Source organism: Bidens hawaiensis, unplaced genomic scaffold (genome assembly GCF_021521415.1).
Source record: "Bidens hawaiensis isolate Kalapana, Puna unplaced genomic scaffold, B.hawaiensis_p1.1 tig00030548_1, whole genome shotgun sequence".
NCBI lineage: Eukaryota > Viridiplantae > Streptophyta > Magnoliopsida > Asterales > Asteraceae > Bidens > Bidens hawaiensis.
The window spans coordinates 43350-115438 of NW_027495103.1; the positions used below are offsets into that span (position 1 = coordinate 43350).

At 38.5% G+C, this 72089-nt stretch overlaps 4 protein-coding genes and 1 pseudogene across 4 annotated transcripts; 4 read left to right on the plus strand and 1 right to left on the minus strand.

Moving 5' to 3' along the window:
- The first annotated feature begins 10246 nt into the window (after window positions 1-10246).
- LOC143580682 (protein trichome birefringence-like 34) lies at window positions 10247-14433 on the plus strand. The gene is made up of 5 exons (XM_077063640.1): window positions 10247-10748; window positions 11138-11318; window positions 12039-12235; window positions 12612-12770; window positions 14043-14433. Exons 1-5 carry the CDS (start codon window positions 10387-10389, stop codon window positions 14386-14388), a joined length of 1245 nt encoding a protein of 414 aa, XP_076919755.1. The 5' UTR covers window positions 10247-10386; the 3' UTR covers window positions 14389-14433.
- Window positions 14434-22054: 7621 nt separating this feature from the next.
- On the plus strand, window positions 22055-24849 carry LOC143580683 (protein trichome birefringence-like 34). Its single transcript, XM_077063641.1, has 5 exons — window positions 22055-22808; window positions 22908-23082; window positions 23396-23592; window positions 23712-23879; window positions 24480-24849. Exons 1-5 carry the CDS (start codon window positions 22282-22284, stop codon window positions 24763-24765), a joined length of 1353 nt encoding a protein of 450 aa, XP_076919756.1. The 5' UTR covers window positions 22055-22281; the 3' UTR covers window positions 24766-24849.
- A 4967-nt stretch (window positions 24850-29816) lies between these two features.
- On the plus strand, window positions 29817-31906 carry LOC143580675 (protein trichome birefringence-like 34). The gene is made up of 5 exons (XM_077063636.1): window positions 29817-30491; window positions 30590-30764; window positions 30961-31157; window positions 31272-31439; window positions 31522-31906. The coding sequence occupies exons 1-5, from the start codon at window positions 30007-30009 to the stop codon at window positions 31904-31906; spliced, it is 1410 nt and encodes a 469-aa protein (XP_076919751.1). The 5' UTR covers window positions 29817-30006.
- Window positions 31907-45603: 13697 nt separating this feature from the next.
- Window positions 45604-49204, plus strand: LOC143580676 (protein trichome birefringence-like 34; annotated as a pseudogene).
- A 3503-nt stretch (window positions 49205-52707) lies between these two features.
- On the minus strand, window positions 52708-56494 carry LOC143580669 (patellin-6-like). Its single transcript, XM_077063632.1, has 5 exons — window positions 56041-56494; window positions 55254-55542; window positions 53393-53517; window positions 53093-53234; window positions 52708-53012 (listed from the first exon to the last, which is right to left on the minus strand). Exons 1-5 carry the CDS (start codon window positions 56400-56402, stop codon window positions 52749-52751), a joined length of 1182 nt encoding a protein of 393 aa, XP_076919747.1. The 5' UTR covers window positions 56403-56494; the 3' UTR covers window positions 52708-52748.
- Window positions 56495-72089: the final 15595 nt, after the last annotated feature.

The window sequence follows — 72089 nt, forward strand, 5'->3', positions numbered from 1 at the left end:
ATAGTAATGTTTTCTACGGATCTAACAGGATTCGTCGTCTGTCTTCTCTTTACATGTCTAAACCATCTCAATCTCCACTCTCTTATCTTGTCTGCTATGTTCGCCACCCCTAATCTCTCGCGAAACACAACGTTTCTTATTCGGTCTAGCCTTGTGTGCCCACACATCCAACGTAGCATTCTCATTTATGCTACCTCCATCTTCCGCACTTGTGCCTTGTTGATGGCCCAACAATCTGTTCCATATAGCATTGCAGGTCTAACTGCCACCCTATAGAATTTTCCCTTTAGTTTAGTCGGGAAACTCTTGTCGCACAATATACCTGTGGCTGCTTTCTATCTACACCATCCTACCTGAACTCGGTGGGTCACATCACTGTCTAATTCCCCATCGCTCTGTACAAAAGATCCTAAATACTTGAACTTCGTTACCTGCGGGACCACCTGCCCTTCAATTGTGATCTGTGCGTCTTCATTGTCGTTTATCCCACCAAAATCACAGTGGAGGTACTCCGTCTTAGATCGGCTAATCTTTAAACCTTTTGTCTCTAAGGCTGTTCGCCACTCCTCAAGCCTCATGTTTAGATCTTGTTTTTTCTCAGCAAGTAACACAATATCGTCTGCGAACATCATGCACCACGGGAGAGTCCCCTGAATCGACTTTGACAACTCATCCAAGACTACTGGAAAAAGAAACGGGCTCAACGCTGACCCCTGGTGAAGACCTACCTCTACAGGAAAGAAATCAGTATCCCCCACTGGCGCACGGACACTTGTTTCACTCCTGGTATACATATCCATAATTATCTCTATGTATTTCCTGGGCACTCTTCTACCCTCCAAGCACTCCCAGAGCACCTGTCGTGGCACACTGTCGTAGGCCTTTTCTAGGTCAATAAACACCATATGTAGATCACGCTTCTTCTCCCTATACTTTTCCATTAATCTTCTTATAAGGTGCATTGCCTCTGTGGTGGAACGCCCCGGCATGAAGCCAAATTGGTTGACCGTAACCTGAGTTTCTCTTCTAAGTCTACCCTCAATCACTCTTTCCCATAGCTTCATAGTATGACTTAGTAGTTTGATTCCTCGGTAGTTACCACAACATTGGGCGTCTCCTTTGTTCTTATAGATAGGAACTACAACGCTGCTCCTCCACTGGTCTGGCATCTTACCTGATTTGAGAATACTATTGAACAGAGTAGTTAACCACATGACTCCTTCCTCCCCCAGACACTTCCACACCTCGATGGGTATGTTGTCTGGGCCAACCGCCTTAGACCTTCCCATCCTCCTAAGTGCATCCTTCACCTCTTCTCGTGTGATCCGTCGGCAGTAGCAGTTATTCGATTGTTGTCGTTGAAAGTTTGTGTTGTCATGTTCTTCTTGGTAAGCTCTCCCATTGTTAAAAAGATTGTGGAAGTAGGTTTGCCATCTTAGCTTGATGTCCTGCTCCTTGACCAGTACATGCCCATCTGTATCCTTTATGAACTTCACCGGTCCTAGATCTTGCCTTCTACGCTCCCTGCTTTGGAAATCTTAAACATAGCATGTTCCCCCTCTTTTGTTTATAGACTTTCATACATCCGTTTAAAGGCCGCCTTCTTTGCTTCCGCCACTGCCTTCTTCGCCTCTATCTTGGCCGTTTTGTAGTTGTCCCTCAATTCCACTCGCTCCACCTCATTCGTGCACCTCATTAGCTCCCTAAAACATCCTTGTTTGTCCCTTATCTTGTCTTGCACTGCGTCATTCCACCACCAAGACTCCTTATGCCCACTTGTCTTTCCTGTTGTGACCCCGAGAGTCTCCTTTGCTACTTGGATGATCTTTGTCTCCATAGCTTCCCATATATGAGTTGAGTCCCCATTTAGTCGAGCCCGCGTATGCAGTATGAGTTTATCCTTAAACAGTAGGAAATTTTCGTCCTTCAAATTTCCCCATCGAATTCTCGGTGTACCTTTCTTCTCTCGAACAGTCAGCTTATTTCTGAAGGCTATATCTGTCACTAGTAGTCAATGTTGAGTCACAACTGCCTCCCCAGGTATGACTTTGCAGCCCTTCCACCAACGTCGGTTTCCTTGCCTCATCAAAAGGTAGTCAATTTGCGTGTCGCGTCCGCCACTGCTAAAAGTGATTAAATGAGAATCTTGTTTCCTAAAATAAGAATTTATAATACCTAGGTCATGTGCCACCGCAAACTCTAGAAGATCTGTTCCGGTCTCATTCCTATCACCAAAACCGAAACCCCCATGTACGGCTTGAAAACCATCGTTAGCCTTACCAATGTGTCCATTAAAATCACCTCCTGTAAGGCCCCGTCACCGGTAACCCTACTTTCGTGTTGGATTTACTCATAAACACAGTTCTAAATATCAGAGTTAATTAAAAACTTTACGCGGAATATAAAACTTTCATAAAACATTACATATCAATTCATAATCATGTCTTAAAACATTCCTCTTGTCCTTTAAAATCAAAACATAACTTATAAAACATATCAGATCTTCAGATGCCAGGCTTTAGTCTTCTGCCATGTGTCCTCCACTCAAGCCAGCTGTCTCATCCTACTCACCTGCGTGCATACTAAAAGTCAGCTACGCTGAGTGAGTTCTAGATAATCATACAATACCATACAATACCTTATTACATACATACGTACTTAACCTCATAACTTTCTTTCATACACACATAAGTACTCATACCTTCATTCTTACTTACATACTTTCTTTCTTACTTACATACTTTCTTTACATTCATAATCATACGTTTTTAAGAGCCTTTCGCCCTATAACCTCACAGATATTATAAGGGTCTGGTCCCTAACATCACAGATATTATAAGGGTCTGGTCCCTAACATCACAGATATTATGAGGGTCTGGTCCCTATCCTCACAGATATTGTAAGGGTCTGGTCCCTAACATCACAGATATTATAAGGGTCTGGTCCCTAACATCACAGATATTATAAGGGTCTGGTCCCTTGTTTTCGAATATTAGTAGGGTTCGATTCCCTCTTCGTTACCATACAACCATACATCATACCTCGAGTATTATTAGGGCTCGGTACCCTTTTCGTAACCATACAACCGTCATTTCCTTCTTTTATTAACTTTATTACGTTCATACACATAAACATACATATCATACTTGCCATATTTATAACGTTACAACCTGACAGTACGTGCAATATCCGAAGATCGTTCACGAACCATCAAGCAATCATTCATACATATCACATATATCACATATGGCTTTATAACGTTACAACCTGACAGTACGTGCAATATCCGAAGATCGTTCACGAACCGTCAAGCAATCATTCATACATATCACATATATCACATATAGCATGCACTTATCACTTAGGATAAATGTATTAACAACACATTAAGTATGCACACAGCCCCGAAAACATAACAAGGAATGGGGCTAGAAACTCACCTGGATCCTGTTACGCTCGCCGTTGATCGTAATTCCTTTCTTTAACTGGGCTCGGCTAACTGTATAATATTTACACATATCAATTAACTACTACTACTCGTTTTGTATTTCTATCTATATATGACCCACAACGAACGGGGGTCCGGGGGCAGCGCCCCTGGCAGCGGGGTTCTAGGGGCGGCAGCCCCTAGCGGGGTCCAAGGGGCAGAGCCCCTGGCTGGGGTTAAGCTGCCAGGTCAGCTTGGAAAAATTTTATTTTCGATAACTGCCTTAACACATTTTCCATTAGGTTTTTAATTATTTTATAAACGAACTTCACTTCAGGCGAAGTTAAACCTTAGGCGAACTTGGCTTCAGGCGAAGTTAATCCTTAGGCGAACTTGGCTTCAGGCGAAGTTATACCTTAGGCGAACTTGGCTTCAGGCGAAGTTAAACCTTAGGCGAACTTGGCTTCAGGCGAAGTTAAACCTTAGACTATCCCGGTTTTTTATACCCGGTTTATGTGAGCGGTTTTCAGAGACATCGAACCGGCCGATTTTCTATGAAAACCGGTTTATACCGGTAAACCGGTTTAAGCCTACCAGATTTTAATTCTTTTTTGTGAGGCCCATTTTGTTTTACTTGCATTTACAGTTATGTTAATTGTTAACATTAACCTAGCCGTTTGAAAATAACCTACCAGTATACTACAACCATTCACTCATCTTCACCCTTTGAAGTTCGAACGGCTAATCTGTTACTTTGAATCTTCAATATCAAGGTCGGCTAATTTTCCATACCATATTGTGTTATTGACTAATATACTATCTAAATTCCAAAGTAAAAATAACTTCTTGTTTAATAATTTTGTGTTGTTTTTTGTGTATGGATTAACTTTTGGATGGTATTTTATATGGAATCATGTATTTTTTTTGTTTGTTTTTAGTTAAAGTTGCGTTTATATAAAATTATAAGGTAAACTAGACAGCCCGGTTGAATCTTCCGTTACAATCCGGTTCAACCGGTTGTAACATTTTTAAGTCCAATCCGGTACGGATAAAATACCGGTTTTTAAAACATTGGTATTAACTCTACAAACACATATACATATATAGCACATATAATTAATAAAGGGAGGGAAGGAGACCTAGGGAAGTCGCAGCCGTGGGGTTGCCATCTCCATTGAAGATACTTGGAATCCTTTCTGCCATAAGTTTGGCAAGCAAAAGTATCTTCGAGATAAGGGCACTCGTTTTCTTTGTACAACGGGTAATGACTCTTGTTATCATAAACCCATTTGCCGGAGAACAAATCGCATGTGCCGGTTCCTGTCCGTTGATCAGAAACTTGTGTATTTGTAGTAGCATTTGCAAGAGTAACAGTAACGTTTTGACCAGCAACTTCTAGTTTACTGTTTCTGTAATAGCTCATAGTTGCTAATCCTCCAAGGAAGAAGACGAGCACGCTACAATGGATCATGATATGCATGTCACATAATCCGATTGAACTATTCGTCTTCCCCATAATTAGGCAAGTTGATTAATTGCCTTTAGTGTTCATTATCGTTGGACATTAAATAAGTAACTAAGAACCTCACTGTCACACTGTAAGTTCAAATCACGTGTTTAGTGATGTGTAATGTAGTAACTAGAAATACAAGTTACAAATAGAGTGAATTTGCATCAAAGGAAATTGTACTTTATTGAAAACTTATCTCAAAGAAGGAGATGAGAAAAAGGAAATTAATACATAGGGGATGGAAAAAGAAAACAACCGATAACAATATTTATATTTGTCTACCCTCTCATGACCTTATTATAGGCAAGATGCCAAAATTAGTTACTCCTTTGCTATTGTATAGATCTACTCCCTTAGGCCACCCGTAGTAGCGTAGTGGGTGACCTTGTACGGCGAATCGTGGGCGAGTTGGGCGAGCACACACCCCCCGGCGAAATGTGGGGCGATAGGGGGGACCTTTGTCGCCGGTGAATGTGTGTGTAAATATTATTATTATATATGTTTGTGTGTGGTATATATATATATATGTATATATATATATATCAGCCTACAACACCATTACACCCTAGAAACAAATTACTACCCTTTGTTAACTGGGCGACACGTGCCGCAATTCGTCTAATTTATAGCCCCTCCACTACATATGGCGTTAATCTAGCGGGCAATTTTCTCACTTGATTGCTCCTTTTTGGCTCATTTGGGACCACTGCTGCCATGTCACGCTCATGAATTTCTGGACCCGAATCATTCATAACATGATGCACGTTTCATTATTATTATTATTATTATTGGTAATAATAATACGTAAACTATTCATATTACACATCAAGTGAGTTGTTTTCTCAGTGCATTGAGCGTTAAGCAATGGAACTGGTTGCTTTGAATCCGGTACTGTACAAACCTCCAATCAGAATATGAGATACTGAATATCCTTTCATGCCAAAATTAGGCACTACTCACGTGATGGCTAGGTGAGGTAGGTTTATCATTTTGAGTGCAAATATTTTATATTATTGGCCAACGGTTAATATTTGAATAATAGAAATGCAATTGTCAAGGTGTGTATAGCTCGGTTTGGTACGGTTTTGGAACCATAACTTATATGTCAGTTAATAGATAACCATAATATTAATCGATCATTTTATGACGGTTTTGGTTAATCGGTTTTGAAGGTTATAGCAAGCCGGTTATGGATAGGTTAACCGTGACTAGAGAATGTAATTATGCCCAGGGACGGAACCAAGGGAGGGTCAAGGGGTCCGTTGACCCTCCGGTGGCCAAGATTTGGTTAACCTATATATTCAACATAGAAACACTTTTATAGTTTGACCATGCGAAATGCATCACGATTTGCAGTTAGTGTGAAGAAAAAGGAGTAAAAATTAGCATTTACTAAAAACTCCGGTGGCCGGCGGTGTGCTTTGCGAGCGGGAGATGAAAAGGAAGAAGAAAGAGGATTTGCTTTTTTTAATAAATAATTATAAACTAATATTTAATACATGTCACCATGTGACTGTTAACCTGTCCAGTTTGATTTTTGACAACTCCAATTTTTTTCTTTTATTTATTTTATCTTCTTTTGACATATATTTCATTTTTCTTCTTTAGTTGTTTATTAAACATGATAGAAAGTTTAGTTTCTTCTTCAATTTGTGAGCTTACATTAATTTATTTTAGGATTTTCGCTTTATATATTTGTTATTATAATTTTACCGTTATTTTGTTTTTAAATATAACTAAATAATACATTATCATATGATGTAGAGATATCCTTTTTAGGTAAACAACTATATAAAAAGCTCAAACCAAACACAAACACAAAGGATAGTTAGATCGGTTTAATAATAGTAGTAATAACAAAATTAATTCGAAAATAAGTTGAAAAATTAACACTAACTAATATGGAATAATTTTATTACGTCCCCCAATTAAAATTTTCTGGTTCCGTCACTGATTATGCCTAAAAGTTGTTTACTTTTCTCTTGAATAGCAAAAACATGATTTATAAACTAGGGTGCGGTTACTATACGCTAATGTCTTAGCGTACGATAGGTACGCGAGACACTCAAAGGAAAAAAACTAAAATGCTCACAAAAAAAACTAAAACGTTTAGCCAAAAACCTAAAACTCTCAGAAAACGCTCAAAAACGGTTTTCGTGAAAAAAGTGAAAAATTGATCGGTTAACCATCTAAAACTGTTTTTTTTTCAGTGAACCAATGATTAATTGGATATGTATTGACGATTCCGAGATGTTTGGATGTGATTTCATTGATCGATTTTGTGAAAAAATGGATTCGCGTACCTATTGTACGTTAAGGTATTAGCATATTGCATCTTTTCTCTTATAAACTATACTATAAATTTGATAGCGTCTTCTTTTTTCAAGCCATTTCCATTTATAAACATAGCTATATATATATATATATATGAATTTGGACATTGGGCCAAGAATAACATGGAAAAGCGATATAACTAACACCAGGCAAAGATTAACATTAACATGCAGAGATCTATAATTGACATAATTACTTGCTCTCATTGGCATTAGACATAACCAACAAAACCTCTTTTCAAGATTCATTGATATTGAATCCATCGAACGCACGGAAGACCTTGCGTTATATTACCAGATCTTGAATGAAATTAATTGAAGCCATGGAGCCCTACCCATTTATTAATTCGACCCAACTTAAAATTGACTTCAATTTGCCCCTTTGATTAATTCAAATGAAGCCTTTGTCTTCCTTTTTTGTTTGTCAGTTTTGGAAATATCACCATTCATAGGTCCGAGATCATCAATTTTTACAAATAGACGGGCATGTGCCATAATTAGTATTCCCGTTTCGTTAATTGTTTAAGATTCAAACGTCTTCTCATTATATCCAGATTCATTTCTTTCCTTTGAATATATGATATAGTAATATTTATACATTTATGAGGCTAACCAAGAGACCGTACATTAGGATATTATTCACTCTTTCTTATTTTCCTTAAATTACATCTGAAAGCGACTTGTAAATTCTATTAAGATCATCCCTCATTGGCTGTTCGCAGATTCCATTATCAAGAAGTGCATCCACAACTTCTTGTAGCATTTTTTTCTGAGATATTATTAATTCTTATGGCCCCAATTGGTAGAAAAAAACCCGCAACCCATTGGGATTATCATACACTTGAAAAAAGAAATCGAAAAAGGAATATATATATAGTGATAATTTGGTTCGTACCAGAGACGGGGAAAGAGAATTGAGGAAGTGATGAGTGAGTTAAGCCGGCTATAGGTTATGTTGGTTATTGGTTAAAATCGATTCGGTTATGTTGATTAACGGTTATGACGGTTAATTTTCTCATACCTAACAATTGTTATTAATGTAAAAGGGAAAAAAGGTTCAAATATGGGGTGTGACATTCATGATGGCTAGATGATGATATTTTCAATAATAAACCATAATTTAGATGTTGTGTTTGTAATTGAAATGATATAAGTGATCGAAGGTGAAAAACAAGGCTTCAACTGAGCAAAGGCCTACATGCATGTTTTTGTTTTCTTTCAGACTAATTTGAAATAAAGAAGAACGAGTCAGAAATCAAGAAGATGAGGAGCTTGCACTCTCGGAATTGTGTAGCGGATGAAAAATCCGACGGTAATTAAGCCATCATAGCTCCGATCGACCATATAGGAACTTGTAAGGTATATATATTTTATGAGCAATAAACTCATAAAAAAATACAATATTGCTACCATATATCTATATGACTAAACTCTATATCTCATGCAAACATAAATGTCTAAGGAGGTGTTTGGTAGAGACCACCCCTGAATCGATCAAATGTAGAAAGTGTTGATTCACTACAAAGACACGTTTTAGGGGGTGTTCGGGCGATCTTATAAAACTTGCCTGTTTAATTATTTGCTTTTTAAAAAAGCAAAAACGTTTTTGAAAAACTCCAATATGAAGCTTTTAGAGTTGATTTTGTCAAATACGTTTTCAAAAAGCAAATAAGCAAGTTTCAGAAGCTCATCCAAACACCCCCTTAATGGTTCATGAAACCATTGTTAAAATATGTAATATATATATATTTCTAGTTCTTTTAAAAAGCCGTTATATTTTGTTTGGATAATACGAAACTTTGTGGCTTTTTCTTTATTTTATTTTTTTAGTGGGAGTATATATATAATATATATTCCAGGATAGGGGTGAGACAGACTTGAAGCTAACGAATGCTCGTTAGACATGTCACCAACTGCCAACTGCCAACGGCACCAACCAAACCATCCCCTCTGCCAGCCCACACACCACCACCATTTAACTTTAACTTACATCATATACATACTAAAAGAATTTGTCATCATGATGCCTTTAAGCAAGTGGGGATATCAAAACAGTTTCCATGTGGCGTGTTAATTATGTTCTAGTTTTAGCTTAATATCATCAAATTTAGAAGGGCTCATTTATGGCTCATTATCTGGATTAGAATCAAAAACCCGAAATTAACTTCAATCAAATTATTCTTTTTTTTTATATAATCACAAACTATAGCTAAACGTTGTTTAACAAATGAATACCAATAATATTCTCAAAAGTGGATGGTCTTTTGGCCCGGTGGCATCAGGTGTTTATCGTCACAAAATAATGCATGTTCGTGTCTTGCACGGTGCGAATTAGTTTCACTTTAGACGTAATTTTGGGTGTATGTGTTCGTTGTTCAACAAATAATTAATATCTCTAGAAAAGAATATATATTTTGTGCCTTCAAAGCTTGTTAGTTTGGTCATTTTAACAAAAGGGAAATCTATCAGAAAAGTCAAGTTAACTAGATTTTTTACAAAACTAGGCAAAGAAAAGTTTTTTAAAAATAGGCACAACCAATAAGAGTACACTTAAACTTAATCCCTTTAGACAACGCTAGAGATTAAGCACATTGCCTTATAACTTTGAATTATGCTTAGGCACATTTGTAGCCGATAGTCCGATACGTTGATTTATAGACAGTTTGGCACCTCTGAAACCTAAGTACACTACCACATACAACCTTGAAATACGCTTAGACAATTTTGTAACACATACGTTGATACTTTGGTACCTTTGGAGTCTAAGCTTATTGCCTCATACAACCTTAATATAAATAATTAGTTTGTAACCTATACACCAATACTTAGGCATCTTTGAAGCTTAAATTAAGCTATGTTTTTTTTTCTTTAGTCCACTTTATCCTTTCAAGAAAAACTACAATGAATTACTCCAATATTTGATGTATAGGTGATTATAATTCTTTTGACAGAGAGTATCCTACTTACTTGGCCACTACTCCTAACCCATCAATATACATCATTTCCTAATTCCTACCAACTATTTTAAACTTTAAATAGGGGAGAAAACTCAACATAGAAGTTTAGAAATTGCATAAAAAAATCACATTTTCTAAACGCACGGGTTTACTAATTTAATGGTGGCAAGAAACCAACATTTGGTCCTCATAACATGGGGATCATCTAAGAAATTTAGTATCGTACCATTTTTTGTTTCACTTCCTTTTGCTGTGTTTTTCGTCGCAGCAGTTTACATGGGCCGCGAGTTTGTCACCCTTAACATGATTCCAGAGAAAGTAGATCTTACATTTTCCGGGGATTCATCGTTTGAATGCAATTTGTTTTCTGGGAAATGGGTGTTTGATAACAAGTCCTACCCTCTTTACAAAGAGAAGGAATGCAAGTTCATGTCGGATCAATTGGCATGCAACAAGTTTGGAAGAGAGGATTTGAGCTATCAACAATGGAGGTGGCAACCTCAGGATTGTGACCTCCCAAGGTATCACTATTTCTCATACACACTCCTCCAATATGTCTTATAACATCAAATTTTAGAATTATTATGTGGTTTAGGATTCAACTAAGTACACTTTTCTAGAAGCGGTTTCAGAATGTTTATATACCTCTTGGCAGTTCGGTACATCTACAAGCGAGCTAACAACTTCACTTGGGTGGCAAGTGAACTACATAGAGTTCAGTGAAAAACTATAAACAATGAGTAAAACTCCAAAAAAAATTGTTAGAAGTTGTGTAGTTCGCTTGTAAGAGCAGCGAACTGGCATAATTGTTTCCTGAAAAAAAAGTGTCTAGCGAAACCTAAACCACTTGATAAACCAAAAATAATTTCTTTACTTGAGTTACCTATTCTTTAATTTGGTATCATGTTAGGTTCAATGCAACAAGATTGATGGAGAGGCTAAGGAACAAGAGGATGGTGTTTGTAGGAGATTCTTTAAACAGAGGTCAATGGGTTTCAATGGTTTGTCTTTTAGAATCATCCATTCATGACCCAAGAATGAAATACTTGAGCTACATTAATGGTTCCAATTTAATCGCCTTCAAAGCCCGTGTAAGTAAACTAAAAAACCTTACTCGACGAAAGAAAAATAGCACTAATAAAAAACTTAGTATTTACAACTAAAAACAATTGCAAATTTAGCGTCTGAGTTGCAACCGAAATACATCAGTCGCAACATTAGCTACCAATCCGGTAAAGGGACACAAAGTTGCGACCATTTAAATTTGATCATAAATAAGTTCAAAACATATATAAAAATGAAATTTTGATTGCCAAAATTTGAAAAGGAAATAAATTGAAAAAAAAAATAATTACTAAACTTTGGTATGGGTAAGCTAAAATAAAATCCATTATATATAATGTTATACATATTACTCACTCCGTCCCATTATAAGTGTCTTAATTTGAATTTTCAAGTCTTTTTTGTTTAACTTTGACTAACAATATTTTTGTTTGTGTTATATGATACTTGATGTAAAATATATGAATGGATTGGGTTTTAAATGTATTTTACATTGATATAATTTTCATCAAGTATTATATGAAACGAACAAAAATATTTGCGGTCAAAGTTGCAAAAGAAAGACTTGAAAAGTCAAACTATGACACTTTTAATGGGACGGAAGGAGTATAATATAGATGTTTTAAAATATAGCCAGCTTAAATTTTATGGGTTTTTCTTTGTTTTTCAATCCATATAGCATCTACTTAACTTCATGAATTTCTCATATATTGTAAAAGGCTTAAATCTTTGTATGTGACAAAATGTAGGGATACAATGCATCAATCGAGTTTTATTGGGCGCCATTGTTGGTCGAGTCTAACTCAGACGACCCAGTGAACCATAGGTTACCCGAAAGAATCGTTAAATCACAGTCCATTGAAAAGCATGGTAGGGTTTGGACTGATGCCGATATACTAGTCTTCAATTCCTATCTTTGGTGGAGACAACCCCATATTAAAGTACTGTAAGTCCATATTTTTGAAAATTGTATAACTTTATCAAACGTTTGAACATAATGTAGCGGATTTTATTATCTATTATGGTTATTATTATTTTGTTATTTTTAATTGTTTCGTTAATAATAATGTTATTCTATCAAAAGGTCTTTGGCCTAACATGTCAATGTGTTGGATAAGATTTTATGTTTTTACATGACTAAAAAATTTGTAATTCAAGCCGTTAGAAAAGGTTATTATGTCAAATGGTTGTACATTAAAGTCTTTGTGGTTGGAGAAAAATCTATTATAATTAAGTTGTCTATTAATTACAATTAATTTATATGTAGCTTAAAGAAAGATTAAAATGACTAATTAGATGTTGGATTAAATGATGATTATTAGGTGGGGTTCTTTTGAAGATAAAAACGGGATATATAAAGAAGTAGAGATGCTTCGAAGCTACGAATTGGCTCTCAAAACATGGTCGGATTGGTTAGAGATTCATGTTAACCGAACCAAGACTTCGTTATTCTTCATTAGTATGTCACCTACTCATGAAAGGTACAAACTTAATTAATTCACTTTTCTCCAAGTTTTAGCATAATTAAATTTACTATTTAAATGCATATATACATATACACTATATGCACATGTGTAATATGTTCTACTTTTTAAACAAACCATGAGATAAGAGAAACCAAAAGAAATAGTGGGATGAGAGAAATAAATCAGTTTTTTTTTAATTTCACTATTTACATTACATGTGATGTGATTATGTCGTTTTTATGATTCTCAACATAATATTGACTTTGATATGAATCTACCCCTACTTATAAAAGAGGGGAATGATTTGCAAAATTGACTACGGATTCACAATTAAGAACAAGGTCGTTAGTTAGATAGATGTTAAATTTTAGGCTACTGATATAAAAATATCTTTGAATATTAATTTTGTGCGTATATATAAGATCCAGACAAATAAATAAACACACAAACTTTTAAATCTATGAACTAGTGGTCTAGTGATAAGGGTCATCTCCGAGAATTTAAAAATCTCGGCCGAGCCAAAATAAAAAGGCCCGTAGGCTTTAACGAAAATTTTTTATTTGTTGATGTACATGGATAAAACTTTTATCGACTGATTTATTATAACTGGAAAGCATTCTAAGCATTTAATTATCTCATAAACCATTGCAAATAACCTTATTTTTAACACTAAAAAACATATATATGTAATATGTATAAAAATGTTTGTGCCCCCAAAACTTATGTGCCCCGGCCGATGGTGCGGTTCGCACACCCTCCGAGCCTCCTGCTAGTGATGGTCACAAATTTGGCATGATTTCAGTTATTATTATTATTATTTTTGCAAGAGTTAGATGTAAAAAAAATCCTTGATAAATCTAACCTTCGTAAAGAAGAGTATATATATTGATTTCCTTGATATGTTACGGTCCATGAATTCCCTTGATGTAATTAGTTATATCTTATGAACTTGATAAAGCTCAAGCCTGGCCCTAATCAAAATTTAGGTCCATTTGGGCCAGAATTGTATTAAAAAGGGCCATTTAGGTTTCATAGTTTGTATTTTTATTTGACACTTAGTAGGTTCTTTAAACCCCACTTATTGTGTGGGAATGTGATCTGAACTCTATCAGTGTGGGTTTGGGTGGTTATAATGATTCTTATTGAAATTCATTATGATTAATTTATTTAAGAGTCAAAGTTATATATTATTCTTATTAATACTTAATTCAAGTGTAATGTTTATTGTTTCTTAACCATCTCTACCGAAACTAACATATATTATTTTCTATGTAATCTTGATCATAGGGCGAATGAGTGGGGTGCATCCAATGACCAAAATTGTTATAGTGAGACTGACATGATTACTAAAGAGGGATACACAGGCAGTGGAACAGATCCTAAAATGATGAGGATAGTAGAAAACACCATTGATGAACTAAAAACTAGAGGTTTGAAAGTTGAAATCATCAATATAACTCAACTTTCTGACTATAGAAAAGATGGGCATCCATCAATTTATAGGAAGCAATGGGACACACTCAGTGACGAACAGCTATCAAACCCGAGTAGTTATTCAGATTGTATACATTGGTGTCTTCCTGGTGTGCCTGATGTGTGGAACGAGCTTTTGTATGCTTATATTTTTCAATAGTGAAAAATATTGAATATTGTTGACAAATTGTCAAAGAGTTGTCTAATTTAGATGTGAAATTAACATTTACCAATGGGTTTACACATACACGTAGTTCTTAAACTTCAAATATATATAATTAATGTTGCGGAAAACATAAGTCTTACATCCAAAACAACATAACCAAATAAATATTACAGTTGTGAAAATTTGTGTCTAAACATAACATCAAATAGGTAAAGACTATTAATCTTGCATTTGGATGTCAGTCTCTTCAATAGGATAACCCGTCTTATCACCAACCTTAATTTCCTTAATCAAACCCAAAGCTCATCTTCTATCGGCATGTGCATGTTAAAAGTTGGCTTCGCTAACTGAATTGTAAGTTAACATCATTCATACATAACACTTATTATAGTAATAAAACACGTACACCAGAAGGCACAAAGTATTTCATAGCATTGATGCTCATGCTTCCGTACTTTTAACCATCATAATGTTTATATATCTAAGTCAATAATCTAAACTAACCATTCTTTTAACTTTTACATGTCGTAACACACCCTTAGAATGATTGTCATCAGTCACCTTTTACAAGTTGTACAACATCTGACAAGCTACAAAGGCATTGCCACGTTTTAACTAGCCATAGTTAATGTTCTTCCCTTCTAAGTTCTAAAGAGTAAATCCGCACGAACGGTTGTTGGTAAAATGTCACACCTTGCCTCAATGAAACTCGCGATAGTTGACTAGACGGTTTTCAAAGCATATGATTATCACAAAAATATAAGCACGCATATATTGGATACATAAGTTTAATATGAGAGTTTACAGATCCAAAATAAAGTTTTAAAGACATTTTTTTTACACAAAATATAATTAGTTCTAAGATTTCCTATGTATGACACGAACAAATGGGATTATACGAGGGAAAATGAAACCACATGAACGAAAATCGCAAACTTTAAACTATTTGACTAAAATCGCAGGTTTGGACAAATCAAATGGACGAAAACCGCAGTTTACTCATTTAAAAATAAATGTAAGACGAGATCCAAATGTAACTTGTAGATAGAAGAGTACGTACTCGGTCCGCCACCTTATATTACCATAATCGTTTATATATATTTCAACATTATCTCAACTGCATTTAGAATTGGTTATAGCAAACCTATTTTCTAACCTTTTTACAAAATTGCGTTTGTTGTTGCCCAAAACTCTCATTGCATTTAAATAATCCGCTTTTATTCTTTGGTCTATTTGCTTAATTTTGATTCACAGTTCTACCTTTTCATAGATCTTAGATAAAAATTTTGGATATTTGACACATGCTATTGGAGACGATGCATAAATTTTTGGATCCATTGTTCATTTGTTTGCAAAATTACTTTCGTAAATTGTAACATGTATTTTTTTGAGTTGTATATGTTTTCGGAACTACAACATGTTTTCCAAACATGTATAATAGGGAACATTGCATTGTGTTTGGTTTTCCTTTTTGTAATTGTATTGTGTTTGGTTTTCTTTATATGTAATTTTTATATTTTTAATTTTAATTACAAGGTTACCTAAATTGGTCCTTTATTTTGTCAAATCGTTCTTACTGAGATCAAATTTTGGTTTACAAATTATGAATAAATTGGTTCCAAAATAAAAAAAATTGAATATGTATCCCTACAGTGTACACACATGGATGCCAAATTTGCCCATTATTTTGTTCAAATATTGCAAACTTCGTTATTTCCAAAACTTTGTAAGAAAAATGAATTTCAAATATAACTTTGAAGCGTGTAAATTAGAACAATCTATTGCCCCAAATTTCAAATATAACTTTGTATGTGTCACAAAATGCATCCAACGCTATATATGTAATCAAAATTTAAATGTAACAGCTAAAAACAACAACAAAAATGATATTTCTAAACACACCCAAATAATCACCGCAGCAACGTGCGATTGTGCGAGTAACATCGTTAGTGTAGTACTCCCTCCGTCCCATTATAAGTGTCCTAATTTGATTTTTCAAGTCTTTCTTGTTTAACTTTGACCGACAATATTTTTGTTTGTGTTATATAATACTTGATGTAAAATATATGAATGGATTAAGATTTAAATGTATTTTACATTAATATAATTTTCATCAAGTATTATATGACACGAACAAAAATATTTACGGTCAAAGTTGCAAAAGAAAGACTTGAAAAGTCAAACTATGACACTTATAATGGGACGGAGAGAATAACTATTTATAATTTACAGATCATAAACTAAATTCATATTTACGTATAATTATAATATTAGTTTTACAATGAATCACTACGTACCCTATGTTGTTTTTACTGAGGTTTAAATAACGAGTTACACATCATAACAAACTATATATATGACTACTTTTATAAAATATAATATTATAAAAGAGCACTCATAAAACATGTCAAAAACAGCTACATGATCATCTGTTTGTCAGAGTTATGTTTTTCTAAGGTATAAAGATTGACTTAGTATATCGAAACGTGTTCGATTATTGTAGCATGTACCGTCAGTGTCAATAAAAATGGTCCCATTAGGTTTTATATAGAATAATTAAATTTTATAAAAGAAATCTAATAAATTTAATGTTTGAAGGTTTGAAACAGTCGTTTGAATGTTCACTGAAGCGGCCATTTGTTCATGCATTCTGGTGGCTATCACCTAAACCCTACAACCAAACACCCGTCCAACGACGCTCGAACGATGGCTTGATTACTGAAATTTCTCAGAACGGATTTTGAAAATGAATGACATCAAATAGATTTAAGATTATCACTAGTTATCAGAGTAAGATTTCCAACATGCATGCAAATTTTAAAGATGGATATGGTTGTCACTAATATTAGTGGATACCATCCATCAAATAGATTTAAGCTTATCAGTTATCAGAGTATGATTTACAACACACGTATAAATTTTAAAGATGGATATTGTTGTTACTAATATTAGTGGATACCCTCCATCAAATAGATTTAAGCTTATCATAGTATGATTTCCAGCATACATACAGATTTTAAAGATGGATATGGTTGTTACTAAGATTAGTGGATACCATCCATCAAATAGATTTAAGCTTATCATAGTATGATTTCCAATATACATACAAATTTTAAAGATGGAGATGGTTGTTAGTTTGTTACTACGATTAGTGGATACCATCCATCAAATAGATTTAAGCTTACTGTAAAATATAATTACTACATAACTGCAAAGGGTATATCATCACTCACTTGTGAAAATTTTTTGGAAATGAGAGGAATGAGTAGGGTGAAATGGTTTCTCGAAGAGAGAAAATATTTTTGGGTTTCTAGGTGATCCACTATTTGAAATGACGGATCCTAAATTAATAGCAGAGACTGTCTGTGTTTGTCGGTTGAGTTGGAGGATTGTCCCGTGTTCCGCCATTTGAAATGGCGGAAGTGAGAAAATTATCATGTGTTCTGCCATTTGAAATGGCGGAACCCGAAGTTACATCTTCCGCCATTATGACTAGCATGCCCCTATATATTTGTTAGACTTCCGTCATTTCAAATGCAATGGTGAATAGTGTACGCTGACACACATGACGTTTCACATCTTTGACCACATCGTCCACTATTGTTATTTCAAATAGCAGTAGTGAATATAGTGACCTACACGGACCTACACTGACACATCTAACGAGACTTTTCACTTTTTGACTACACGGATCACTCTAAAGAGTGGAGTTTTCAGTTTTTTTTTTCTTTAAACTTTAATAAATCCTACTAACTTTTATTTATTTAGTATGTTAAACACATGTATTTTTTAAAACGGTTAATTTAAAAAAAATACATGTCAAATTTTTTTCACATATAAGAGTTGAACTCAAGCCCCCATTTTAAACCGAAGTCTTTAAGGTGTGACACTCAACCACTTAAGCTATGAATCTTTAATTTTTAGTAGCAATTAAAAAACTATGTTTTTTTAATTTTTTTATTTTATCAGTAATAATAAAAAAATGTTGAAGTTTTATTTAATAACTTAACCTTGAGTTCCACCATCTCAAATGGAAAAAATGAACTTAAGGTTAAGTTATTAATTAAATTTTCAACATTTTTTACTTATAAAAAAAAATTAAAAAACACCTTAGTTTTTTAATTGCTACTACAAATTAAAGATTCATAGATCAAATGATTGAAGTGTCAACTCTATATACTTCAGTTTAAAATGGAGGCTTGAATTCAAGTCTCACATGTGAAAGATATTAATAAAACATGATTTTTTAAATATCCGTTTTCAAAATACATGTATTTTAACAAACTAAATAAATAAATGTTAGTAGCATTTATTAAAATTTAAAAGATAAAATGAAAACTCCACGCTTGTAATTTAAAATGGCAAATGTGAGTAGTGTAGTAAAAAAGGTGAAAATCTTATCAGATGTGTCAATGTAGGTCACCATTCACAAATGCCGTTTGAAATGACAAGAGTGAAACTGTGTGGTTAAAGAGGCGAAAAGTGTCGTCATGTGTATCAGTGTACACTGTTAACTACAGTCATTTGAAATGGCGAAAGTCTAACAAATATATAAGGGTAGGCTAGTCAAATTGAAGGAAGAGGTAACTTCGGGTTCCACTACTACATATATAGGCATTTGCCACGGACTTTTGCGACGGAAAAAATTGGTTGCAATTTTTGCTACGCATTAGCAACGGAGTAGCTAAGGAAACATATTGCTACAATTATGCTACGAATATTTCGTTGTAAAACAATATTCGTAGCAAAAACCGTTGCAAACTTAAGAAATAAGTATTATAAAAATGATTTCATAAAGACAGTAGCAAAGATAGCTAAGTTGGAACGAGGAAAACGAGTGGAGTTGGAACAAAAACCCCAAAAAATGCTATGTTGCAGAAAATTGAAGAAAATAAGAGATTATGTGCAGAAATGAATGAAAAAGTTCTGCTATTATCACGAAACCAGCTAGAAAAAATTTCACTAAGTTAAGATATATGGGTTTATGTTGGAAAACCAAATTTCAGTTTTTGTTGTATTACTTTTTGGATGTTTATATATTTCTTGTATTACATTTGGATATTTTATGCTATTTGGTTTAGACTTTTTTCTTTGATATGGTGTTTTATGAAATTTGAAAATATTGTTTATAGGGAAAAGTGGAAAAGACTATAAAAAAGAAGAAAAAAAATAATGAGAAATTCAATACAAAGCCTATAGATAAATCCGTAGATAAAACCTTGATTAATTAATTCGTAGCGAAAGCATGTGAATTTATGTGGCTACATTCGTAGCAAAACTCATCTAAAATTTGTAGCTAAATTTAATAGCTAAAACCATAGCCAAAGTTATTGAAACTCTGTAGCAAAAAATTCCGTAGCAAAATTCCATATTTTTATAATTGTAGCAAAAAGTTTGTAGCTAAAAATGTAGCAAAATTTTGTAGCAAATAATTCGTAGCTAACAATCCGTAGCCAACCATTTTATAGCAAAATCCGTAGCAACTGTAAATAAAATAACGACATCTCTTTTGGTAACTAAAATCGTTGCAAAATTCCAATTCCGTAGCAAAAACTCGTAGCAAATAAGTTAGCTAAAAGACTTGTACCTACGAACCAAATCCGTAGCAAATATGTAGCAAACTCCTGTTTGCTATAGATTTGCTACGGTTTTACTAACAGGGTTAGTAAAACCCGGACTTTGGTAAAACTTGAATTCCCGAGCGTTACGAAAGTTAGTCGGTGGAAAAAATAACATTAAAAGGCAATGTTGTGACAATCGTTTGGTGCCATGTGGTCCAATCAATGGTTTGCGGCACCAAGCTTGTGAGATATGACCGTCTCTGAGGATTTAATGAAGAGGTCCATAGGCTATAAACTAACTTTTTAAACGGCGGTAAACGTTATAACGATAAACATAACAAAAGTGTAATATTAAAATAAAATTCCGTAGTAGTTAACGGCTAATTGATAATTTGTAAAGTTCTCTTAGCATTATTGACAACAAAAAAGAAATGACAATGAAAATTTTCAATCGACCGCTAGTTCTTTTACATTTTATTTGATTGTTATATTCTTTTAGTTTTTAATTTCAGTTTAGGCCAACAATTTAAAAAACTTGATAAAATAGATTATGTACAACAAAAAGTTTAGGCCTAAAAACTAAGATTAAATCATATTTTACAAGGTTTATATTTTTAAATGTATATAAAAATGATTGGTACCCAAATATCCCGTTCGTCGGCCGGTCGTCCGGCTCGCACACCCTCCCAGCGCGACCATGATGGGAGACACCGGCCGTCAAAGACCATTCTGTCGAGTTACGAATCTGGTTGTCGTTACGGTTAGTGGGTACCATGGAATCAAAGAGAATGGAATGTCTTGAACAAGGAAAAGAAAGAACAACATATATTCAGTCCCACGTACGCCATCAGTGAAGCAACGTGAAAGTTTCATACATACACTACTAGAAAATATGTCTTTTTCTCACAAAAACTTTCTACAAATTTCATACGACAAGTAGTTCCAACGGATTTCAACAAAAAAATAAGCTCAAACTTTGCTACACTATTATCTAATAAACATTATGAATAGTTTTTGTATGAAAGTTGTAGGAAGTTTACAACCAAATGTTTTTGTAGCAATTTTGTAAGAAAAGTTGTTGGAAAACGGTTAAAAACGATTTTCAAGCATGTGTTTTTCAACAACTTTTTTGTTAGAAAATTGTTAGAAACTGAATTTTTTAAACAAATTTTCTACAATTCAGTTGTAAAAAAACATCTTTTTTTCTAGTAGTGATATGTTAATTTAAGCCATGCATGGGAACCATTAATTTTCCAATGGACATTTCCTTAATAATCTCTCGGTAAATGTAAACTAAGAATTCTAATACGATTTTAAAAAAAGTAATATATCCATGCCCTTAAAGTGTAACTTAAAACAAAACCTTTATATATACTAAACGTTCGATAAATTGTTCGTGATCTGATTGGCGGGTGATTCGTTTATTTAATAAACGAACGAACATGAACAAAAAACTTGTGTTCGTTTAATTAAACAAACGAACATAAACACATGTTTTGTTCGTATATTTGTGTTCGTTTATTTCTGTTCGTTCATGTATTAAAAGAAAATAATAATATTATCTAAATTAGTCATTTACTTAAAATGTTCTATACTTGTTAATTTTGTTCATGTAGGTGTTTTCATTCATGTTCGTTTATATTTGTTTGTGTTCATTTATATTTGTTTATATATGTTCATTTATGTTCGTTTATCTTTGTTAAGTTGTGTTCATTTAGATTATAAACAAACAAACAAACATAAACAAACAAAAATGTTACTTTTTTAAATTAAAGAACATGAACATAAATATTTGTTCGATTAAGTGTTGGTGTTTGTTTAAAGTTAAATGAACAAACACGAACATGCCCATGTTCGTATTCTTTCAATTTGTTCGCATACTTTCATTATTCACATTGATGAATATAATCTTAATCTCTAGACTCTGTCGATTTTATTTGTGTTCGTGAACACATTCATTTCCTTTATGAACGAACACGGACTTAATATCTCGTCCGGTAAGTGTTTGTGGACACATTATTTCCTCAACAAACAAACATGAATAAGGTCTTGTTCGTGTCCGTTCGGTTCGTTAACACCCCTAATTTAGACATATATAAAACAGTTTATTGTGAGAATTGAATGGGTAATATCAATCCAAATAAATAAATTAAGTGAACTCCAAGCATGTGTAGAAAAGAGTTGAACCTTTTAATTCCTCGTGAACAAGGTTAACCAACCATGCATAAATAGAGTTAAAACTATTGATTTATATATCTCTGCCTACACAATTGGACCTCCTAACCTTTCTCCCTCTATTCTGTGTGTGTATGTGAGAGTGAGAGAGATGGTGAAGAAGCAATCCTCAATAGTATGGGACATGAGAACCATGTTCCATTGTAGCATTATCATGTTCTTCCTTGGAGGACTAGCAACTTTAAGCTTTTATAGCGACTCTAGTCAAGAAGCAATGAGTAACACCATTAAGGTTACTCTTACTACAACCACTACCACTACCACTATAACTCCAGATCAATCAAATCCAAACACAAACACCAACACCAACACGAACACGAACATGAACACACACACGAACACGAACACAAACACAAACACAAGCACAAGCACAAGCACTAATAAAGGTGCACAAGTTTTTGAACATCAAAGAAGGCTTAAAATTGCACCACCATCCTTAACGGAAACTTGTGATTTGTTCTCCGGCAAATGGGTTTACGATAACAAGAGTCATTACCCTTTGTACAAAGAACACGAGTGTCCTTTTTTACATGGCGATTTAGCTTGCCAAACTTATGGCAGAAAGGATTCAAAGTATCAAAGATGGAGATGGCAACCTCATGGCTGTGACTTCCCAAGGTATATATGTAATATTATCTTCTATAGGTCTTGCATGAACCAACAAATTAACAAACTCTTAGTAGTGTCTAATATTATATTTCTTTGTCAAATGAATAGATTTGATGGCAAAGAAATTGTGGAGAGACTAAAAGGTAAAAGGCTATTGTTCGTTGGTGATTCGGTAAACCGAAACCAATGGGATTCGATGATATGCATGCTCTATTCATCAATACCAGGGGTAAAGAAGCTTGGCCAGGAGCTCAATCGTACCTTGTACACCTTTAGGTCCAATGTATGTCCTACCTTTCATTTCATTCTTATAAATATTTATATTTTCCATGCGGACGTAAAAGTGTAAACTTCTATAAATCAAATATCAGGGGAGGCTCGGAGGGTGTGTGAGCAGCACCATCGGCCGGGGCACATAAGTTTCGGGGGCACAAACATTTTTTATACATATTACATATATATGTTTTTTGGTGTTAAAAATAAGATTTTGCAACGGTTTATGAGATAATGGCATGCTCAGAATAATGTTTGTGTTTGCAAGTGTGTGTTGTTTAAATGATGAAAGTGACAAATGACAATTGAATAAAACATTGCAGGAGTACAATATATCGGTTGATTATTATTGGGCTCCAATGCTGGTCGAATCTAACGGTGATGATCCATCAAACCATCGCCTTGATCATCGAACTATTCGTGTCAAATCCATTGAGAAACATGCAAGGCATTGGGTTGATGCGGATATACTCGTCTTTAATACCTATCTTTGGTGGAGATTACCTATAATAAAGCTCTTGTAAGTTCAAGTAACATTTTTATTTCTTTTTTGGAACTTGGTGGAGAATAGTTACCTTACATATTTTGCCAAATTAAGCAACAAGTTAATTAGGTGTCGTCTTATTGTTTCTGACACAGGAAGGGTCCGGGGTCATTATTGGGTGGTCCAAATCAAGTGTACGATGAAATAGACAACTATCGTGCGTCTAAGAAAGTTTTGGAAACGTGGTCCAAATGGGTACATAACAACATTGATCCTGGAAAGACCAAGATGTTCTTCATGGGTCTTACACCAACTCATTCCAAGTACCAGACAAAAAAACAAAAACACTCTTTTTATTCTTTTTGGTTTCTTTAATCTGCTAGGTTATACAACAAATAAGGACAAAAATAATAAGAAGAAAAAGAAAATTTTGTAGCCATAAAAAAAACCCTTAAAAAATTAAGGAAAAATTAATTAAAAAATCAATAACTAAAAATTTAATAAAAAAACGAAAAATGTAAAAACACGAAAAATTGTGTTTTTGTATATTTTTGTTGTTGACTATGTCTTTTTTCCTTTACATTGTATTATATTTTTTGACCTATTGTGTTTTTATTGTTGTTTGTTCATTTTCGGCATTATGTCTTCTATCTCGGCAATGTGTATTTGTCTTTTTTTAATTTTGGAATTTTTTTTTTAGTTTTTTTGGAATGTGAATACGGGAAAAACATTTTTGATTTTTAAATTTTTTGTTTGATACTTATATTTTGAATTATGATTTTTTAAATTTTTTATTGAAAATTTTTAGAGGTTTTTGTGTGGCTATAAATCAATCTCACACTTCTCATATTTTGTCTCCCTTTACATTTTTACTTTTTTCTATTTTAATATGTCAACTGTTTAACTTTTTATAATTTGCGCAGAGCTATATATTGGGGAGGCAGGAAGCAAACTAGTTGCTACAAAGAGAAAGAGCCGGTGACGGTTGATGGTTTCTGGGACAGCGAAACAAATCCGAAAATGCTAAGAATATTGGAGTCTTCATTGAGCAAATTGAAAGCCAAAGGGGTAAATGTGCAACTAATAAACATAACACAACTAACACCATATAGAAAAGATGCACACCCTACTATCCATCGGAGACTATGGCGTCCTTTAACCGATGAGCAAAAAGCAAACCCACAACAGGCTTCTGATTGTACACATTGATGCCTTCCTGGGGTTCCTGATGTTTGGAATGAACTTCTCTTAGCTTACATGTTTCCAGCAACAGAAACTGCTAGCCAATAAAAGGAAATACTATCAAAACAGTCTTTTCGATTATTGACTTGACAAAATGGCCCGTGGTTTTTATATTTACTCATATTATTTTACTTTCTTTTGTTAATTAAGAAAATGGCTTTAAGATAAATGTATTTTATAAACCTTTTAAGATTCTTGATTCTTATAGGTTATTGCCATTATAGAACATTGCAAGCATGTTTTATTTTGTTGATATTTATGTATTATAGGTTGGTGCCTTTAATAAATTAGTTTAAACGTTGTCAATGAACACACTAAGTATTTATGATTTCTTATTTATGTTATGAAAGTTGCGTTATATCTTACGTGTTAAGATCATGTGTTATTTATTTATCATCGACTATCGGAAAACGTGGATAACAAGTGAAGCCATGCATGAGGCCTTCCTTGCACCCTAAACGTGCTCTTCTTTCGCTCTTGCGTGGAAATCATGAAAATATAATACCTATATGAAATTTTTTTAAAAAGGTATTATAATTTATTTATCTATATTCTATTCCATGGTGATTAATGAACAATTTCTTGAAAGTGTTGGCGATCAAGATGGAATAAAGGTGGAGACTTTTGTAATTGGGGTAAACTAAAAGTGTCTTAAAAGACCATTTGGAGAAGTTAATAGTGTTTATAATAAGGCGGTTAAAAAATGTAACAATCTCTTGAATTAATAGCAATCCTATGTGGCAAATTAATATTAGTTATTGGGTTTTGTTGATAGTTAGAGATAATTGTTAGAAAATAGTTTATAATTTTGTAGACATAATGAATCTGAAGACTCTTTTTCTAAAGGCCTCTTTCTTGCGTTATTAAAGTTGATTTGTGATAACATCTCGCATTTTAGTAAGTACAGTTTAGGAAAGGAAAAAAGAATAATAATAATAATAATAATAAGATGATGTAATTGCTTGATCGTTTCAAGCTTTTAAAACCCAAAAAGGAGAAATATTTATCACATGTGTTAAAATATATTTCTTATGTTTCTGTTTTTGTTTCATTTACATAGTGTGAAGCAGGGTAAAAAAATTGAACGTTACCACTAAGTCTGATGTGTAGATCCATCACTGAAGAAAACACACAAGCTATAAGAGCACGATTCAGTTATCATTATTTATTATCATTGTACATTAAATAAGTAATTAAAAGGGTCAACGCATGAGTTTAAAGTTCAAACCAAAACCACATGTTTAGTGTGAGGCACACTTGCTTAGCATATATGTGTAAACTATTCAGTATTAATTAACACCGTGTGAGTTGTTATTCTCCGTGCATTGAGCATTAAGCAATGGAAACAAGGTTGCTCTAAATCGGGTGTGAAGTTGTATTTTTCATTTGTAGTCTTATAGTTCAAAGATTTTTCAAAACTACTTTTTTTAACAATATACTTGCTATACTCCTAAATAGACACTCCCATACGTACTCCTATATAAATTCACACTCTTTGTTTGGGTTAGAAACCGGACCTTCCACTAAGAGGCAAGAACACTTGCATTAACAAACATTTTTAGTAAATTCCTACTCTTTGTTTAGCTTTTGTTGATTTCGCTAAAATGAGCATATACATTTTGGAGCGTACGTAGTTATAACTCTTTTTTAAATATGCTAAAAAACAGCAATGATTATAACCATACTCAATAAAATCGATCATATCGATACTATGATTTTTATAATAATAATAATAATAATAATAATAATAATAATAATAATAATAAGTATGCGTTTCTTGCATTTTGAAGAAGTTTGGTGTGGCAATTTTATTAAATCTTGAACTACATGTGTAAAAATGAAAGTTTGTAGAGTGGATAATGGATATCTGACTTTACACTAGATCCAATGTATATACTCAATTCCTTTGCTTAATGGTCGATTCATCGACTAAAATAAATGCCACGTGAGATCCAAAAATAACTTGGAGATAGAAGAGTACGTACTCGGTCCGCCACCTTGTATTTAATTACCATAATATATCTTTCCAACATGTACGTATTAACTATTTTACAACTCAGAAATATAAATTCATATTTACATAATTATAATATTAGTTTTATAAGGAATCACGTTAAAAGTGACAGAAAGTTAATCATGCATCATGTGGTAGCGTTAATAGCCAAAAGACAATGGTACATGCATCAATCGGACAATATCCTGATAGTTGAGTGTTATGTGTCTTATATTCAATATTTGATGCAAAACTACTATCATGTTGTGGGTCTCACCAGAAGCAGTCTCTCTATTCATAGGGGTAGCTCTATTCATAGGGGTAGATGTAAGGCTGTCTACATCTTTCCCTTCTCGGACCTTATCATAGTTTTGCTATTTGTGAGATTTACTGGTTTCGATGATGATAGACAATTCACAACACTATCTTGATTGATTCTAAGGTTTAAACGAGTCACACATGATCATCTAAACTCTGATTTTTGTAAAGAATGATTTAATGTGCGGTAAATAACTCGGATCTATACTTAAGTTTAGTGTGTTGTTTCAATAACAATGGATCCATTAGTTTTCATATTGAACAATTAAGTATTAGAAATGAAATCGAACCATATTATGTTAAGTTCGTATATTTATACCATACTTCTTAAACGGCATAACTAAGTTAGGGTTGCTATCCCCACACCGCCAAATCATATCCTTCTCATACCACCAATGTTGTATGTTTTGTCACCGATGGATGGCCAGTCTAAAAACTTACATATTTGTTTTTGGTTGTCCCGACGAAGACTTCGCAGGAGATCACTCATCCTAGTACTACTTCCACTAGATAACACTTAACTGCGGAGTTTTCACCTACTCCACAATTAACTAAGCCCAAAACACAATGATGATTTAAGAGGCATGACATTACTTATTAATCATGTTCAGTGGAAGAAAACTTACAAATTTAAAGATGGATTTCGTTGTCAGTGCATTTAGTAGATAACACACATCAGACGTATTTAAGCCTACTAAACTAAGTTTTAGTGTAAAACATCTTTAATACTGCGTAATTGCAAGGGTATGGACTTGACGTCTTCACTTATCGCTTAGAAGCAGACAAGTCAACAATACGCCAACTTATGGATTTGGTTGTCATTGCGGTTAGTGGCTACCATGAATCAAAATGAAGGGAAGGTCTTGAACAAGCAAGAGAACGTCATGAGAAAGAATAACAGATATTCGGTCCCACACCATAATTCGGGACACCGAGAGACCATTACCGAGGAAGTGGAACTTCACAGCCTCTAATAATTAGTTGGAAATTTTAATATTTGGACATTAATAATTAGTTGATATGAATGAGAAAGCGATATTATAAGAGGGAAGGAGCACATGCAAGGATAAGTTTCATGGGTTCCAAACAACATATATGTGTAATTAATTATTGTTATTACTATTATATATAAATACCACCGATTCTTCACCATTTTATTCATTCAAATCTTTTATCATTTTTATTCACTTAAACCTTCATTGAAGAAAATCAAAGTTTAGAGAGGGATATGACAAGTATGAGAAATGCTAATGCATTAAATTCATAATGAATTTGGAAATATCTCATTTTAAGAAACGAAATCATAAACGAATAAGAATAAATAAATAATTAGTAAATGTGATTTCTATGATTCTGTTGAAATTATATTGACCACCGCAAACCATACTTTGTGGCCAAAACACTTACCCTAGAGTCGCCACTGTTTTACTACATCAATTCTTTATAACGCGGAAAATCGTAATCAAGTGTTTTTGTTTGTCTTAGCATAGTGAACAACTGAACGTTAAAGGTACGGATAGCCTATTATTGTTATTTATCGTATTGGTAATTTATATGTTAATCTTATAGCACGAATCATTTATTGATTGATAAGAATCATTGGTTTCAAATTGTTTATTTATTAATATGAACCATTGATCTTTGAATTGTTAAATTATTACATGAACCATAGACTTTCTGAATGTTTTTGGATCTTTTGAATTGACATAATATGTTTTTGGAGACCCTAATGCGATGGACGATTTTGGTATTGGATTTAGTATGTGCTTTGACACGTTTGATTGTTTTGCTTATTTACACGTTTGTCATCTTCGTTATTTTTCTCATGAGAAACGTTAGTGAGTTGAGACATACGGATTGATCATAATAATTGCTAAATTATTTTATTACTGAATTACTAGAAACGTGTGTGTCATACCCATGAGAGAAAATATTGCCTCAAGCACGCCATCACGTAACCTTATAACATGGTTTATTGATTCTGTGTTTTTAGTTATTGGTTAATAACTTGATTTTGAGTTAATTTTGATTAGCAAGTTTATGCGACTGATCAAAGTATGAATTGATATGCTACAAGTACGAATTGATAAGATATATATGTTAAATGTTAAAAGCTTATAAGCTATGATGAATATCTTTTGTTATTCGCCCACTGAGCGTTCAGCTTAGACGTGCTTTTGTTTTGTTGTTTTCTTGCACGTTAGGTTGTCAAGATTATCCGCGAAGAATCAATCGGGGGCTTGGGAAATATTTAAAGATCAAGGGTTTTATAAAGCAAGAGATAAATAATATTTTGTACCATAATTTTGATAAATTGTAAGATTAATTATTTTTTTTATCAATTGTAAATAAGCATTGAATTCTGACATAATGTATATATGATACGTCAGTCTAGCCCGGGCAAGATGTCGCATAACCTAACAGGTAGGAAAAAAGGGCTTTAATTAAGGAATTATCGATCGCGATGCATTAAGCCATGCATGGGAAATATATATTTTCCTTCCTCAATAATCTCTCGGTAAATGTAAATTAAGAATTCAAATAAAAGTTTAATAGATATCCTCCAAAGTTAATTTATGACCTTAAATATAACTTAAAAAGAATACCTCTATACATATTTTAGTATATTGATGATAAGAGTATATCATTTCCCACCTTTATATATACACATCATAAAACAGTTTTTTGTGAAATCAAGATGACTAATCTCAATCCTAATTAATTAAGTGAACTCCAAGCATGCATAGAAAATAGTTGAGCCTTTTAATTCCTTGTGCACAAGGATAATTAACCATAAATAGAGTTAAAGTTATTAGTATCTCTCACTCAAAATTGTAGTCTCTCTCCTTCTATTCTCTTTGTGTGTGTGGAAGAGAGATCTAGAGAGAGAGAGAGAGATGGTGAAGAAGCAATCTTCAATGGTATGGGACATGAAAACCATGTTCCATTGTAGCATAATCATGTTCTTCCTTGGAGGATTAGCAACTTTAAGCTTTTATAGCAACTCTAATCAAGAAGCAGTGAGTAACAACATTAAGGTTACTCTTACTACCACCACTACCACTACCACTATTACTACAGATCAGTCAAATCCAGACACGGACACAGACACGAACACGAACACAAACACGAAGATGAACGTTGATAAAGGTGCACAAGTTTTTGAACATCAAAGAAGGCTTAAAATTGCACCACCATCCTTAACGGAAACTTGTGATTTGTTCTCCGGCAAATGGGTTTACGATAACAAGAGTCATTACCCTTTGTACAAAGAACACGAGTGTCCTTTTTTACATGGCGATTTAGCTTGCCAAACTTATGGCAGAAAGGATTCTAAGTATCAAAGATGGAGATGGCAACCTCATGGTTGTGACTTCCCAAGGTATGTAATATTATCTTCTAAAGTTTTGCATGAAGCAACAAATTAGCAAACTCTTAGTACTATTAGTGTCTAATATTATATTTCTTTTGAATGTATAGATTTGGTGGCAAAGCAATTGTGGAGAGACTTAAAGGTAAAAGGCTATTGTTCGTTGGTGATTCGGTAAACCGAAACCAATGGGATTCAATGATGTGCATGCTCTATTCCTCAATTCCAGGGGAAAAGAAGCTTGGCCAGGAGCTCAATCGTACCTTGTACACCTTTAGGTCCAATGTAAGTCCTACCTTTCATTTCATTCCCATAAATATTTATATTTTCCATTGCGGACTTAAAAGTGTAAACTTCTGTTAATCAAATATATAAATGTTTCTCTTGAATTGTTATATGTTAATATATAGAACACAATGTTTGTGTTTACAAGTATGTGTTGTTTAAATGATGAAAGTGACAATTGAATAAAACATTGCAGGAGTACAATATATCGGTTGATTATTATTGGGCTCCAATGTTGGTCGAATCTAACGGTGATGATCCATCAAACCATCGCCTTGATCATCGAACTATTCGAGTCAAATCCATAGAGAAGCATGCAAGGCATTGGGTTGATGCGGATATACTCGTCTTTAATACCTATCTTTGGTGGAGATTACCTATAATAAAGCTCTTGTAAGTTCAAGTAACATTTTTTTTAAACTTGTAAGTGGTATAGACTATAGAGAATAGTTTACCTTATATATTTGCTAAAGTAACAAGTTAAGTCTCTTCTTGTTTCTGAATCAGGAAGGGCCCAGGATCATTATTGGGTGGTCCGAATCAGGTGTACGATGAGATTGATAACGTTCGTGCGTATAAGATGGTTTTGGAAACATGGTCCAAATGGGTACATAACAACATTGATCCTGCAAAGACCAAGATGTTCTTCATGGGTCTTACAGCAACTCATTCAAAGTACCAAACAAAAAAACAAAAACCCTTTTGTTATTCTCTTTTAGTTGTTTTAGTATGTCAACTAACTTTTTATAATTTGTAGTGCTAAAGATTGGGGAGGCAAGAAGCAAACAACTTGTTACAAAGAGAAAGAGCCGGTGACGGTTGACGGTTTCTGGGAAAGCGGAACAGATCCGAAAATGCTGAGAAACTTGGAGTCGTCATTGAGCAAATTGAAAGCCAAAGGGGTAAATGTGCAACTAATAAACATAACACAGTTAACACAATATAGAAAAGACGCACACCCTACAGTCTATCGGAGACTATGGCGTCCCTTAACCGATGAACAAAAGGCTAACCCACAACGTTCTTCTGATTGTACACATTGGTGTCTTCCCGGGGTTCCTGATGTTTGGAATGAACTTCTCTTAGCCTACATTTTTCCAGCAACAGAAACCGCTAGCCAATTAAAAAGGGAAAACTACTAAAATAGTCTTTTCAGATACTGACTTGACAAAATGGCCCGTGATTTTTAGTTTTACTCAAATATCATTTTACTTTCTTTTGTTAAGAAAATGGCTCGAGATGGAAATCTGTCGTGTTATGTTGAATCTACTAGCCCAAAGTGATCTAGTGTGATTCTTGATTCTTTTAGGTTATTGCCATTATAGAACATTGCAAGCATGTTTTATTTTGTTGATAGTTATGTATCATAGGTTAGTGCCTTTAATTTTAATTAGTTGAAAAGTTGTGATCAGTGAACACACAAGTGGTTTATAATTTCTTATTGTTATTATGAAACCTTACGTTATATCTTACGTGCTTCGATCATGTGTTATTTATTTATATTTATCATCGACTATCGGAAAACGTAGATAAGAAGTGACGCCATGCATAAAGGCCTTCATTGCTCCCTAAACGTGCTCCTTCTTTCGCTCTTGCTTGGAAATCATGAAAATATAATACCTATCTTAAGATATGTGAAATTCTTTTAAAAAAGTATTATAATTTATAAATATATTCTAAAGAGAACATCATAAGGGTAAAACAAAAGCACTGAGGTTAAGGATGAGCAAATTATATCATGTAGTGGTATCGAACCGGTATCATGTTGGCATCGGTACTGAATCGGTTTTGAAACGAACATTTTGCCATTTTGGTACTGGTACCAAGTTTTTGGGAAAATCGTGATTGTTATTGGTATTTACCGATTTTTTTTGCGTACGATACCGACACCAGGTTTTTGAAAAAATTGGGATCGAGATTTTCAGAATCGGTGACATGCTCATCCCTAATTGATGTGGTCATTAAGAAGTGGTGGTAGCCGATAGGTGGTCAACACGTCATAAATTACATTACGGTGAATGTTAAGTTCAAAACTTGACTAAAGTAAGTTTTCCTACAAACTAGAGGTGCACATATTACCCGGAACCGGTTCCTACCTGTACCCGGCCCACAGGTAAGGCCTGGTATTGGGTTTCTCCCCGGAACCTGACCCGCCAGAACCTGTTTCACTTTTACCCGATCAAAACCCGACCCGAAACCCATAAAAACCCGGAAACTATATATACCGGAACCAGTTCCTACCCGGTTTTAACTTTTGTTTACCACCATGAACCTGTTCTGATTCCTACAAAATACCAGGTTTGTGCACCTTTATTACAAACCACGATAATGGATTAATGGGTCTCCTTCTTAACAGTGTTTGTGGTTTAAAACTATGTTAAAAAAAGTAGAAATATAACTGTAGATGCACCTACATTTGAGCCCGAAAACTAAAGTACACTTAGAAGACAAAAACTAAGCCCAAAGTGCAACACGTGGGCTAAGACTCATGTCATACGGGGTTCAATTACAATATGCCCCCTTCAACAAGTGGGCCCAAGAACACCCAAAACAAAGGTGAATATAATGTATTTCAAATGCACAAAATGTAAGTCTCGCCTTTCTTTTTCGTACCTTCGTCTTTTTTTTTTCTCGTTCCCTTGTAGTTATCTGTTTTATTTCGTCTGTTATTCATGCATATTAAATATTACCTTAACTCTAAACTATTATTAGAAATCTTCTTTGTATTATAGTATGCTACCGCTACCCGACCTGATTTGGTTTAATTCAATCTACAAAATTTTCCTTACAAATGCCTGTATGGGACTTTGAAATCATGATTGATAACTCATGGCTATAAGAAACTTAAAATCTATGGCTCCTGATGATTATGTGATTATAATTTTAAACTCAACGTGTGTATTTGGTTTAGCAACTTTGTCTGTTCTCAAGATTCAAAAGTGTGTGTTTGTTATTTAATTTATTAGTTAGTTTAGCAACCTCTCATAAAGAGAAAACAACTCAATTAATGTCCATACTTTATATTTTAATCAACTGCTCACTATTATTTTATTCACATTTTTTATTATTTATTTAATAGGGAGGACGCCCATACAGAAATAAAAAATAATCAACTTATGAGTTATGAGAGTTGTTAGGGAGATTGACTTGCTCCATAATATAACCTGCTACGTGTTTACTTGGTTATATATATTTCAAAAGTCAAAAATACTAATCAAAATCTATAAAAAGTATAAAGTAATAATAATTAATTTACTTAATTATACGTTTATAGTATGTTAATTTATTTGTATTAGATCCCTCGTCCATGTTTCTTCCGTCTTATTCCACATATGCCTAAAAACGACCCTTGCTGATAGTGTTTTTTCTTTCAAATGGTAATTTAAATCACATGCCGCTAACTCATTCAATCATCTTCATTTCACGAGTACGGAATCTTGAAGTGCTAGTGTTATTTATCAATAAAAATAAATACTTCCCAATTCTTATCTTATTAAAGTTACTGAAGAAGCGTGTATCGACTTACTTGTATACGATCAACGTTCCTCGGGTACAAGTGTGCTATATCACCGATGGTTTTCCGAGATACGAGTTCTTCCACCTACAAAACGAACAGTACCGTGATCCCCTGCAAGTTGAAACAGCCTGAGCTTGATAGTCTCATTGCTTCTCAGGGTTTTCTCCCTGAGTATGGTTGTCTGCTCCCGGCAGCCGGGCAGACGGCTGCGGATCCTCCTGCCGGCTATATCTCTCTATATTCTCATTTTTTTACTCACTGTAACCTTCGTCTTCCGATGACAAGGTTTATAAGTGCGCTCCTTCAATTTTATGGGATTCACATATCCCAAGTTCACCCTTTTGGGTTGGTGCGCATGACTCATTTTGAGTTTATGTGCAAAGCTCAGCGCGAAGAGCCTACTCCTCGCCGCTTTCAATATTTCTATAAACCAAAGGTTCAAGATTCTTGGTTTTCGTTTACTCCACGCAGTCAGAAGGTTAAATGCTGTATTGTCACTTTTAAGAGCCTTCATGACTGGACTGAGAAGTTTTTCTACGTCAAGGCTGGTGTGATTCCAATCCGCATGACTATGCGCGCGATCACTTCTGCGCCCGCGGATGACAATGTCCTTAAGAACCCAACGGGCACATGGGTTAAGAAGTTATCTGCTGAACCATCCCCCGCCAAGAATATTTGCGAGGAAGCGCTGGTGGGGGTTGGTATGAGCAAGAGGTGGACTGACAGCGAGACAGAGCCTGTCATCCGTGTTGATGGCTCAGGTGGGTTGTTTGTTCATTGCATTAATTCTGCGCGAGTATAATTCGTTTTGCTGATATCACTTGTCTTGTTTTATGCAGACAGCAAGGAATACATCCACGCCGCCTATGACGAGCATACGGAGGGTGGATCTGCTACGCTGAACCCTGGGGAAACTGCCTTTCCTGATCGTTTTGACGATATGTTTATTCCTGTTGACTTAGAGTTTTGCCTTGACAGCGATGTGCCTGGTAAGCCTTTGTATTTGTGCTTAGGCCCTTAGAATACCAAATTTGGTTTTATCATTTCTGTTGCGCGTATTGTAGATGCGCTCGCAAATTATGAGTTAGAGCCTGTGGAAGAGGAAGGGGAGGAGGCAGAAGCTGAAGCGCAAAAACTCAAGCGCAAGGCTAAAGGCAAAACTGGCGCAGGGGCCAGTAAAAAACAGAAAAAAGATGATGCCTCTGTTGCCCAGAATCTTCCTCCTACTCAAGTGAAGGAACTTGAGAAAACCAAGGATTTTACTTCCAAGTTTTCCTCGTCTTCTTTGCCTCAAGGTGTGGGCAATCCTCCAGTCCACATGAGGTATGGTGCTGCCACCTCATCTCTGCGCGCGGCGGACAAGGGAAGCGGTGTTGCGCCTGCTGTTTCGTCTTCTCCAACAGGTATACTTTGTTTATATTTTGTGGTTTTATGAGCGTGATTCCGATATAGTTATTAATGAAGCTTTGTTCACTCAAATGTTTGTAGAGCCGGCAACGTTGGTGGCTCAACCTCAGGCGCAGCAAGGTGCCAAGGCTATGCCGAAGGTTGTTTTGAAGTCCTCTGTTTTGCCCTCAAAAAGGGGGAAAATGGACTTCATGGCGATGCTTAATTCGCGGACTGCGGTGCGCCAAGGTATTTATTGCGCTTTGATTGTCTGATTTTTTCCTTTAGTTCAAGTCATGAATCATTTCTCCTTGTTGGTTTTTTCATAGGAATTATAGCTGGCACACAAGCTGCTGGTGGCACTGCTAGCGCTGGCGCCGTTAGTTCTGCTCCTGCTCCAACAAGTACTGAATCTCCCCTCATTGGGATCACTAAGGAGCAGGAGACTATTTTTCGCGCTGCTCTAACAGCGTCAAGACCTCCCTCACCTCCTCCTGCGCGCAGCCCTCCTCGTGAGACTATTTTTTATTCTTCCAAGTCGCAGGAGAAGAGACCTGTTATAGAGGATGATGAGGAGGTTAATTTTGAAAATTCTGATGGTGGCCGCGTAAGCCCTATAGCGCCACGAGATTTCGTGGCGTAACCTTTTTCTCATGGGGCAGGCAGAAGCTCATCAGCTGGCGCTAATCTTTCTGCCGGTTCTCCTCAGGTATAAGTTTATTTTGCTCCGCTGTGCAGACTTCCAAATTAGTGTTTAGATAACTAAAACGTTTCTTTGCGTTGCTTTGTGTTTGTAGGGAGCCGATCACATATACCGCCCGAGCTGGAGTATCACTGAAGAGAGCTCATTCCAATCCTTGGGCGTATGTGAAGACTTTTGGGTTCACTCTGTTCCTCCAGCTGAAAGGAGGTTTCAAGAGGACCGCGCTCGCGTGTATTTGCTTAATGACCACCTTTTTGCTGGGTCTGCGTTTTTTGCTGCCTCCCAAGAGCTTCGCAATGATTATATAAAGGTACGTGTTGCCCTTGCGGAGGCCAAGCAAGAGACTAAGATTTCTGCTTGGAATCTTTCCGATGCCCGAGAGAAAGCTGAGAAACTCCAAGCAGAACTTAGCGAGAACCGGGCAAGTTCCAACGCTGCTTTTGTGAAGCGCGGGCTTGAGCTGCAAGCTGCGCGGGAGAAACTGCAAGTGGCAGAGGCAGATGCGGCCAAGTACGCGCGTCGAGCGCGTGACCTGGAGTTGGCAGTGGAGGCGCGTGACCAAATTATTGCGCAGGTTAATACTGAAAAATTTTTATTGGAGAGTGAGGTTGCGCACCTGAAGAAAGAGCTCGATGCTGCGCGAGCGGAAAAGAATGAAGCCTTGGCGGCAGCAGCGTCTGACAAAGAAGAGCTAAAACAAGCCAAGAAAACTGTTGAGTTGTTAAACTCTCAAATCCCTGCTCTTGAGACGTCTGTTTCTTCCCTCGCGCAGGACCGTCAATGGCTGATTTCACAGGGTGTGACTCGTTGCGCTTATGCCATGAAATACTCAGACGAGTTTCAGACCCTTGTGATGGACTGTAATGCGGCATCGCGCTTGGTGGGTCGGGCTGAGGGGTTTAAGGATGGTTATGAATATGGCATGCTAAAGAAGAATCCATCCGACTACCCTTATCAGCTCGACGCTGTCTGCGCTGACATGGCTGAGGTGGGGGAGAAGTACTTGAATACTCCAATTCCCATCCTTGAGCAGGTATTTTAACCTTAATGAGTTTACTTGACTTATTTTCATAATCTTTTGTACTTATACTGTTCCTTGCGACTTGCAGATAGCCGCGCTTGCTGACCAGCCCGATCTTGGCGCTTTAAAGAAATTACTTGATGAATGTGAAGGGACTGGTGGCAATGATGATGGCGCGGGCAACGCTACCTCTGCCAGCGGCTCTGGCGTGGCCAAAGGACCTACTCCTGACGCTATCATGACAGAAGGCGACTATATTCAAGACGAACAGCTTGATTATGGTAAGTTTGGAGATGACGAGGAGCGGGCTGCGCCAGATGCTGAGGGAGGAAATAATGATGAGGAAGATGAAGATGCTGATATTAATATAGAAACTTGAAAAGCCCTTCTTGTTTTTTTTTTTTTTTTTTTTTTTGTGTTTGTAGTTTTTACCTCATCATTTGTAAATTTGTAAACTTCTATGTTTCGGAATGAAATTTTGTTTTTCCCTTATTCGCAATTCATCTCTTTATATTGCATGCGTGTACTTGTTGAATATAAGGTATGCTTACACATTGAAACTTGAACAAGGTTGTAAGGAAATTATTTTTACTTAATCCTTAACAGTTGTCATATTTCAAGTTATTTTGCGATATTCTGAATATGCTGACACGTGCCTTGGCATTTCATTATTCCTCTTTTGCGCGACGTTATCGTGCATTTATTATAGGGAATTATGAATGAGTTTTTTAGCCTTTACGTGTCAGTATATGTTACTCTGCCTATATCCATTATAATCCCATGCGCGGCCCCGACCTGACACCTTAACAACTATGCTTTGGCATGTGCTTTGCCTTAGTTGTGCTTAGGTATTTTTATGGTCCAGCTGCTCAATACGTAGGATGGATGCTATGAGTAATTTGAGCTAAGGCTCATATTATTGGGCTAAGGCCCTGGCGTTTTAGAGTTAAAACTCGTTAACGCGTCTGAGCTTGAAGCTCGCGCATGTATGTTTTACTTCGTTTTATTTTTAGTTTGATGTTAATACAATGTTGTCATATTGCTCAAAATTAATAAAGGGAAGTGTGAAACATGTATGCAAAAGGTAATAGAACGCATATTAAGAAAGAAAATAGAGCGTATCATTATTCATAATGGCTTAAAAAGCCTTGATTACAAACTTGACAACTTTTACATGAAACATTTTCTAAGTTGTGCTGCGTTCCATGTGCGCGGGATCTTCTTTCCATTTAAATATTTTAAAGCGTATGCGCCTTTTCCCAATTCTTCCGAGACTTGATAAGGTCCCTCCCAGTTGGGAGACATCTTTCCCGGGGGTATTGCGCGACTAGCTTCATTGTTCCGAAGGACAAAATCATTCTTCTTGAAGTGGCATTCTTTCACGCGTGTTGATTGTAGTATTTTTCTAGCTTTTTCTTGTATTTGGCTTCACTGATGATAGCCGCCTCTCTGCGTCCCTCAAGTAAATTGAGATCCAACCTCCTTTCTTGCTCGTTATCCGTCTTACTCATCATGAGCACTCTATAGGATGGGCATCCAATCTCTGCTGGAATCATAGCCTCCGTTCCATAGGTTAGGCTGAACGGGGACTCGCCATTGCTGGTTTTGCTTAATGTCCTGTGCGCCCACAGGACATTAGGTAACTCCTCAACCCATGCATGGGACTCTCCCTCCAACCTTTTCTTCAGCCCATTCAGCAAGCTTTGGTTCGCGCGTTCCACTTGGCCATTCCCTTGAGGATGGTATACTGAAGTGAAGACCTGATTGATGTGCAATTCCTTGAACCAACTGGATATCTTCCTGTCAGTGAATTGTTTGCCATTGTCGCTCACGATTTCCATGGGCAGGCCAAAACGGCATACGATGTGGCTCCAAATAAATTGCTTCATTGCCTCGGCTGTGATTTTTGCCAGTGGCTTGGCTTCAACCCATTTTGTGAAATAGTCTACTGCCACTACCAAAAACTTTACTCGCCCTGGCGCTTGTGGTAAGGGACCCACAATATAGATTGCCCACTTGTGGAAAGGCCATGCAGAGGTCACCGGAATCAAGTTGTTCTTTGGACGCATGGTATTTGGCGCATAGCTCTGACACGCTTTGCATTTTTGGATCCCTTTTAACGCGTCCAAGTACATGCCTGGCCAATAGTAACCTGCGTTCATTGCCTTGGCGATCACCATGCGCGGGCCAGCATGTATTCCACAGATTCCTTCGTGTATCTCACTGATCACATAGCTTGCTTCCTCAGCGTCAAGGCATTTCATGAGTGGTCCAAGATAAGAGCGTCGATTTAACGTACCATCGAGCATTTCGTAGTTCTGCGACTTGTGTCTTATCTTCCTCGCCTGTGCGCGATCGTCTGGTACCTTTCCCTCCTTCAAGAATTCCATTATTGGAGTTATCCATGATGAAGGTGTTGTATGAATTACAAGAACAGACTTCGCTCCCACTGACGGGTTGCTCATTACTTCCACCCTGACATCTTTGCCAAAATGATCGAAGCTGGTTGATGCCATCTTGCTTAGCGCGTCGGCAGACTTATTTTCACTGCGCGGAATGTGTATGATTCTGAAAAAGTCAAATTGTTCAGTGAGTTTCTTCGCCTGCTCTAGATACAGAGGCGTGGTGTTCTCCTTGGCATCATAAAGGCCATTGACTTGTGCTGCTACCAGGTATGAATCTACATGAGCCTCTAGCTTTTTAACTCCGAACTTGTGCGCGATGCGCAAACCAGCCAGCAGAGCTTCATACTCAGCTTCATTGTTGGTGCTCTTGAAATCCAACCTGATTGCGTAAGTATACTCATGATTTTCTGGATCCACCAGTTTGAGGCCTGCGCCGGACCCTTCGTTGTTTGAAGCTCTATCAGTGAATAATCTCCAAACATTTTCTTCATTATTGGCTTGCGGAGGGTCTACTTCGCGCTGAGCCTCTTCGACTTTTCCTTCAGGGATTTCTGCGATGAAATCAGCTAAGACTTGTCCCTTGATTGCTGGACGAGACTTATAGGTGATCGTGTACTCCCCTAATTCCAGTGCCCATTTTGTCAGCCTTCCTGAGAGCGGGATGTTGTAATCAGTCAGGACTTCAATAGGATGACCATTGAAATATCTGTGAAGCTTGCGCGACGCATGCGTTAGTGATAAAACTAACTTTTCTATGATGGTGTAGCGCGTCTCAGGATCTGTCAGCACCCGACTTACATAATAAATTGGTGTTTGGATTCCCTTGCGATCCACCAATAATACTGCGCCAATGGCGCGCTCTCCTGCTGACAGGTACAACGTTAAAGTTTCACCAGGTAGTGGAGCTGTGAGCGCAGGCAGATTTATCAGACATTCTTTTATCTCACTGAAAGCTTGCTCAGCCTCAGGCGTCCACTTGAATTGGCTTTTCTTTAAGCAATTTCTCAATGTGTTAATGAATGAGGTAGATTTGCTTGCATGGTTTGCTAGGAACCTGTTAATTGATACCAATCTACCATTCAACTTTTGAACTTCCTTCATGGTGGATGGTGAGGGCATGCCGAGGATAGCCTCCACCTTCTCTGGGTTCACCTTGAAACCATCCTTGGTGACCATTACGCCGAGAAATTTCTCTTCTTCCACGCCGAATGTGCATTTGCTCGGGTTGAGCTTCATGTTTACTTCCTTTAGGCGCCGAAGGGTTTCTTCGATGTCTTTGAGCATTTGTTTTTCCTCCCTGCTTTTAATCACCAAATCATCCACGTAGACTTCTAAGTTTTTTCCAATCTGCTCGTTGAAAATTGCATCCATGAGTCTTTGGTAAGTGGCTCCTGCATTCTTTAAACCAAAGGGCATTTTTGTGTAACAGAAAACACCCTTGTCAGTTCTGAAAGCAGTCTTGTCTTCATCCTGTGGTGCCATTTGAATTTGGTGATAGCCCTTATAGGCATCCAGGAAACATTTGAGCTTAAATGGCGCCACAGAGTCCACCTTCATGTTAATGTTTGGGAGGGGGTAACAATCTTTTGGACACGCCTTGTTGAGGTCCTTGAAATCAATGCACATTCTCCATGACCCATTGCTCTTCTTTACCATCACAGGATTGGCTACCCATGTTAGATATCGTATTGGGCGAATGATATTCGCGCACAGTAGATCTTCTACTTGCTCATTCATGGCCTCTGTCTTCTCGTCTCCCATGACTCTTTTCTTTTGAGCAATTGGCTCCACGGACTTGAATGTGTTGAGAGAGTGCTGCGCCAGGTCTCGCGGAACCCCAGTCATATCAGAATGTTGCCACGCGAAGACTGACATATACGTTGTGAGCAATCTTTTCATTCTCACTCTTGTGTCATCTGATATCGTAGCTCCGATTGTGATTGTTTGTTCTGGAAATTTTGGGTTGAAAATCCATTCCTCTGGCGCGTTGTTTGCCACTGGAAGCTTCATTCTCCCCTCTCGAGGTATACTTATTACTGCGCATAAATGATCTCAGTACACAAATGTTACTCCTGTTGGTGTTGGGAACCCCAACGCGCCATGCGCTGGTGATGGTATGGCGTTGAATTGGGCAATCGTTCCTCTACCCAATATCATACTATGGCATGAAGTGGTGGGCAAGACCAGGAAGTTGACAATTTCAGCTCGCTTGTGCTTCTCATCCCCCATAGTTAGTTCGAATTGTATCTGACCTAGGGGGTGAATAATTTCGTTTGAGACACCCGAGATTGGTGCATTCACAACTTCGAGCCTTGCTTGGTCTGCTGGATCCAACTTCCTGAAACATTGCTCATACATGATGTCTGACTCACTAACGGTGTCCACCAGGACTCTTGACACCTCATAATGAGCGATGTGTGCAGTGATGACTAGAGGACTGCTGATAGACGGGCCTCCTCTGATTCTTGGAAAGATTACTTGTTGCTCGCGCCAATCCCCCTGGATTTGCGCGCTTCTCTTCCTCGGTCCTTGCCCTTGCCTTCTTCCTTCAGCTACACAGATTCTTTTGAATTTTTTACTGGCTGAGGCTCCGTCTGGTTGTTCGTTCTCTGGTCTTGGATTTTTTACCAGGTGAGCCAACTTGCCTGATTTCACATCTTTTTCGATCGCATCCTTCAAATGATGGCATGCATCGGTGTTGTGCCCTGTGGATTTGTGAAACTCACAATATTTGCCACTGTTCGGTGGTCCCTTATGGAGTAATGGCCTGGGGTTTTTAAACTGGACATTCTCTGTGCTTAACACTTGCGAAGGCGTTTTGGTGAGGGGAGTCAATATTCTTGGTAGAGGTCTGTTAGGCTCTCTGTCGCCTTCCTTCTTGTCACCTTCTCCGCGATTAAGAATGTCTTTTTGGGGTTGTGGTGAACTTTGTTGCGCTTGCTTTTCTGCGGGAGAATAATTTGTTTGTTGAAACCTGGACCATACGGAGTTTTGTTTGCCCCTCCTTTCATTGTTGCGTGGTGCTTCTGTTTGATGCCCTTTATCTCTTGCTCTGTCTTGGGCAATTTGTTTTTCATTTCGCGCGAAGACTCGCGATGCTTCCATAAGCTTAGCCCAAGTGGTTGGCATGCCTTCTCTGCTCACGAGAGCTATGCGGAGTTGATCACTGCGCGCACCTTGTATAAAGGCCACGCGCAAGAGTTGTTCAGTGATGCCTCCAATTGCAAGAGATTCCTGATTGAAACGAGTTATGTAGTCTTCAATGGTTTCATCATTCCTGCGTACGCAGTGCATGATGTCATCGGGGTCGCGCGTGTGTCTGCGCTGTTGTACAAAGTGAGCCTGGAACTTTTCCAATAGCTCTTCGAACCCATCGATTTGTCATGTCGGCAAGCTTTCGAACCAGACACGCGTGCACCCGTGAGGCAGCGAGCAAACATGTGACACCATGTTGGCATCGTCCAGCTTTCTAAGTTTCCAGTGTTATAAAAACCTTGTAAATAATCATCTGGATCTGTTGTACCATCGTACTTGCCTAAACCACTTGGCATCTTGGTTTTGTGTTGAATGGGAGCCTTCGCAATGCGCTCAGCGAATTTTGAATGTTTTACCAAGATGGCTGGCCTATATGGTGTGGTTACGTCCACTTGCCCTTTCGCTTGTGGGTTGTATGGTGTGTATAAATCCATATCAGCTTTGGCTCCAAGTGCTATGTGCATGTGTGCGCGAAGCTGTGAACCTCCTGCATGAGTATCTCGCGTCTTCTTCATGCTGTGCACCTCTTCCTCATCACTAATATCAGCTTGTTCGGTGTGAACAGAATGACCGTCTTCCGGTGCGCGCGTCTTTTTTGTTGTTCCCTGAATGGTTTGTTTATCAAATGCGAGCCTTTGTGTTAAATCGGCTAACTTTTTGTGTTTTACCAACTCATTGTATTTGTCCATTAAACGCCGTTGTTCGTTTATGAGCCATTCTTTAGGGTCATTGGTTTCAACTTCCGGGCCCATTGGTCCTTTTTGTTTTGTACCAGTCAGATTTTGGAACGTGAGATCGTCTGGGGGAGTTTCAGTTTGACTATGAGGTGTTGTGTTGAAGGGATGGTTACTGGTGGTGCGCGCAGTGTCACGCGGCGCCCTCAGAACCTGATGTCCCTCATTAACATCCTCAAGCTCATTATCCTCCAGAACTTGATCGTTATTTCGAACACCGGAAACCATGGTGAAGATTTTCAGAGAGAAAATTGATGAAATAGTGGTTTTGTTGCCGTTGTAACAGGTGATGGCGCCAATGAAGAAGCGTGTATCGACTTACTTGTATACGATCAACGTTCCTCGGGTACGAGTGTGCTATATCACCGATGGTTTTCCGAGATACGAGTTCTTCCACCTACAAAACGAACAGTACCGTGAGCTTACCCCTCAGAAAGGGACAGAGGGGTCCTCTTTGGGGTAACCCTCCGGTGTGAGAATCATATATTGTAGGAGAGGAAAATCAGGATGTGAAAATGAGTAAAGGACTTAGAATATATTTTCTTGCCTGCTCCCAACTGTGGAGGCGGCCTAGTATTTATAGTGCTAGGGTTTCCAATGATTTGGCTCAGACCCAATTAGGGCCTTTTTAGCCTCCCCCTATTGCTTCGCGCCACGTGTATTTAGGACACCTGGTGCTCTTTCATTGATTATTCTCTGACCAAGGTATTTCACCTGACCCATGTGCCATCACGTGGTAGCACATGGGCTTTGCTGAGTTGTCCACCTTTCATTGGCAGCTGTCAACCTCAGCACATTCTTTATTCCTTAAAGATACCTTCTGGAAAGTTGTCTGATGAGCACAAACACGGTTGTCCTTATCCTGATTTGGATTAGATTATTGTCTCATTTATGCGTCTATCCTGGGGATGCGCGGGGTCTTCTCTTATTCTCACACTGAGTGCGCGCGCTGTGTGCATATGCGATATGCGCCACGCACAGGTGTTTCGTGCGCTTGCGCATAGGTTTCGGCTTTGTGTCTTCGTGACATCTTGATTTCAAGCTTCTTATCCGTACTTTATGGGTTGACCCGCCCCGCTCGATGTTGGGGCGGGTGCATACCCCTTCAAAAGTCAAAAATACTAATCAAAATATAACCTGCTACGTGTTTACTTGGTTATATATATTTCAAAAGTCAAAAATACTAATCAAAATCTATAAAAAGTATAAAGTAATAATAATTAATTTACTTAATTATACGTTTATAGTATGTTAATTTATTTGTATTAGATCCCTCGTCCATGTTTCTTCCGTCTTATTCCACATATGCCTAAAAACGACCCTTGCTGATAGTGTTTTTTCTTTCAAATGGTAATTTAAATCACATGCCGCTAACTCATTCAATCATCTTCATTTCACGAGTACGGAATCTTGAAGTGCTAGTGTTATTTATCAATAAAAATAAATACTTCCCAATTCTTATCTTATTAAAGTTACGTTATTCGTTTTACCACTTTTCTTGAAAAATAAATACTTCGTAATTCTTATCTTATTAAAGTTGAACTATTCGATTTACAACTTTTCTTGAAAAGCGTTACAAAAGATTATTATTGAATTGATTTTTCATTTTTGACAGATGTCAGTAATAACAATATACATATTTTATAAAACCAAATAATTATTTAAACAGTCAAATGATATGAATATCTTTTAGATGAACCAACTACCAAAGTAACATAAATACACCAAAACATAAAATATATGTAACACTCTTCATTTTTTCTTCTTCTTCTTCCACCTTCCATTTCCTTAACTCACCATTTTCTTTAAAACATTAACATGAAGGGAACTGAAACACTACAGAAACTGGTTCCTGGATATCATTCTGTGGGAACATTCATGGTTCTAATGGTGATGATGATGGTTGTTTACTTTTATGGAGATAATGGTGGATTAATTAGTTTTGATCTTATTGGAGAAAAAGAAATGGTGGATTATTCTTTTGAAGGTTGTGACTTGTTTAATGGAAGTTGGGTGTATGATAATAAGTCAAGACCTTTGTATAAAGAGAGACAATGTTCTTTCATGGCAGATGATTATTCTTGTGAGAAGTTTGGAAGGAAAGATTTTGAGTATCAGTTCTGGAAATGGCAGCCTCATGGTTGTCACCTCCACGGTACGTCCTCTTTCTAGCTGACATAAGGCGGAAACACGAAATGTACAGTAATATAATTTGTTTAGAAAAATATTTTAACTTTTGAATACTTGGTGACTTACGTTAAGTCATGTGTACTGGGGCATTTATAAGGGCGGATAAAGCCCCTATACCAATCTGGGGACACATGAGGCGTTATAGGCGTTTATACAATAAAGCACGTATGTGTGCTGAAGTGCTAATAACTAAATTATTCATTATACAAGTGTTTGACTGAAAAAGTTTATATAGCGAAAAATGCTCATTTAAAGGACATTAACTATTACGAATATTTTTATAGGATTGCTAATTTTTTTGTTAGATATTGCTAATATTTGAAATTATAAACTAACTATTAAAGATTGATATTTAGGTTGTGCGTTGTAGGGTAACTAGCAAGAGCTAGTTTTCGTGTCATGTGACGATCAGGTAGGCCGGCAGTGAGGTTATAACTTAATTAGCATGTTGTGAGTTAACTTGGTTTAAATAAGATTTAAAAAAAAGTAAATAAATGTGTGTGCGCGTTTGAATATGATTGATGAGTTTGAAGTGTACAAAAATGTCTTGGCCAAAAGGGATCGTGTGTTGTCACTGTTATGGTTGTTCGACGGCATAGTTGGCGCCTTTAAAGTCTTTTTTCCTTTCTCCCTAACGGAGAGCCTAAGGACCTAAAAACACACACAATAAGTTATATACGAATTTTGGACCAAATAAAAGAATAAAAAATCGCAAAAATTTAGGGAAAGTTTGAGATAATATAATCATAGATCTGATTGATGGAGTTCGGGTCTAATAGTTGGGTTAAACCATCTACGGATTTATCATATGATCTAGCTCGTCATAACCTATTTATTGCTTATGGGCCCCATAACTCTACTCAGATTGTTATAATATATTTAAGTTTTGGTAATTTTGTCACTTTGGATCACCTTCTTAACCTTTTCTTGTATGTATGTATGAGGTGTTGAAAGATTGTTTAATATAAAAAGTTGGCATATATGCATTAGTGTGACACTGTAACATGATAAAAAGAGCCCATGTGTCATTGTCTCTGGCATGACCTAGAAGAAAGTTGACAAGTATGCATTAGTATCACACTCATACATAACGCCATGCTTACCTAGAAATTTGAGAAAGAAGTTGCATGCAGTATGCATTGTGGGGCTGTAGCTTGTGTGTATGTGTGTACCATGTCAGTGTTCAGGGAGCTCAAGAAAGTAGACAAACATTATTTCAACTTGTGCATTTGCCCCCACATGATAATATATAGGGATGACAACATCATACCACTACGGTATATGTTGTGGTCTAATTAGCATGTACTAGTTAACGCGTCAAATTATTGTACGTAACGTAAAGTGGTAAACAATGAGGTTTTAATTAGTCCCCACCTATTAACTTAGAGTGTTCTAGGTTAACTAGCTTTAACTCGCTAGTTATGAATTACAGAAAAAAATAAACAACGAAAAAGTTTTATCTAGCACTTTGAAGCCCCTCCTTTAGTTATTGTGTAATCATCTCTCCTCCATATATAACTAGCCTTGCATGGTATAGCCCTTGTTATCATTTTTATGTGGCATGCAAAACACTCATGGCGTTTGTTAGAAAGAGTGTGTCAGATGTTCGCCAGGTATCTTATACAGCCAATGAGTATCGAGTATACAAGTTAGTTTGTTAGAAATTACCCGTTTCGATTCACAAACACATTTTTTACCGTTTTAAATTTTATATCTTTATTACAAAAAGAATTAGATATATAAACTAAAAACTAGTGAATTAAACTATTATCAAAGATAACTGAATAGAAAATGTTTACATGTATGGTTATGATATAAATGTGTACCATAAAGGCAATCAGGTAGGGTATCATCTAATACAATATTTGTTTTGTATTTATGAAAACAATTTAAACTAATCTCATTCACATCCTTAAAATTTCGGGTTTCAGGTCTGTTTAACATCCTAAACTGTTATAAGACATGTATCGGACAAAATCGATACCAATTTTTTAAATTTTAAGTATTTACGGTTAATCATTTTTGTATATGACTCGTGTAGGTTTAATGGAACGGCATTATTGGAAAAGCTAAGGAACAAGAGGGTTGTTTTTGTTGGGGACTCACTAGGTAAGAACCATTGGGTTTCACTTCTCTGTCTAATCGACTCATGGATCATTGAACCATCACATAAGGTTGCGGAATGGCATGGCTCGTTGATCACTTTTAAGGTGTCCGTAAGTCTATTTCGTGATATCTTCGACGCGCTATATACTCTTATTGTACAAATGTGACATGTGCTTAACTATTGTTATATGTGACATCTTAGGAATACAATGTTTCCATTGATTTTTATTGGGAACCATTGTTGGTAGAATCAAATTGTGATGATCCGGTACACCACCGTGTACATGACCGGGTCATGAAAATTGAGAGCATCGAGAGGCATGCGAAGCAATGGATTAATGCTGACATATTAATTTTTGACTCATATACATGGTGGCTAGAGCCTAATATGACACTAGTGTAAGTATTTATTTATTGTACGATTTTTAGAATGTTTAGTCGGGTACATATATCGTCACACTAAAAGTTTATCTGTTTTAGGTGGGATTCGTTTGAAAATCCTAATAGAACTTCTATCGAATCTAGTAGGGTCATTCGTTACGAAATGGCTCTAAGAACATGGTCAAATTGGTTGGAGGCTCACCTTGATCGCAAGAAAACTAGAATGTTTTTCATAAGTCTCTCGCCGGATCACAAAGAGTATGCATTAGCTTACTAGCTATCTTTTCTTTTCACAAACTAGTTATGGCCTTTTATATTTTTACACTCATCGCCTTTTAAATATTTTGCTATTACAAATTTTAGAGGCGGAGATTGGGGAAAAACAATGGGAGAAAACTGCTTTAATGAAACTCAGCCAATAAAGGAATATGGGTATTGGGCGAAAGGGTCGGATACTGATTTGATGAGAACAGCACAGTCGGTGGTACAAGATCTTGAAAGTAAAGGCTTAAAAAAAAAAAAGGCTTAAACATTCAACTTCTAAATATAACACAACTTTCACAGTATAGAAAAGATGGACATCCATCTATTTACAAAAGACATTGGGTTCCTCCAACAAAGCTAGAATTGGCCAACCCTGTCTGGTATGCAGATTGTATACATTGGTGTCTTCCCGGTGTCCCAGACGTTTGGAATGAGATCCTATATGCTTACATTCTTTATAAAATATGAAATTTTGTCATCGGATAGTTGCAATCTAAATTACAACATTTGCATGTCATACAATAGGTTTTGACAAGAGAAAATTTAGGTAGGTGATTGGTGATGATGGCATGTACAATATTCAAACAATTAGTTAAAAGTTAAAAGCTACTACACCAAAGTCTTGTTTGGTGGTTTTGCTATACCAACACCTTTGTTGTTTAGTTGTGTAAAACATTACCAAGTCAAAAGGTTTATTCACTACTTTTGATTTTATTAAATAATGTTTTGTTTTGTACATCATAGATACACCGTATACATGCATATATGATTATGGATTAAAATTTGTGTTGCGTTTTCACTTGGCTATGCAACTTCAATACAACACGAAAAAAATTATATTAAATTACTGTCATCTACATATTCGTGTAAGTAGTAGTATATATTTTTTATAAAAAATATTTATTTTTAAATTGTGATTATTGTATATCATTAAAGGCATACATAAAGACAAGCATGCTCCATTGAAGATATCCTTTTCTCATTAATTTTGTTTCTGCCTTTTCTTCTTCAAAGTGTCAACATGCAAAAAGTTTTAAGTCATATAATTCAAAAAAAATGTGTTTTATTATTATCATATAATTTATTTATTTTTCACCTTTTGTTGTCTGTTTTTGGGTATTGTTAATTTTTCAACCTACAAATCTTCTCTCCATGTTTTATGGGTTTAATAGCACCAAAGATTGGACCGACATAAACACACGAGATAACAAGTCCCGTAATTTAAGCAGTTTAATTTGGAAAAGTTTTTTTGTTTAACAAAACTCGGCCATCCGGGTAACCTATTGACAAAAGACCACATACGCTTGCGATCGCGACACCGTTTTTGGCCTGACCCGTCACCATTTTCAGGGAAAGCATACCGCCAAAGGCCCACTGTCGTAAAAATTGTGGGTCACACACGACATATTGTCACGAACAAAACGAACAGATAACTCTCTAGAGAAATCACTACGGTACCACTAAAGAATTGCTCCCCTTGGTTGAAAGGTTTGTTAATATTATAAAACTAGTTTAAATTAATTTTATCCTTTAAAAAAATTGTTTAGTGGTTCTAGGCTTCTAGCTTTATTCCATTAAGTTAAACGGTTAAATCTTCGTGGTCATTATTTGTGTTTTGATTTAAAGTTTCTAGTAATAAATATATGCAATTAGCTAATTAGTTAACTCGAAATTGTAATAATAGCACTTTTAAGATGTAAATTTAAAAAAGCAGTAAGATACAAATAATCTGAAATCAGCATATGTTATAGTAGTGTAACTTTTATGAATATTTATATTATTTTAAAATCTTTTTAATACAATCCAATATTATAAAAAATGATTCAAACTACTAAACCGTTAAACCAAACTGCTAAGAACATGGACGAAGCTTATTGAGGGCCAAGGGACCCCCACCCCCTGTTTTTTTTCCATTGTAATGAACATTAACCCGTTTTTCGTCTGTAAATTTGTATACGTAGTTTAGATTTACCCTTTTTCGGCCGAAAATTTAAGCCCCACCCTCCTCATATATGAAAACTTTCATAGAATTTGAGTCCGGTCCCCCGGTGTTTTCATCAAAACCTGAGCGAGAATTTTTGTCAAAATCGACTGAATCTTAGATTGTCCGCCTTATATGCCCTTTATGATCTAACAAATACTTCAGCCCCATAGGCCCAGCCCAAGTTCTCATAGCTCAACTCAAACCCTCAACCCACCTAGCAGGCTTACATTATCAATGTGTATTTATCTGTATCTTATTACGTTTTTTTTTGTTGGTACTTTATTGTTATTTGTTAATTTATGAATACAATTACATAAATTATGCTATTAAATTATTAACTAACAGTTTAAAATAAAATGATTGAAAATATTATGAACATTTCAATACATGTATTTGGTTAGCCACCACATGGGTTCACATGTGTTAACTTCTTAACATAATATTTCTTGTTTCATATAGAAATATAAGACAGGTCTTATGCTTCCTTTCTTCATTATAAAACTTTACTGTATAATATGTGTTATTGTATTTTACAAACATACTTTTTTTATATGTAAGACTAGGATTGTTGCAAGGAAATTTGACTTGTCATATTGTCAGACACACAAAGTTTTTCAATCTCCTGGGTCCGCAAAATGGTGACCAATTGGTGAAGTTGTCAGCGAGTTATTGTTTGAGTTGGAAGCTAGCCTTAAGAGACAAACAACATACTCGTCATGGGTAGCTCATAGTCCCACTTCAATTAATGTCTTCGGAAACATGTTCTGATCAGAATTTGATTGTTATATCGATGAGATTGTGTTGTCTGATAATGGATTCGATACATTGATCTTAGATTTGAGGATACATGCATTTCATATTTTATACAAGGGCAGTTGCAGCACTCTACAACTCGTTGCCACATTGAATATGTTTGTCACATACAAATGATCAAACATACAACCACACAAATGTTAAGTATATATTATTTACTTTTTCTTATAGGTATGATCGTTTGAAAATATATTATCGATCACTATATATTTAAATCTTAAGAAAAAACATGTTAAATAAGTTGACATAACATGGTCTTAAAGCATTCATGATGTCAAGGCTTCCATGTGACATAATAACTACATAGCTCAAAAGGGTTAATTGCTGAATTCACAACCAAAAGTAAAAATGATTCCATTCTTTTGTTACATGGGGAGTAATAATAATAATAACATATAGTACCAATAGAAGTGTGCTTTAAAAGTGAAAGCCTGGCCTCATTGGGAGCATGTGAACATCATCATATGCCATCATACATGCATGTGACATCCCCTCACGGGGTACCCACCCCTACAATCATAGCATTGTTGTTACATGTTATGTGCCATCATAGTTTAGTCTGGTGTTCATAGGGTTTTCTCGTAGGCCGGGCGTAGTGGATAAACGTCCAACGCCTCACCAACACCCACGTCAAAGGCACATCAGAGCCCCAATTCACGTCGCCTTTTCTACTCGGGCTTCAAACTCAATATGATTTGTAACATAACGGCTTTGACGTTAGACTAGACAAAAAGTCAAGGGCTATTATCCGGGGTTTGAATCTCTAAAACGTCAACTAATAATGAACGATTAAAGTTTCTTAGGTTATCACACCTGGTCTCCTGGGTTCGAATCCCTGAAACGTCGACTAATAATGGACGATTGAAGTCTCTTCTCACAACCCCAACTCGGACTCGGGTATTTATGACCGGAAGGCCTAATAGCTTACCTTGAAGTTATCACGCCCTTAATAAAAGGTGTAAAAATACTGTTACACGTTCTATAGACTTTGAAAAAAAAAATTTCAAATCTTAGAAAAAACATTGTAAAAGTCATATCTTTAACTTATATTGCATTATGACTAGATACTAGATGAACCTATTCTTATTCTAAATAGGGTAATGTAATACAACCATTTTTTTTGTTAAAACTTACAAGTCACATACTACAAAGACACATAACTTCATATTACAACCTTGTCAAGCCAAAACTACTAAATTAGACCACAACATATCTCAAAACAAACTCACATCACAACCGAAGATTTCCTTACTAGGTACCGATAAGACGCCACTTTTCGTTTCCTTGAAGCCGAATTATCAACCGACAACACTAGCTTTCCTGCTTCTTTTGTAGTATAAGAGTTATGCACCGCTTCTTCCGTGGGGTCCATCTTCCTCTGCTTCTCCACCGCAATCGTGTAGCTTCCGTTCGCGTTGGGGACGTACTCGGCACTATATTCCAAATCCCACCCACCAACCACAATATCCCAAGTTATCGTCGCACCCGCCTACATAATACGAGCGTTGTTACATTCAATGCATAACGTGCAAGTCAATATATAGAGCAAATAAATTTGATTTGAATTACCACAATGTCCTCGATTTGAATGTTGACTTTTTCTCCACCTTTGACCGTGAACTCGGAAGCGGGTTTGGGTGGACCGGTGTTCATATCGCTGGGTCGACTCAGTCCACCGTATTGTACGGGTACATCCTCTGGACTAATGTACCTAAAGTTATGAGAGTACAACAGTCAATAAACAAAGCATGTGGGTACAATAATTCAACTTGCACAAAAACACAACCATACTTCTACCAAATACATGTGTTGTACTTTGTGCAACAAGACTTGTATATATTTTTATATAAATAAGAAAAACATACTCACTTGTAAAGAGTTTCAGCAGCATTTCCTTCCTTAGAAAGCACAAACTTGCTTTTGGTTCTTTGAGTTAAAAATGGACTGAACATTGAGTATAACATGCTGAAGTACCATGGGACATTGATAAAGATCTACACACCAAAATTAATAATATGTTACGATGTTACATACTAACATATAACAATATAATATTATAATGTATAATGTATAAACCAAAGTTCATAACAAGGTACAACTATCAATGCATGTTAAACAACTGGCTACACAAAAGCCTGCTGGGTCAACTTTTGTGTTTTATTAGGAAAACTGATGGGTACAAGACACTGATGCACTGTGTTACACTTTTAAAATTTATTTATCCAACTTAACATATTATCCGGTTCTGAAATGTTCAAGATTCGTTTGTACAGTACAAATCTCCAATGTGCATTATTTGTTTGGACTGTACAAGACCACAATGCAAAGATTTGTATTGTTTTAAAATTTCAAGTAATAACTACAAAATTCCAATCATTACATGGCTTCGTTTCAAATTTCAAAATCTAGTTAAGTGTATACACACCAAGTTGTGTATCGAAAAGCTGTACGGTACAAATCATGATGCACAAAACAAATTAAGACAATGCTTGTAGGTAGAGATTCAAAATGTCGAGAATTGCAAGAAACGTATAACATATTTGTACCTTTTGTTCGGAAGGTTTTGCAAAAGTCGGTCACGTAACAGCCTACTTATTATCTAACTAAATCGTCAACTCATTAAATACAAATGTATTATTCGGCTATCACTCTCTGAGTTCACAATAAACTTTTTTGGTTTAAAGTGAAAAATATATAATAATAATAATAATAATAATAAACAACCAATTGGTAAAGTTTCGTAAAGTTGGTTGTGGCTCCATGGTAGAGCACTCACTTTATAAGTGAGGGGTGGGGGGTTCAAACCTCACTATCACCAACTTATATGGGAGATATAAGGGATGACCCTGATTTGCCAGGGTTCGAGTCCTGATCTCACTCGGTTTTACCGGCTCCTCGCTGTCGTGTAGTTTGGCGGACGTGGGGGTCAAGTTTTATCCGGTGAATCCCTCAATAGGTGAACCGCTAGGGGCTCCGTCCGTCCGGACTAGTGGCCGGCTCGGGCTACCTTTAGCCAATGGGGGCCGCGTACGGAGTACCCGGCGTTACTTCTTTGGCCTTTAAAAAAAATAAACAACCAATTGGATTTTACCATACAACCCACCAATGCACAAACACATTTTCAAAACATTACTACAATGTGCATCATTGGTTGTACCGTACCACCCACCAATGCACCAACAAACTTTTCTAGGTGGGAGGGTATTTAGTATTTATAAAATTTATATATTTTATAATTCTGACTAAATTAAAAGCATTTAACTTTTCAAAATGCACAAAATTGTTTTTAACTATTTACACCATTTTAACGTGCAATATTGGGTTGTACTTACCACCCACCATTTTCACAAATTAACTTTACTAGTGGGGTTACAATTTCTAACCAAGTCATGGAACAAAATAATATAAAAACATTTTTAAGCTTCCAAGAATTAGTAAGCTTCAATGAGTTGTACTGTCAAAGTTACAACTCCACAATTCTAAGTACTTTTGAGTTTCGAACACCACTTACTTGGTAACCGTCTTGCTACAAAGTAACTGGACCCATTATATATGCATCATGGAGTTGTACACTTCTACCGTACAACTCTTTAATGCACACAACTTTTTTCCAAATTTTACTGTTTTAGCAAATTGGGAGCACATTTCAAGCAACAATTTCCGTTAACAGTTGTATTGTACAAGTCACTAATGAACAAAACATGTTTTTATATTAAAAAAATAATAATACCTTGCGAGCAACCATTTCCGGGTAATTATCTTGAAACAATGACAAAATATGATTAGAAGCAACTCTAAGCTCTCTTTTAGGCATATCTTTAAGATCGGTAACTTGAATGATTGAATTAATCCCACCGGGTTTAAAATGCAACATTTTAATCCCTCTTTCAAGTACTTGAACCCTCCATTTTAAAAACTTTTTTAACTTCTCGTTATCTCCAAAAATCTTCTCGTACATTTCTTTATCCTTAAACACACCGTAAGCATTGTAACACACCGGATGACCTTCTTTATCGTACCTATTAGACACAACGTAATTAGACAAGTTATAAACGTAATATTATATGCAAAATGTGGGCTAAGAATAAAAGTCATTCTAAAAAATTTAAATTTAAATTTTATAATGTGGGCTAAGAATACATTTATAATTTATAATGTATATTAAAATTAAAATTAAAATTCGTCGTCGGAAACAAATAAACACAATGGGCCCCGCAATACAAATTATATTAGCAAATGACACCCCCACAACCTTTTTTAAAAGTTTTAGCAACAATTGAAGCACATTTTTAGCAACAATTCCGGACAACCATTTAAATTTTTGTTAAAAAAGCATGCATTAAGTAGTTGTACCGTACAAGCCACTAATGCATAAAACATAACTTTTATGTTAAATTAAAACAACCCAATTTTTTTATTTAATTGTATAAAGTGAGTGTAAGGAACTAAACTTATACCGACCGATTATAAACATAATACATTAATACATTCATTACATTTAAGAGATATAACTATACCCGTTCATGTAAGCCACGACACCTTCAAGTTCCTTAAACCCAAGATCCTCATCCACAATGTTGTCAGCTCCGAACTCCTTCCGCCACGTCAGACACTTGAGCAACATGTTGAGAGAATCTTGGACCCTGAAGTCTCTAGCTCTTAAAAACTTCAACAGTATGACGTCAGCCTTCTCGGACGTGGGAAACAACGGTATGCCCCACATGGACGCGTCCGTGGCGTCCGACGTGGCAGTGAGCTTGTCTTTGAGCTCCTGAAGGGACTTCTTTTCGTTGGGTTTAAGGTTGTGGAGGTGGTAGGTGTCTTCCTTAAACGACGGCGTACGGCGGGGTGTGGTGGCGGAGTTGAGTAAAGGTTCCATTATTATTATTATTTTATTATTAAGTTTTTGAATGTTTTGAAGATTTGAAGATTACCCGGATGATAATATTATGGAGATATATAAAGATTTGAAGTGGCGTGAATAAAGGGAAAAAGAAAGAGACAGGGCTATGAATGTGATGGGTGGACTAAAGGGGTTAGAGCTCACTGTATAATTGAGGTGACATGATTAATGTTTGCGGTGATTTCTTTATTATTTTTAATTTTTTTTATATGTTTTGAGTGGGTCCATGTAATATTTTTTAATTATTGGTTCAAAGTTCAAACAAATATTTACAATCATTTGATAAATATCTTAGGCTGGTCGCTACAGTCGTACCACATCAACGTCACGTAAGCATCGAAGCCCCACCCAAAGATACTCCACTATAGTGTAATGCTTCAAGGACGCCCCTACTATACATATATATGCATATGTATATGTATGTATGTGTGTGAGAGAGAGATGTCATCAACGGCGCTGGCCATTGGAACGACCATTTCTTCGTCGCCCTTGGTTAACAACGCCCCACGGCGGTGTTCCGCGTCCGCCGCGCCCCTACAACCCACCCAACCCCGCCCCATAGCTAATTGTCTTAATATGGCTTTTCTTTTGTTTTTGAAGTTTTGTTTAATTAATTGACTTTTAAAAATCTTTTGTGAGTAGGGGTAGCAAAAGTGTGTGTGAAGATTAGGTTTTGAGAATGTGTTGTTTAGACTGTTCGCTATGCGGTGGTGTGGGGGCGGTGGAGACGTGCGGTGTAGGTGGGAACACTGTCGAGGGGTGATAAAGGCGGATGACAAAGAGGGGGCGGTTTCGAGGGGGTGTGGGTTAACCAACTTTGTATATATATAATGGGGCAGCAAACCACATCGAGACGTTATGGAAAGGAGCAATAAACCTACGTAGCGATGACGAGAGGGTGATATGACATTGTGAATGGGTTTTAAAGCCCCCTCCATAGTAAAACAACCTTAACCGGTTGAAAAATATATGAATGTTAGTTCATGCATCTCAACGAGAAAATCAAAACATAAGTGAATGTGAGGGAGAAAAAGAAATGTTGGATGTATGGTCATATGTATGAGACGTTAGAGAGGGGAGTGAAATTGCCACATCATTTTATTGAGGAACTGAAAATCTCCTTTGGGTGATGTTAGAGAGGGATGTGGAAAAGCCACATTGGCTTGTTAGGGACTTTGGGCATTGAACATTGCACACTAAATGGGCGTGAAAATGGCACAAGGAGGGTGAAGAGGTAGGTCCCAGCAGAGCCCAGTTGGACCCGCAGGACTCACCTTGAAGAGAGACGTCTGCGCAGAAACCAACTGGATCCGCAGGACCCACCATGCTCAGAGACGTGACGTCCTTACGCGCAGTACGCAAGCTGTTCCCGCTGGAAATGCCTCCCAATGGTGAAGTACTACCGCCTGTTCCCGCAGCTGCGGATACAAGCCATCAGGGAAGGCCACCCGCGTAGCAAGGCTACACGCACAAGGCACTTAGCTCTCAATAATTCAGTTGTCACCTGAAGGAATGAGCAAAGCCGGGAACGATCCCGCACAAAGGCGGGAGGGGGAATACTCCCGCCCAAATAAGCCAGTCCGTACGATACGGGAAGATCTTTTGTACTGTACCTGACGAGGTACGGGCAAAAGATCTGACCAAAGGTACGACAGCTCATTGACAACAGTATGGCGAGCAGCATGCTCTTGTACTGTATGTCACTATTAGCCGCTGCCTACTCACCAACTCCTGTCATACCACGTGCATAGCCGGCAGTTGGTGGAAAAGGAATAGTACACAGCAGGCCTGGTCACTGTCAGCCGCTGCCTACCCACCAACTACCAGCATGGCACGTGCGTAGGCCACAGTTGGTAGAACAGGAATACTATTCAGCCGGCTATACCTTCTTGGAAACCTACCCTCGGCTATAAATACCCCAAATGGTATGATCATCTAATCTTATCATATACTATCTTGTATCTTACATATTATACCTGATATCTGTTCTAGCAATCTCTTAATATATATTTATATTCAAGAGCAATCTAGTCTGATTCTCACGCCGGAGGGTGGTCACAAGGAGGAACCCCCCCCCCTTCTCAGTGACGAGCTCACGGTGTCTGTTTTGCAGGTTATCAGAAGAACCATCTTTGCCGGGTCTAACCCCTCGTGGGAAACATCTATTTAACCCCCAGATTATCCGTAATCTGCCCGGGGTCCATTAGTGTTTCTTCATTGGCGCCATCCGTGCATAAAAGCTAGAACTTCATTTCTTTTCAGTTTTTCAAACTTCTGGAAAGATGGTTAAAGAAACTCCGGTAACCACAACCCCAGCTACTGGGGGGAATACCGGCGACTACACAGTTTTTACGAACACTACCCCCGGTTACCCAAGCCGGGGCAAGTGCAGTAAATTTTACGAACACTACCCCAGTTACCCAAGCTGGGGCAAGTGCAGTAAACAACCATCCACTGGGATTCAATAATACCCAGGCGGAAAGACAACAGACGAGACTCCCCCGTCAAACACTTGAACAAGTTAAAGCCTGGGCGGAGGCACGTCAGAAGGAATTCCAAGCTGAGTTGGACGAACGCTTGCGTTCCGTCCAACAGGCTGACGAATTTGGAAGCACTCAACAGCTCAACATGAGCAGTGAGTGCGAGTCCTCGGACGATGATCGGGAGGAATCCGACACCGACGCAAACCCTCGCCATAGGGCGAAAGAGAAGCGTAAAGAAACGGACTCCCAACCGAGAAGGCATTTTGGAGAAACCTTCAAACCAAAAAACGCGGGTGGAAACCCACGTGACTTCTCCAAAACATTCAGACCAACTGTGGCAAATGCGGGAACGTCCAAATTTGCAAGGGACATTGCGGAAGCAATCGCCCTGAAAAGTGCCAAACAGATGTCCAACATCGGCACTTACGATGGTATATCTGATCCAGACGATCATTTGAACAGATTCATAGCGGGGGCAACCGTCAGTAATTGGACGGAACCTACGTGGTGTTACATGTTCCAAATGACGCTTGTTGGGCCAGCTAGAGCGTGGTTCGATCGTCTACCGGTCAACCACATCTACGACTGGGCAGACTTCCAACAGAAGTTTAGCCAACACTTCAGCCAACAAAGAAAGTATACCGAAGAGCAATGGACAATCCTCAAATGCATTCGAGAGGAAGATGAATCTTTGCCAGACTTCATCACTCGCTTCAACTCAAAGAAGCTAAGTTTGGGTAATATTAGCGAAGATCTTGTTCGCGCTGCTTTCATCCAGGGCGCGAACGACCCAGAGCTCATCCGCACCTTAACGGGTAAAGATGGCATGCCATCCACATGGGATGCCATCATGACAGCAGCAAAACGCTTTGCGGAAACGGAGAAGCAACTGGGTAGAGATCTCCCCCAGAGCACAAACCTCTACACCCAGAAAACAAGAGAAGACAACGTCCTTACCGCCCGACTAAACAAAAAGCGGAAGCTAGGCATTTGGCAGTCAAGGGTAAACTTTGACACCTCAACCGGCTTGCAACATCGGTTAGGCGGAAGGGATAACGTACAGTCGAACCAGAACTCCAGATGGACGCCACTCACCAAAAGCGTCACCGATATATTCGCCACTGAGGAGCTCCCATGGCCAAAGGCTCCAATAATCCGACATCGTCACAATGCTGATCGGAGCAAATACTGTGACTTTCACATGACAAAAGGCCACAACACTGAAGAATGCACAGACGTAAAGGACATGGTCGAAGCATTTGTCAAAGATGGGACGCTCGCGCACCTCGTGGCGCAATGAACGCTGAGCAGGCTGATGCGTGTAGAACCCCAGTTGGGGAAAACACGAATAAAATTACAGCTTCAATGTTGGAGACTACATACTGCGTAAACAACGAGATCCCGAACCAGGTGCATATCGGCTCGATGGCACTCCCATCCCAACAACATGGAAGGGAGCTCAATTACACAGTTTGCATGTAGATCAATTCCAAATTTGTAAAGAAAAGGCCCAGAGCCACTTCTAATGGAAATGATTCTCCTTAGAACATCGACGCTGATGATTTTACATTTATACTTATGAACTTTCCACACGGATATGCCGGTCTTCACCGCATACATAAGTGTGAAAGTCGTTGCGTGGGGAAGGCGGCAAAACCCGCATAAACCCAAAAAACGGAAACCTTCACGCAGGTCAGTTAAGGGTAAAGTTCAGTCATCCCACTAAATGAAAGTGCCGGTCTATCCGCACGAATCATGATAGAGAAAACTGAACACTAACCTATTAACAACCGCGCGTCGAACGGTTAATTTACTCAACACTGATATGCCGGTTTTCACCGCATAATTACGTGGAAAGTCGTTGCGTGGGGAAGGCGGCAAAACCCGCATAAACCAAAAAAACGGCAAACCTTCACGCAGGTCAGTCATAGGTAAACTTTGGTCATCCAACTAAATGAAAGTGCCGGTCCTAACCGCACAAATCATAGAGGAAACCGAACCTATTGACAACCGCGCGTCGAACGGTTAACTTATTAAAAATACTTTAGAAAATTTCTAACAGAAGGATGAGGAAAACCTCCACGCAGGTTAGATGTAGGTAAAGTTTAGCCATCCTACTAAGTGCAAGTGACGGTCCTACCCGCACAATCACGAAAGAGGAAGCAAAACTTCAACCTATTATCTACCACGTTCAAAGGTTAACTTATTCTAAACACTTAGAAAATTTCTAAAAATATGAGGAAAACCTCCACGCAGGTCAGATATAGGTAAAGTTTAGCCATCCTACTAAGTGCAAGTGACGGTCCTACCCGCACAATCACGAAGGAGGAAGCAAAACTTCAACCTATTATCTACCACGTTCAAAGGTTAACCTATTCTAAACACTTGGAAAATTGCTAATTTAAACTGAAGTATGCATGAGCAAGTCATATAACGTTTATAAAGCAAGTAATCCAGTGAAAGTAGCGGTCTTACCCGCACAAAGATTTATATTTCATAATATTCATTACAAGAATGGCCGGGTAACTACCCGCCTACAAGAATATAAATCTATACAAGCTAAACCTATCCTAACAGTGGGAAGGGATCTTCAGGATCAAGCTTCAGAACCACTTCCACTTGGACCAGCACCATCAGTAGAGCGTGGCGGTTCAAGGAAAGCTTTAAGGATAGCTAGCCCATCATCAGCAGCAGCAACTTTGTTCACCTTCTCCACCACCGGATGCGGGAAGGCGGCATACTGATTCACTGCTTGGTCATAAACAGCTTCAGTATCCACATCATACAAAGGGAAGTTGGAAGGCGGGATGCCTTTCTCAACGAACCATAGACCAAGCAGGAAGCCGGCCTTTTCCCCATCCTCATGAGAAGCGTTGAGGGCTGCGCTCATGGCATCGTCGTATGATGTGTCCGTGAAGACTCGATGCACAACCTACAAAAAAAATATACAAGTATCAAAACCTTTTCTATTTACAAAGAAAAGCGTGAAGACATTATGAAGCTAAGCTTACCTGAGACAACGCTTCTCGAAGAAGCCATTCTTTGGCAACCAGAGCCTCCTGGAGGGCGGCTTGAGCTTGGTTACGGGCGCGTTCGGCTTCACTTTTATTGAGGTTGGCAAGCAACACTTTCTTTGCAGCAGCCTCTTCAACGCCCTTTAGCTTCCGCTCAGTGTGGTCAAGCACGCCCCTCTGGTCCAAGATCTCTTGGAGCTTCTTGGCGTCTTCCATCGCCAAGGCATCATGAGCCTGTTGGAGCGCCTCTAATTTGGCTTTAAGTTCCTCATTCTCGAGGCGTAAAGGCTCAGCAACAGCTTCAGCCTTGGTGGCCCTCTCGGTTGCGTTCCGTGCAGTTTCCTTAGCCAGCCGAAGCTGTTCGTTAACAGCTTGGGCAGCCTTGGAACGGGCCTCGAGACGGGCCTGAACTTCAACCTCGAGGGCCTTGAAGGCCTTCTCCTTTTCCGCAGCCACTGCGGTAAGCCTCCTATTCTCCTCCCGGACAGCCCGCGCCTGAGCTACTTCTTGGATGCGAGCTGCTTTTAACTTGTCGTTTTCACGACAAAGCAGCTCGACGCGCGGCTGCATCCGGGCTAGGAGAACCCGAAGCTTATTGGGTAGCCTACCCTCCTGGTAGCTAGCCATGGCTTCCCCCAACGCACCACTGGGAGCTGCGTGACGAGCCCAATCCACGCACTCCACAGGCGTACGAAGGGTTGTTCCTCGGCGGATGTTCCATCGTGGAACATACACTTCATTGGAATCCGACACTGCAAAAAACAAAAAGCAGTTAGGAAAAGATGATATAAAAAAAAAAAAAAAGGCCAAAAGAACCCTACGCATCTGTAGGGTCGACAACAGGCCGATAGCCGCCAAACCCATCACCTGAACCCAAGGGAAATCCATCCAAGAGGTCAGGCAGATGGGAAGGAGGCAGAGGTTGGCGAGAAGCCCCGAGCATACCTGAAGGGTCGGCCGTAGCTGCCGACGTCGGAGGAGACATAGAGGCCGCCGCGGTAGAAACCAACGGAGGTGAACTCACCGGAGGTGAACTCACAACCGTGGTCGCCGCTGCTGAAGTACCCGCAGAAATAGTCACCGCCGGCTCAGTGAAAGATTCAGTAAATATGGCACTGACAGCCGGCGGTGATGTCATCACAGTTGGAACAGTTGGCTCAACTGGGTGAGCAACTGAACCAACCGAAGCAGACGCAGCCGCCTGGGTCGTCGCCTTAGGTAGGCTGACCAAGCCTACCATCATGGGTCCGGAGGTACTCCTCCCCGCTCCACCCTGGAATGCGGTAGCATCCACGCCTGCACAAGGAAGATAAGTATTAATGATGGAAAGCTACGAAGTTAAAAATAAAGGAAGTTTGTACTTACGGGTTTTCTTGAGCCTAAAAGTGCGGACAGGCGGGGACGAACCCGATAGAGCCGGCCTCTTTACGCCGCTCACCGTCGTCATCCTGGGCTCTCCGGAGGTGACAGTCGCAGCCTCCGGAGCAGTGGTCTTATCACCACCCGGGTTCCCCACCACCTCCTCGCTCTCGGTCTCTGAATCAGACCGAGGCACCGGATCGGCAGTGGAGGCCACCTTCGCCTTCCCCTTCCCGCCGGCAGCCTTCTTCTTCCGCACCAACGGAGGACCATCTGCGGATTCCTCATCAGAACACAAGATTAGAGGAATTCCAGCAGAGGTTTCGGCATTGAGGGGTCGAGGGTTGAATAACGCTTTACCTGGCCGCCTGGCGCTCAGGATCTCGTGCCCTGGCGGGTAGACCTCCACGAACTGATCCGCCGTCTGTTCAAGGATGGGCAACTCGTTCTCATCTAGATCACGAGTACCCATCCGAGCGGGACTATCAGCCTCCCGCGGATGTAGGAGCGACTGCAAGTCGTTCCCCTCTGAAATAAAAGAAACAGTTAGAAGACAAACCTATATAAACAAAGAAGACAGAGCATACCGTAAGGAACAGAGTTCAAACCGTATTCAAGGAGGATCGGGATCTTTTGCGCCTCCGCATCCTTCCACACCCGGCTTATCCCGAGCATCACCATCCCGGACTCCGCAAAGCGGTAAACCGGAGATTGGACTCGGGAAATCTTTGAAAACCATTCCGCCTCCTGGTAGTTGGAGGCGTGAAGGCTGGGGAGTGCTTGCCCAATCTTGAACTTCATGGCAAGGGGGATGGCGCGAGCGGAGATATAAAAGAACTCTCGCTTCCATGAACGAAGACTGCGCTCGGTTGCGCAAATCTTCAAACCCTTGATCCGGGTTATCAGAGTATACCACCCCTGGATGCACCTCCAAGAGTAGAAGGTCATCAGGCGGTCGACGAAGGGCTCAACGCCCAGAATCCGGCACACCCACTCGAAGTGGCGAATCTTCGCGATTGACATCGGGTGCACCTCGGTCAGGTGTACACCGTGCCTCTCCAGGACACGGTACACAAACTTTGTCAAGGGGAACCTAAGATTCCCATAGACAAAGAATGCGGCATATACCCCGATCTTGCCTCTGGGGGCATCATACACCGTCTGATAAGGTTCAAGAAACTCAGGCTCGAAAGACTCGAGCATGAAATTCCTGACGATGTACTGATATAGATCGACAGGCAGAGCACACTGGCACTCGCCAGCAGTACTCTTGTCATCGGCGTACACCCCAGCCTCCTGGGCTGTAGCCTCAAGATCGTGAGAAGACATCTTGCAGGTATGAAATAAGAGAACGATTTCAAGAGAATGCTCGACTGAAAAGGTGAGTATTCGCCGGAAATCGTTTTGAAGATGAAGAGAAAAGTGAAAGTGTGGATTACAAAGGACCCTCTCCCCCTTTATATACTAATCGCAATTAATGCGATGAATTTAATGCGGAAGAGAGAGAAATCGCAGGTGCAATGAAACTATGACACGTGGCAAAAAGCAAGCTGGCAACAGCTGTTGAAAGGACGCGTACCATTAATTTCGCGGCCACGCGCCCGAAAAATCGCGCCCACGCGCCTGAAAAAGCGTCTGGAATGACCATGTACTGTCACGTCACCATAACTTCCTGCACGTCCTGACACAGTCAGAAGAAACCGTCGGACGACGTTTCAGCAGTTTGGACTGTTCTTATCCTTTCACCAACTCTTCGAATTTCAAAAAATTTCAAAAAGATTCAAAAGTAAGCGGGAAAATACCCCTTACCTTGGCAACCAAGTAACTGTAAGACAGGTGCGGGTACAGTGTTAAGGCAAAAATTGACGCCAGGAATACCTTGGCAACCAAGTAACTATAAGACGGGTGCGGGTACAGTGTTAAGGCAAAACCCTTCACATACTTAGCACCAGAAGGGAATTGACGCCAGGAATACCTTGGAAGTAAAGTAACCGTAAGACGAGTGCGGGTACAGTGTCAAGGCAAAACCCTTCACATACCTAGCGCTCCGCAGGGAATTGAAACCAAGATGGATCTTCTGGGCAATGCTTGCGAAAACGGGAATAACATCCCCGCATAGCGGGAACGTCGAGAACTACATTGTTGGAAGCTCCAAGATGGAATTGGTGGTTTTAACATAATTGATCACTATGTTCAAAACTACCAAAACCTCATGGAGAATCCACACAAGTGGGACTCAACGCTCCTGACTTGCGAGGAGGTTACAGATGTGACATCTGCCCCGATCCGACCCGACCCAGGTACCCGTTTCTCTTATCCGATCTCTTTCTTTTATGATTTAATATTTATTTATACTTGTATTTTATTTTTAATAATAATATATATTTTCCTTCCCGCCTCTTTCTCTCTTTTTCCTTCCGCCGTCCCGTCCCTCTCCTTCTCTCTTTCCGCCTTCTTTTCCCTCTTGTCGCCGTCCCGCCCTTAAGCCTTGTTTCCCTCTTTTTCTTCTAACTCTTTGCTTGTCCTTTGTTCCTTCCCGCCTAAGGTTGTCTGCGCAGCTCCACGCGCCAGATCCCTTACAAGGAATCCTGCGTGAAGACCACTTGTTTCAGCGATTCGCGAGACGAACTCTTCTCGCAGCGCGCTAAGAATTGTAATTCTTCTCGCAGCGCGCTAAGAACGGTAGTTCTTCCCGCGACGCGCTAAGGATTTGTAGTTCTTCTCGCAGCGCGCTAAGAATCGTAGTTCATCCCTCGACGCGCGAAGAATTATAGTTCTTCCCGCGGCGCGCTAGGAATTTTAGTTCCTCCCGCGGCGCGCTAAGAAATGTGATTCTTCCCGCGGCGCGCTTAGAAAGGTAGTTCTTCCCGCGGCGCGCTTAGAAAGGTAGTTCTTTCCGCGACGCGTTAAGGTTAGTTCTGTCTGCCTTCACGCTCGCGCTCTCTTGACCTTTTGTGTCAGCCTTCTCGCGCTAAACCCTTTGAGTTTTCTTCTGTTTAATCTAGCCGTTTGCTTTTGTGTTGTCTTATCTTTTGAGCTGTTGACCTAATCTGCTTTATGTCTGAAAAGCCACTTTTGGCGCAGCATGCGCACCAACCCCATTGGTTGGCAGAAAAAGTGACTGACATTATCTTTTGAGATCTGCTTTTGCCATGCTTGACCAGTACCTTTATCTGAACCGCCCATGCCTTTTTTACTGTTCCCTGACAGCTTTATCTTGCCTCTGCAGCTGCCATATCTTTCCATATCTTTTGCTTTTGGATTCTTATGCTTTTTGATATCTTTTGCTTGATCCTGTTAAGATCTTTTCCCCTTTTTCTAGGGATTATGTCTCCTAGGGTTTTCCTATAAATAATAATAATGTTTCAACACTACACACACAAAACACTTAATCTCTCCTGTTCTCTTGCTCCTTGCTCTCTCTGCCGTCTTCCTCTCTGCCTCCGTCTTCCTCCCTGCTCTGCCCTGCTTTTCCGGTAATATATATAATAATTTACTTATTAATTATGCTAACTTATAATCAAGACTTAAAACAAATCATTAAAACAATAATCCTATTTATAGGTTAACTTGTGCTTGTTTAAAGTTGGTTCTTGCTTTATCTTACACCGCATCGTTTATCAAGTGAGTAATCTCGTATCTAATCCCTTTTTGCTTTTAATGTTTTGGGATGTTCATGTGTTCATACAAACTTAGAGTCTTAAACTGTTTATGAACTTTAGTCGCGCAGTATCCCATGTGTTGAGGACGTAGACTTGGCTGTTTATTTGTATGTGTGGATCATTAACCGTCTTGTCGGTCTATTCCGCAGTTTTCATGGTACCATTAGATGAACACGGGAGAACTATCGTTTATGATTTTCTCTTTTGTTTGCACATGCACAGTTTGTCTTGTTTGTGAGCTCAATTGTGAGCACTGGCAGTCTTATGAATCTTAGAGTTGGTCCCGATCAGATTACACCCTTGTTGAAAACCAGACATACACATGTTGCGCGCAGATTTATGGTTATCTATGTATTGTATTAAACTTGATTTCTCACCAACACGCAAGTGTTTGACGTTTATTTTAACACATGTTCAGGTTTGCAGTAGCTGTTTTGGAGCTTGTGGACACATAGGAAGTTTCTTTATTTTGGACCTAGATTAAAATGTATCAAGACAAGTTTTTGCTGTTCGAATATTATGATTTATAATATATTGATTTATGATGATTTATGTTATCTGGTGTTTACCCTGCGCGTGCGCGAATGAATGTATTTATTAAATATTGACACTCAATAGTGTCACGAGTAATGAAACAATATGTGGCGCCCCGATGTATAATCCGCCTTTGGTCGGGGTGTTACAGATTGGTATCAGAGCTCGTTGACTTTAAGATAGGTGGTTAGACGTAACGGCCTAGAATACCTAAGAGTCCCCTCTCGCGCATGAGAGAAATCTCATGTTTGCGCGCTTATTGTTAATTACTCGTTATTTATGAATATGCTCGCGCCTGCGCAGTATATGATTTTGTTTTATTCCGCGATATTTCGATTTTTGTTGAATTTCGATTTTTATTGATTTTACTTACATATTCGTTTGTTGGATTTGAAAATCCGAAAAGTCATGGTGATACATGAATAGTTGATTTTCAATTTCCATTTACGATTATGTTCTGAGGTTGGAGACTTGAAAAGTCATGGTGATACATGAATTGTCAACCTCCAATACTCATTTTCTTGTATATTTTATATTGAAGATTGAAAAGTCATGGTGATACATGAATCGTCAATCTCCAATACTCGTTTGCTCGTATATTTTAAATTGGGAATTCGGAAAGTCATGGTGATACATGAATTGTCGATTCTTGATTCGAATTTGTTACCTTTATTAAGTCTGCATTTTGGGTCATTTATTTTACTTTAACTTTTGACAGTAACTGACTCCGCGAAACCAAGCTTTTCGAGGTTATACTTTGCGCTAAAACCAAGATATTAACTAAAATTAAAACTTTTATAGAATGCCTCCGCTATCTCGCCGATTTCAGAGAAGAGAAGCCTCGCGCATGCGTAGACAGCAACGTTCCCAGGAAATGGCCGCCGCAATAGCCCAAGCTTTGAGCCAAAACAATACCAACACCTCTGGTTACAACATTAAATCCTTCAATGCGGGTAACCCTCCAAAGTTCACAGGTCTTGAAGGAGCCACCGTGATGCTCCAGTGGCTTGAGAAAATAGAAAACGCTTTCCTCCATACCCAATGCCCCTCAGACAGACGAACCCTATATGCTTCCAGTGTCCTGGAATCCAGAGCGCTTACATGGTGGAATGGAGTAGCTCATGCGCGTGGCGCAGAGGCTGCTTCTAGCATGACATGGGAGGAATTCAAGGAAATTCTTACGCGAGAATTCTGCCCTCCCAATGAAGTTAAGCGCCTGGAGGAGGAATTTTGGAACCTTAAGCAGTACAGTGGTGAAGCGCGCGAGTACGCGACGCGCTTCCACGAGCTAAGCTTACTGGTCCCTCACCTTGTTACCCCTTCACGCCGAGCCATAGAGAAATTCCTTGGGGGTCTCCCCATGGAAATTCAAGATTCTGTATGGGCCAGAAACCCAGTAACCCTCTCTGACGCCATCGAGTTGGCCGCTGTGCTCAGCGACAACCATGTCAGAGTAGGAACCCTGTTCCTGCGGGGAACTGAGAAGACCAAACCCACCAAAACTGTCCATGAACCCGCAGAAACCAAACCTGAACCCTCAAACCATAACCAGAAACGCAGGCGCAGACAAGCTTACGCGCTTACCAACCCGCCCATAGTCCAGCAACCCGCCTATCAACCTCCAGTTTACGCGCCTAACCCTCTGTCAGCTTACCCAACACCTCCTGTAGTCCACAACCATGCCTTAACCAGTCCAGCACTCCCTGCCCCGCCACTTAAGAAACCTTACACAGGAAACCATCCCTTCTGCCCAACCTGTAGATTTCACCACCCAACCCAAACCCCGTGTCGACTTTGTAACCGATGTGGCCGTACTGGTCACACTGCTGAAAACTGTAGAGTCCTTCTCGCCAATCCAATTGCGCCAACACCACCAGTCTACCCGCAGAACCCACAACCAACCTACCAAAACCCACGACCCAGATCGTGCTTTAACTGCGGTGATCCCAGTCATTTCCGGAACGCATGCCCAAGGCTACAAGTGCAAATCACACAAGCGAATCCGGTGAACCAGATTTCAAACCAAGTAACGCGTGGACGAGCTTTTAACATAACCGCGCACCAAGCACAAGCGAATAATGACGTAGTTAATGGTACATTTTTGCTTAACGGATTTTATGCTTCTGTACTTTTTGATACTGGCGCCGATCGAAGTTTTATCTCTCGCGCCTTCGAGCAGAAGCTTGCGCGACCGCGCAACGATTTAAAAGAAGATTTTTCAGTTGAATTGGCTAACGGTGAAACTATTTTATTAAACTCAGTGATTAAAGATTGCACGCTTAACCTTAACGAAAACGATTTTCTAATCGACCTCATCCCCATGCCTCTTGGAAGCTTTGATGTTATCATTGGTATGGACTGGCTTACGCATAATCGCGCCGAAGTTATTTGCGCCAAGAAGATGATTCGCATACCTCGAGAAAATGGTGATCTTCATATCTACGGCGAAAAACCCTCCCGCGGTCTTAAGCTTATGTCTTGCGCCGAAGCCCAAAGGCTTATGCGGAAGAAGTGTATTGCATTCTTAGCCCATGTGGTTAAACCTGCTGAAGAGAAGAAGCTTCGCGATATCCCTGTTGTGCGTGATTTTCCTGAAGTTTTTCCTGATGATCTTCCTGGTATCCCTCCCGCTCGTGAAGTCGAGTTCCGTATTGATCTTGTCCCTGGTGCTTCCCCCGTAGCTAAATCTCCTTATCGTCTTGCACCCGCTGAGATGCAAGAATTGGCCAGCCAACTTCAAGAGTTGACTGCTAAAGGATTCATTCGCCCTAGCTCTTCGCCCTGGGGTGCTCCGGTGTTGTTCGTTAAAAAGAAAGATGGATCGTTTCGCATGTGTATCGATTACCGCGAGTTGAACAAACTCACCATTAAGAACCGGTATCCCTTACCGCGTATTGACGACCTCTTTGATCAACTCCAAGGTGCCTCTTGTTTTTCCAAGATTGATCTCCGCTCTGGTTATCACCAGTTGCGCATCCGCGATGAAGATGTTCCGAAGACTGCTTTTCGAACTCGTTATGGCCATTTTGAATTCTTGGTCATGTCCTTCGGTTTAACCAACGCACCCGCCGTTTTCATGGATCTAATGAATCGGGTGTGTAGGCCTTGGATAAATTCGTGATTGTGTTTATCGATGATGTTCTGGTGTATTCTAAGACCAAGGCCGAGCATGAGCAACATCTTCGGTTGGTGTTGCAAAAGCTTAGAGCTGAGCAACTCTATGCTAAGCTTTCCAAGTGTGAATTTTGGTCTGATGAAGTACAGTTTCTTGGCCATGTTGTGAACAAGATGGGTATTCATGTCGACCCATCCAAGATTGAAGCAATCAAGAACTGGATTACGCCATCTACTCCTACCGAAATCCGTTCCTTTTTGGGCTTAGTTGGTTACTACCGGCGATTTATTTCGAACTTCTCAAAGATCGCTTTGCCTTTAACAGCTCTAACGCACAAAGGTAAACCGTATATTTGGGGCTCGAAGCAAGAAGAAGCCTTTCTAACGCTCAAGCGTCTGTTGTGTGAAGCTCCTGTTCTTGCGCTACCTGAGGGTAATGATGATTTTGTCGTGTATTGCGATGCATCCAACCAAGGTCTCGGTTGTGTTCTTATGCAACGAGGCAAGGTTATCGCTTACGCATCAAGGCAACTTAAGGTTCATGAAAAGAATTATACAACTCACGACCTCGAACTTGGTGCAGTTGTTTTTGCCTTGAAGATCTGGAGACACTACCTTTATGGTACTAAGTGTATCCTCTACACTGACCATAAAAGCCTTCAGCATATCTTTGATCAAAAGGAACTCAACATGAGGCAACGCCGATGGAACGAACTCATCAGCGATTACGATTGTGAGATCCGGTATCATCCTGGTAAGGCTAATGTGGTAGCCGATGCGCTCAGCCGAAAACCCTGCCAGCTTAACTGTATTTTGCCGCGCACGCATCTTCACTTTGCGCCGATTCAAAGCAACCTTGAATCGCGTATTCGTGACGCGCAGCGCGCATCCATCAGTAATGGTAACCTTCGCGCCGAGTTAGCGTGTGGCGCGGAAGCGCATTTTGTCCCTAATCTGAGTGGAATTCTCTGCTATCTCAATCGCATCTGGATTCCCTTTGATGAGAATCTTCGCGCCGATATCCTGAGTGAAGCGCACAAATCTCGGTATTCTATTCATCCCGGCGCTGATAAGATGTACAAGGATTTGCGCATTACTTATTGGTGGCCCGGTATGAAAAAGGATATTGCTGTGTTCGTAGCTAAATGTCTGACTTGTTCTAAAGTAAAAGCTGAACACCAACGCCCATCTGGTTTGCTCGAACAACCTGAAATTCCTACGTGGAAATGGGAATGTGTAGCGATGGACTTTATTACCAAGTTACCTTTGACAGCAAGCAAACATGATAGCATTTGGGTAATAGTGGATCGTTTGACTAAGTCTGCTCACTTTCTGCCCATTCGTGAAAACTACCGTGTTGAGCAACTCGCGCAGCTTTATGTCAAGGAAATTGTCTGCCGCCATGGCACTCCTTTGAGCATCATATCCGATCGTGATGGCCGTTTTATATCTCGCTTTTGGAAATCTCTCCAATCTGCGCTAGGAACTCGCTTGGAC

Coding starts and splice junctions, on each gene's coding strand:
- LOC143580682 (XM_077063640.1), top strand. CDS start 10,387: ATGGTGGCAAGAAACCAACATTTGGTCCTCATAACATGGGGATCATCT. Junction 10,749..11,137: donor CAGGATTGTGACCTCCCAAG/GTATCACTATTT, acceptor GTATCATGTTAG/GTTCAATGCAACAAGATTGA. Junction 12,236..12,611: donor CAACCCCATATTAAAGTACT/GTAAGTCCATAT, acceptor GATGATTATTAG/GTGGGGTTCTTTTGAAGATA.
- LOC143580683 (XM_077063641.1), top strand. CDS start 22,282: ATGGTGAAGAAGCAATCCTCAATAGTATGGGACATGAGAACCATGTTC. Junction 23,083..23,395: donor TGTACACCTTTAGGTCCAAT/GTATGTCCTACC, acceptor AAAACATTGCAG/GAGTACAATATATCGGTTGA. Junction 23,593..23,711: donor TTACCTATAATAAAGCTCTT/GTAAGTTCAAGT, acceptor TTTCTGACACAG/GAAGGGTCCGGGGTCATTAT.
- LOC143580675 (XM_077063636.1), top strand. CDS start 30,007: ATGGTGAAGAAGCAATCTTCAATGGTATGGGACATGAAAACCATGTTC. Junction 30,765..30,960: donor TGTACACCTTTAGGTCCAAT/GTAAGTCCTACC, acceptor AAAACATTGCAG/GAGTACAATATATCGGTTGA. Junction 31,440..31,521: donor CTTACAGCAACTCATTCAAA/GTACCAAACAAA, acceptor TATAATTTGTAG/TGCTAAAGATTGGGGAGGCA.
- LOC143580669 (XM_077063632.1), bottom strand. CDS start 56,402: ATGGAACCTTTACTCAACTCCGCCACCACACCCCGCCGTACGCCGTCG. Junction 53,518..55,253: donor CGGAAATGGTTGCTCGCAAG/GTATTATTATTT, acceptor TTTGGTGTGTAG/ATCTTTATCAATGTCCCATG. Junction 53,235..53,392: donor GCTGCTGAAACTCTTTACAA/GTGAGTATGTTT, acceptor TCATAACTTTAG/GTACATTAGTCCAGAGGATG.